Here is a 72,089-nt window from a genome sequence, read left to right as displayed (position 1 = left end):
AATAATAATTGACTTATGCTCCTTCTCAAATATTTTCCGAACATTAATAAAAAAATTAAAATATTTAAAAATTTCGAAAAACATCGATTTTTTTTTGCTTTCTTTGCTTATAACTTTAAAACGATTCATTTTGGAACAAAATCGTAGAAAAATAAAATAAAGATAATTGAATTTTGTATGATATACGACTGGTAAAAAATGTCTTAAGGTATTACCTTTTCTGCAATATAGCAATAAATACAAAATAAGGGGGCGAAATAAGTCTGTTGTTATTCAATATTTTTTAACCACTTTGGTGGCACTTAGAACCTTATTAATTCGCTAAGGAAATTCTATGTAACATACTTAAATCGTGTACCAAATTTCATTAAAATCGACCAAATAAATTTTGATAATAATATTTGCAATCTAAATGTTATTAAAAAAGTTCAAATGTTTTAATATCTTTCTGAACAAAAAGTAGACCATTTAGAAGTTAGCTAATTTTTTTACATATAAAGAGGTGCTCTACCTATCTGATACACTTTACAGAATTAAAATCGGATTATTTAAGGGGCCCCAGCAATGTTTTAAATTTATAAACAATTTTTTGGTTTATAAACAAATAGCTTTGTTTAATAATAAAAAAAATAATTTTTAGCAATGCAAATAATTAAAATCGGTTTAATTTAACTTAAACTTTCAAATGCTGTCAGCAGAATTGCTATTTTATTTAATCAAACGTTAGTCGCGTTCAAAAATTGCAATTTCTCGATTTTTTGAAAGTTCCACCGCGTTTATCTCGAAAACTATGCATCCTACGAAAAAACTTGTAAGAACATTTTTTGCTTAGAATTACTCAAGAAATACAAAAAAATCTTTTATTTTGCGAAAAGTCGATTTTATGTAATTTCTCAAGTTCTTTGTTTATAACAATCTTATCGACATCCGGATCAACTGTTACCCAAAAAATTCGTGTTCTACGGGTCAAAATACATAAAAAAATTGGGTAAGTCCATCTAAATAAAGGAGCCCGTAGCACCCCCTCCTGGCCACAGCACTAATTTGTTTATAAGCCAAAAAATTGTTTATAACTTTAAAACATTGCTGAGGCTGCTTAAATAATCCGATTTCAATTCTGTAAAGTACATTAGATAGGTGGAGTACTTTTTTATATGTAAAAAAATTGACAAATCTTTGTATTTTCTAGTTTTTGTTGTGCAAGATTTTAAAAAATTTAAATTTTTTAAAAAAGTTTAGATTGCAAGATTATTATGCAAAATCTAGTAAGTCAATTTTAATGAAATTTGGTGTACGGTTTAAGCACATTACAAAAATTTTCTAAGCGAATTAGGAAGGTTCTAAATGTAACCTAAGTGATGGAAAATCATTGAATAAAGACAGGCTTCTTTTGCCCCCTAATTTTGTATTTATTGCTAATTTGAAGCAAGGGTGATAAATTAAGACATTTTTAGCCAATCGCATGTGATACAAAATTTAATTATCTTTGTTGTATTTTTATAGGACTTTGTTCTAAAATGAATAGTTTTTAAGTTATACGCAAAAAAAATAGAAAAACGAAATTTTTTGAAATTTTTAAATATTTTATTTTTTTACTAATGTTCCGGGCATATTTGAGAAGGAGCATAAATCAATTATTATTAACGAAGTTATCACCTAACTTTATCCGCAAAAATCTGAATGCCACCTCTCACATCCACCTAAAAACTGATCCTTACTGGTCTAATAATAATCATAAAAATGTTAGAAAATTGCATATTATTTTAATTTATCAGAAGTTGTAATTCTTTATAAAGCAGTAACCAATTCGAATAAATGTTACTTAATCCCATCCTGATTTAACGTTTTCACTAAAATTCTGACCAACCATTAAGATGTAAGGATTCCATTTTATGCCATATCGATTGCGCTAAATGGTCTCTTTTTGCTTGGTTTAAATTTCACTTTTGTGCTCTAACTTGAAGGAGCAAGTCTTATCTTCGAATCTTCTTGTGGTATTTTCAGAGAGCAGATAAAGCTATGGCCATCGGCTAGTGATTACAGGATTCATTTGAAACTCGAGAATGTATATTTTAGGACCCATATCAATAAATGTGTCACAGCTTTTTCAGTTAAGTCGATTTATCTCGGATCGCGAATTAAACTAACGGAGTAACGGAATATACGAGCATAATTGAGTTTAAATTTCAAATCCAATTAAAATTTAGTAATAGCCAAATTTTATTCATGTTACTACACTCACCGGCACAAAATTCCGCTACCCAAAATTATTGATTAAGTTTGACAATTTATAACTTTATTATTTGTGCTCCGATTTTCAAGATTATTGCACTAATTTGTAGGTAAATGTATTGATATCGTTAGGTGTTGTTCCGATAACAAAAAAAAAATTTGCTTGCATGGCATTATACTGGGGTAAATGGAAGCGTTATATTTTCTCCTAATTTTAAACAATTCTGTGGAAAAATAGAAGAGCTGCTTCTGTTTCATAGTCCTGTCATATTTAGTATGGTATAGTTAGACCTAAACCCAGACATCCAAAGTGAAAGTTATCCTCCAACACCAGATTGTTCTATATGGTCCACATATTGTTCAGAAAAAAGTCACCATTTTCAGCGTCGGGTTTGGGGGGGAGAGAGGGGAGAAATCTGCAAATTCCTAGTTTTTTAAGTTTTTCGTCAATATTTCTAAAACTAAGCGGTTTAGCATGAACAACCTTCTACACAAAATTGTTCTACATTAAATTTGAAATAGAAAAGGTCCTATGCATAACCCTTCTAAAATGAACGGTTCCAAAGTTACGGAGGTAGTATAGTATAATTGGTCCAAAAAAGGCCTAACCCAGACATCCAAAGTAAAAGTTTTCCTTCAACACCAAATTGTTTTATATGGTCCACATATTGTTCAGTAAAAAGTTACACCATTTTGAGCGTCCGGTTTGGGGGGGAGATGGGGGAGAATTCCATAAATTAGTAGTTTTTTTAAATTTTTCGTTAATATTTCTAAAACTATGCTTTAGCGTAAGGAATGTTCTATAGAAAAATATTCTACATAAAATTTAAAACAAAATAGGTTCTATACATAATTGTTATAAAATCAACGGTTCCAGAGTTACGGAGGGTGAAAAGTGGAGGTTTTCGATACTTTTTATATTTACCGATTTCTCCCCCCTCTCCCCCGCCCCAAACCCGACGCTTAAAATGGTGTGACTTTTTTCTGGACATTATGTGGACCATATAGAACAATTTGATGTTGGAGGATAACTTTCACTTTTGATGTCTGGCTTTTTGGTACAGTTATAAATAATAAATATTGCCCAAAAAATATAAAAAGTATCGAAAACCTCGACTTTTCACCCTCCGTAACTCTGGAACCGTTGATTTTATAACAATTATGTATAGAAGATTATTTGTTTTAAATTTCATGTAGAACATTCTTGTATATAACATTATTTACGTTAAAGCATAGTGTTAGAAATATTGACGAAAAACTTAAAAAAAACTACTAATTTACCGGCTTCTCTCCCATCTCCCTCCCAAACCGGACGCTCAAAATGGTGTAACTTTTTACTGAACAATATGTGGACCATATAGAACATTTTGGTGTTGGAGGAAAACTTTTACTTTGGATGTTTGGGTTAGGCTTTTTTTGGACCAGTTATACTATACTACCTCCTTAACTTTGGAACCATTCATTTTAGAAAGATTATGAATAGGGCCTTTTTTATTTCAAATTTAATGTAGAACAATTTTGTATAGAGGGTTGTTCATGCTAAACCGCATAGTTTTAGAAATATTGGCGAAAAACTTAAAAAACTACGAATTTTTCCGACTTCTCCCCCTCTCCCCCCCAAACACGACGCTCAAAATGGTGTGACTTTTTTCTGGACATTGTGTGGACCATATAGAACAATTTGGTGTTAAAGGATAACTTTCACTTTGGATGTCTGGGTTATGCCATCTTTTGGATCAACTATACCAGGGGTCTCCAAACTACGGCCCGAGGGCCACATCCGGCCCGCAGACAGATTTTGTCCGGCCCGCGGAGACATACTTGAAAACTCCTTAATATTTTTTATAGCAAATAAAATGTTTGTGATAAGTTGGATAAAGAAACACAGAATGGTAATGAGTAAAGACATGTATAATTTATGCAGTAAATTTAACTTCAGCATATAATAACTAACAAATTATTGAAATGAATCCAACTAACATTTTATACATTGTAAGTAATGAACAACACATACCTTATAACAAACATGACATATGAAATGCTAATGAGATGTATGTAATTGAGATTTTCCACCGACAATAGTTTGTACTTGTGGACTAATTTTACTTGTACCAATTATTAAAAGAGATTTAAGATGCTCGTCAGTTAATTTAGATCTGTATACATTTTTTGTGTACTTCATTTTGGAGAAGGTTTTCTCACACAAATAAGTAGTACCAAAAACGGAAAACAGCCCACGAGCAAATTTATGCAAATTATCAAATTGTGTCAGTGGAAGACTCTTATGAAATTCCAACAAAGATGAGTTTTCATATTTGTTCTTAATTATATCACTGCACTGAAGATCAATCATTTCCATTTGAAGTTCCGGGGCTAGGGTTTCAATGTCAGCATCAAAAGGATTCTGAAAAATCTTAATTTGATTCGCAATGGCATCAAAGTCCGAGAAACGAGTATCAAAATTTATCTTCAAAGCACTCAAAGTTTCGATTGCAAAATCGATAGGAAACTCAGTCTCAGTAGTGTGGCTGAATATTTCACATGTTTTAAAATGTGAAAAACATTTACTTCGTAGTTGTGATTGAAACAGTATCAATTTCATCCGGAATGACTTGATATTAGTGTATAAATCAGGAAGATGCTGGTTTTCTCCTTGCAATCTCAAACTCAGTTCGTTCACATGTTTTGTCAAATCAACATAGAATGCTAACTTCCATAGCCATGCGTTGTTTTGTAATTCAGTAAGAGGGCGGTGCTTTTCATTCAAAAAAATTTCGATCACTGCTCGAAGTTCAAAAAAGCGCTGAAGGACTTTCCCACAACTAAGCCAGCGTACGGCAGTATGATAAGGTAAGTCTGTTTCTCCAATCTCTGCAATAAATTGTCGGAATTGTCGGTGATTCAGCCCAAAAGATCTGATGAAATTAACAGTTGATATGACTGGTTTCAGAACGTCAGACATATCCAAACATTTTCCGCACAAAGACTGTTGATGAATGATACAATGTAAGACTAATGGTTTTGAGCCGCCGTCATTTTCTACAGCCTTTGACACAAGAGCGACCACTCCTTTATCTTTCCCACTCATGTTTTTGCCTCCATCAGTTGTAATACATTTCAAGTTTTTCCATCGAAGGTTCTTTTTATTAATGGCCATTTCAACTCCTTTAAAAATATCGATACCAGTAGTTGTGCCATGAATACTATACATATCAAGAAGTTCTTCGTGCACTTCATAGCTTTTATCTACTCCTCTAATATAAATCAACACCTGAGCAGTATCTGACACATCCGTTGACTCATCCAAGGCCAAAGAAAACCACTCAACATGTCCATTTTTGTCGAACAGTTGAGAGGATATATTTTCAGCGATGTTTTGTACCCTTCAAGCCACAGTGTTTGCTGACATACTGACAGTTTTTAATAAATTTACCTTTTCAGGGCACATTTCTTCGACTACTGCAATTATGCATTCCTTGATCATTTCTCCATCGGTGAATGGTTTTCCACGTTTTGCAATTTCAAGAGCCACACGAAAGCTGGCACGAGTTGCCGCCTCTTGTTCAGTTTTTACTTTTGTAAATAAAAATTGCTGCGATTTCAATCCGCACTTCAAAGCTTCGAATTTTTCTGTCCGCACAATTCCTGTATATTTTGAGTAATTTTGAGAATGTTTTGTTTCATAATGACGTTTCATGTTATATTCTTTGAGAACGGCTATGCTTTCATTGCAAATCAAACATAGCGCCTTGTTACTGGACTCAATTACGAAATACTGAATGTTCCACTGATCTTTGAATTTTCTGCATTCACTATCAATTTTTCGCTTCTTTTCCATTCTACTAAATCACACACAAAAGCAACAATTCAAATCAAATCAAAATACTGTTACACGCACAAACTTGTTTTAAGGAGGTACGCCCTATTTTATTTCACAACAGTTTCATAGGAACTGACTTGTAGTTACGCCACTATTGTCATCGCCAGCTAACTTGGCGGAGCGCACAAACCCAAAATTGCTTACTGGCTTAGGTGGGTCTTTAGTCTCCTCCCAGTTATCAGGGGCGTAACACTTAAGTGATTTGCGGCTATTATTTTTCAGACTTCTTATTATTTCGGATAGTTAAGTGTGTTTGTGACAATTTCTAACGATGGCGTTGAAAAATAGTAGAAAGAATAATTATGTTATTAGTAGACAATCTCGGGAGAGATTGGAGATTTCCACTGGTGGAAATATTTTGTTTGTTTATGTCTACCTTGTATTAAATTAAAATATATCAAAAATAGGTGAATATTTGACATACTTAATAATGTTGACAGCTTACCACACTTACAAAAAATTAAATTATTCGTTATTTTACGGGAAAAAATTAAATACAGGAAAATTAATAATATGCAGTGTTGCCATCTTGGCCCTCGGAACTTACAGGAGTAATCAGTATGGCCCTAAGGCTGGAAAGTTTGGAGACCCCTGAACTATACTATACTAATTGTCCCGGAAGAATCACTAAAATTTTGTTTTTTGAATTACCCGAATATCTCTTTTGTTATAAGAGCTGTACCATTTTTTGTAAATAAAAACGCTGATTGACTCATAAAATTGAGGTTGGATTGATAAGATTAGAATGGCCCGCATGCAGCCCAGATCTCAATCCTCTTGAACATTTATGGGATGAACTTAAAAAAACTATTCGCCGTCATTCTAGGCGGCCAGAAAATGTTAGTACAGTTATGGTTCTGGTACAGGAATACCGGACTATTCCCCAGGTCAGCATAACACATCTTTATTCGATGCCAAACAGATTGCGAGCAGTCGTTGCTGCAAGAGGTGGACATACCCGCTATTGAATTATTTTGTTTTGTTTTGTTAATTTTATTGCGTTTGATATTTTAGCGTTTATTGCGTTTGATATAATATAGCTCTTAAAAAAAGGGATATTCGGATAATTCAAAAAACAAAACCTAAGTGATACCTCTAGGGTAATACAAAAGGAATATGAAGCAAAATAAACCAAAATAAACCGTTCAATTTTTCCACAAATTTTTTTAAAGTTATGAGAAAATACAACGCTTCCATTCACCCCCGTATAATGCCAACCAAGCAAAAAATGTTTGTTATCTGAATAATAACAAACAACATCAACACATGTGTCTACAAACTGATGCAAGAATCTTGAAAATTGGAGCATAAATAATATAGTTTTAGATGGTCAAACTTAACTAAAAATTTTGGGTGTCGGATTTTTGTGCCAGTGAGTTTTTTTTTTTTTTTTATTTAAATTTATTTTGCAATCTGTTGAGTGTCAACAATAAACAAAAGTAATTACATTGACTAAGGACAAGAAAGATTTTACCCACTGGCAAAATCAAAGTACAATTTTTATAAAGTTCTGTACAAAATAATTACATTTCATAACTACTAACTCATTAGTTTAAAAGTTTACTCTAAATGGTAAGTCCAATGGTTTGAACCTCTTTAACCTACGCTGTTCTTGGGAATTGTCTAGGAGGTTAAGCGCAAACTGGTTTTCATGATCCTCCAACTTGGCAATGTAAGCAGCGCTACGTTTTGTGATGACTTCTTGTACCGTATCAGTTTTAAGGTCTCGATGAATAATTCTATTGTTGATGTACCAAGGTGCATTAGTGATGGTTCTGAGGGTTTTTGATTGGAAGCATTGGATGATTTCGATGTTGGAGTGACTGGCTGTTCCCCATAGTTCCAACCCATATGTCCAGATTGGCATAAGTATTGCCTTATAGAGCAGCAATTTATTATCCAGAGATAGTCTTGATGAACGGCCCATTAACCAATACATATTTCTGAATTGGAGACCTAGTTGCTTTCTCTTGGTCCAGATATGTTTCCTCCATGTGAGACTTCTGTCCAAATGAATACCAAGATATTTTACCTCGTTGGCTGATGGTAATTGGTGATTGTTTAAAGTTACAGGAGGACAAGTTCCTCTTCGTGTTGTAAATGTAACTTGAATAGATTTTCCTTCATTCACTTTAATTTTCCATTCCAAAAACTAAATTTGTACTCTGTTTAGATACGCTTGAAGGATATGCGAGGCATAAATAGGGTCTGTGTGTGAGGCTAGGATTGCAGTATCGTCGGCAAATGTTTCTAGCATCATTTCTTCTGTAAGTGGTCTCTCCTCTAGTGGTTCCTGAAGAGGTGGAGGTATATCTGCGGTAAACAAGAGATACAAGGTAGGTCCCAGCACGCTACCCTGTGGTACGCCAGCTTTGATAGAATAGAGTTTGGAAATTGCATCTTGGTATTTAATAAAGTAACACCTACCTGACAAATATGACTCAAGAAGAATGTAAAAGCTGTGCGGTAATGTCTTTTTTAGCTTGTATAGGAGGCCTTCATGCCATACCTTGTCAAATGCCTGCCTAACGTCAAGAAATGCCGCTGAACAGTACCTTTTGGCCTCAAAATCAGCATTTATATGTTTTACCACTCTGTGAACTTGTTGGATTGTTGAGTGATGGGATCGAAATCCAAACTGGTGGTCTGGAATTAAATTTTTGATCCAGGGTTCGAGTTTTTTTACTAATAGTTTTTCGAAAACTTTAGACGTGATTGGCAAGAGGCTGATTGGCCTGTACGATGTAGTTTCTTCTTGATGTGTGCCAGTGAGTGTATAATGATGCTTGTGAATAAAAAAATGTATAGACAGAGTAATCTGTATTGTAGAATGGCTTAAAGTACTTCAAATACAAAGAAATTTGATCCCTTCTCGTTTACATTCTCGTTACCCTTCTCGTTAATGAAAGAATTCCCGACCCTGGTGAGATTCGAACTCACTACCATTCGGAACTTTCGATCCAAAGGTTAGGCGCTCTTACCACTGAGCCACAGAGGGGACTTCTAGAACCTATTAACAATACATAACTAAAAAAGACCCTCGCGTCGGTAGATTCCATACCGAAACGACGGAAAACCAGGAAAAAACCTCGTAATACTATTCCAACATCGTAAGTATTTGGTTTTACATTTAGTTTACTCTCAAAACTAATACCAAATTCTGACTTTAATATATAATATACTATATATGTTGTTTAAATTATAAATAATATTAATAATACATAGATATATAAGTAATACTAAAATATATATTTGGTGGAGATATGTAGATGATGTGTTTTCACTATGGCCTCATAGATCAGAATTTGTTGGAATGTTGGATACATGCCTAAACTATCCTTTATAAACGGTATCTATTTATTAAAATCCCCTAAAGGGCTGCAGAAAAAATATATTTTGTTTTGAACTTTCATCACGATTGCATTTGTTTATATAAAATTAATTACAGTATTTTTTAAAACGTACGCCTTCAAAGCCTGTTGCGCTAAATAAATAATAAATTGAGGTATCTTAAGGATCAAGTTTAAAAGAAAGCCATTTTCGTATAGATTGTTTACTCTACTGATAAATAAAGCACATATTTTTTGGTCGTTTACGAGACATGACCTAAAAGGAAAAGTTTTCCAGGGCAAATAGGTGCGAATAAGTCTTAGAAGTCGTTGCGAGGCGGCGCAGACTTGAAAATTCCTCAAGGTATGTCATCTGCACTTCATAACTTCGCATTAGGGGAGCGAATTCTTAGAAAAGTGGAACATATAAACGATTTGCGGGGAAGTTGGGCCATTTCTAAAGGCCCCGAGATAAAGCTACTCCCAGAAAAGCGTTTTGTTGTCGTTTATGAGACCATTGGAAATCCTCAGCGAATGTCCTGAACTAGATAAGAGATACCGTTCTATTTGAATCCTAAAACATGCAGCAATGAAACTAGGTCATATTGATAATGCTTTGCTGCAAATAGAGAAATTTCATTACAACACGAGGTTTATCATCACAATTAAAGTTTTACTACTAAAATTTTAGCTGATTTCATATCTTTAATTTTGGATCTACTAAAAATTCAGTTTAGATATATTTTAATTAAGTGTATACAGTGAGTAGCGTAATTATGCAGTGAAATTTTCATTCCCAGAAATATTTTATTCCAAAAACAATTTTAATGAATCTGGTTCATGTTTCGGGGCAAAAAAAACAAGAACTGGCATTTATTTAACATTTTGCAACGGAAATTGTATAAAACGTATTTTTCTATAAATAAAAAAACGTTTGTTTTAGAAAAAGACAGCAAATACAAAATAAGTGATTGATGGGATCGTTCATGGGTAATCTTCCATTTTTCCGACTTTAGGTATATTTTACGTAAAAATATTTCGAATTCTAATGCGAGTACCTATATAAAATTTTAGGAGGATTTTTAGTCTAGAAATATCATCAATAGTTTGAAAATTTAAATTTTAAATTTAAATAAAAAAAATACAGGCTTTTAATAAAATGTTCACATATTTTGGTTTATTATTATAAATATTTATTTACTTATAATAAAATTATTTTCTATTACTTCCATTTAGCACGCCTATGAGTATAATGTCATAATACTCAGCATTCATCTTAGTTATATCAAATAATCCCGACGCACTGTTGCCAAAGTTTCGCAGAACTTTCGAAAAAAGGTGTGCTACTATCTCCCGAAGTAATATTGATGACGCGCTACTGTTGGCTCCTTGGTTGGTTACTACAATTCTGCAATTTGCAAGCCATACGGATGCTGAGACTAAGGAAGATGAGGGAATTCTACAATTTACAATTCACGTCCCATCTGCTCAGCGCGGTAAAGTTCCAACGAGAATGGTTCCCTACGTACTCCAATCAGAGTAAATGTAAATAAAAAATGAATAACCATTTTCAATTTCGTTGCAAAACGAAAATACAGCCGAACAATATTCTAGTAGAGACAGTGCATCAAGCACCTCTACCGGTTTCGAAACTTATTAGTCTCTCATCAGGAGGCACATATGCTGCTCTTTCCGATCCAACCAAAACAAACCCCAGCGTGCAGTCCCGGATTGCAACGAACGAAATGGCATAGATGCCCTAGCGGCAACTGCTAGCAAAAAGACTAAGTTTTCACTCTAATGGAATGTAAAACAACATAATACTATTCCACACCCCACCAGAATGAAAACAATGGGAACCTTCTCTGGTTACACCTCCGAGGCTTCTACAATTTGCAAGCCATACGGATGCTGAGACTAAGGAAGATGAGGGAATTCTACAATTTAGAATTCACTGGGGTTTGTTTTGGTTGGATCGGAGAGAGCAGCATATGTGCCTCCTGATGAGAGACTAATAAGTTTCGAAACCGGTAGAGGTGCTTGATGCACTCTCTCATTGGACTAGAATATTGTTCGGCTGTATTTTCGTTTTGCAACGAAATTGAAAATTTTTATTTATTTTTGATTTACATTTACTCTGATTGGAGTACGTAGGGAACCATTCTCGTTGGAACTTTACCGCGCTGAGCAGATGGGACGTGAATTTTAAATTGTAGAATTCCCTCATCTTCCTTAGTCTCAGCATCCGTATGGCTTGCAAATTGTAGAAGCCTCGGAGGTGTAACCAGAGAAGGTTCCCATTGTTTTCATTCTGGTGGGGTGTGGAATAGCATTATGTTGTTTTACATTCCATTCGAGTGAAAACTTAGTCTGTTTTTTAAATATACAAATTAATGTGAAATAAATTGAAGTTAAGATAAATACCTAAACAACGACTTGAATTAACCGAACAAATGAAGAAAAGTAAATCAACAACGAAATATCTGGGAAACAAGCAACTAATACAAGCTAAATTTATATAATGACATGAAATCGACCTAAATAAACAATAAAATATAAAAACCTAGTTTTCTGGGCTCATTTCTTGTGCACTAAATACACTAATATTTCAATGTTATACAAAAAAGTAAGCTAAATTAAAATAAAAAGTAATCAATTATCATATTCCATCAATCAAATGTCTGAGATATGAAACACAATAGTTACTTAACTTCACAAGACTGATTGTTCCCAAACAAACCCGAACGACTCCTAAAGAGGTTGCTGCTGCATCCCCGGAAATGAGCACAAGGATGGTGCAAAACCATACCTCCTGTAGGTCCAGGTGCAAAGACGAAAATGGAGCTGGAACGCTACAGAAGCTCCCAGGTTGACCGCCTGTAGCCGGAATACGTTCCTCTCAGGTGGGTAAGGGTCTATGATTTCACATGTTTGTTTATGATATTTCCCCAAAAGGCTAAAACAAATATTTACCCAGTCTTAGTTTCTATGTAAATGTGTCCGAAAAAAGTCAAAGGAGAAAAAGAGAACTAGAGAAGTGTTTTTAGGATAGATCATAATGTAAAAGAGGCCATTACCTACACACAAAAAAATCTCTCATTATTGAACTAGTTGACCTTGACAAGAATTGATGTGATTATTTCATTCATAGGAGATTCTGACCAATAGATAGCTACAGAAATCTAAATTAAATTGATAATTTTTGATAATTGCACGTCGTCAAATATATTACGTCAGATGCCATTCGTTGCTATGAAAAAATACATTCAGTGACGTTAATGAAAATTAATGTTTTAAAAATTATAAAAGTGACGACTTTCAAGCGTCAAATATTTATAACAAATGTGTGTTTAATTGTACTAATTTGTACTTACATAAATAAATTATAATAGACCAGCATTTCTATGTCTGATTGACTTAAAGAAAGCATTTGACAGAGTAAGACTCAGGGATGTAATCCACCTTCTGTATAATAGAGAAATCCCTCTAGATATCATAAAAACTATTGAGAACATCTACCAAAATAACAAGATGGAAGTCAGAATAGATGGACAACTTACAGAACCTGTAGATAGAGGCAGCGGAATAAGACAGGGAGACTCATTGAGTCCTCTGCTTTTCAATTTAATCATGGATGAAATCATCAAAAACGTCAACAAAGGAAGAGGATATAGAATGGGAAACAAAGAAGTAAAAATACTCTGCTACGCAGACGACGCAATATTGATAGCCCAAGATGAAGATAGTCTGCAAAGATTAGTCCACAGATTTAACATAAGAGCAAAAGAATTCAATATGACAATTTCATCTCAAAGAACTTAAACTTTAGTAATCAGTAAAGAACCAATCAGATGCAAAATAGAAATTGATGGTATCAGTATTGAACAAGTAATGGAAGTAAAATACCTTGGAATTACATTGTCAAGTTACGGAGACCTAGACAAAGAAGTGAGAAATCAAGTACAAAAAGCAAATAGATTGGCAGGATGCCTTAATAACACTATATGGCGAAACCGACATATTAACACTGAGATGAAGTCAAGAATTTATAAAGCCAGTGTAAGGCCAATAATGACATATGCATCAGAAACAAGACCCGATACAGCCACAACACAAAGACTACTGGAAACGGCAGAGATGAGAGTACTGAGAAGAATTACAGGAAATACACTGAGAGATCGAAAGAGGAACGAAGATATTAGAAGACAATGTAACGTACAGTGTATAAACGAATGGACACTAAATAGAAAAAAAGAATGGAACAACCATATAACCAGAATGGGGGAGACACGTGTGGTCAAAATAGCACGAGATAAATCACCAATCGGCAGAAGAAGTATCGGCCGACCGCGCAAAAGATGGAGCGACAACCTTCCATAGAGGTATCAATCCGCCAATGAACAAGCAGAATTGCTTATAAAGAGGAAGAAGAAGAAGAAGAAGAAGATAAATAAATTACAATAACATTTTGGTTTTGAACAGTTTTATTCATGAAATAATCGCAACAAATTGCACTCGACCTCTAAAATTAATATAGAATTTTTGCCCTCGTGACACTTTGACATAATTTCACTCGCAATTAAAACTGTCAAAGTGTCACTCGGGAAAAATTCAACAGTTTTAGAGCTCTTGCGCAATTACTACTGATAATTTCTAATTACAGACTTTGGAATTTAAATACAGAATAACCATGTGTATTCCTTACTGCTAATCAAATAGGTATTGTGATAATTACTTTCTTTTCTTTGCTTTAGGAAGAACTTAAAAAGTTGTGACTGGCTGAATGGCAAAAGCCTGTGCAAAAAAAAATAAAAAAATACAGAATATGATATTTGGAACAAAATATTATAGGATAATTATATTGCCAGTGTGATATGAGCATAGCATTAGATTTTTTATTCACAATTTATCAAATATTGGGTGTAGACAGACTTCAAACTGTATTAACCAAAAATTACGACTATTAGAACTTTCTCCGAACAAATGTTGTACACGGTGGAATGATTAAGAGAAACCAAATTCAATAATTGACAAATTTACTGGGAAAAATATACTGGAAAGAATAATTTATATAAAAAAATAATGTAAGATCCAACCTAACCATTATATGTCAAAAAATATTTATCAGATCTTTCAGTTTTTCATTACTGTTGTCCCTCTAGAAACGCTGGATGGATTCTGGGAAAAGCACGGGATACCATTTTCACTTCGGTGGAACTGTATTTTCCAAATAAACTTATTACTTAAGATTCCGCCATTTTGGGGTACTACATTATTCGACTTTACCTATTCCGAGCTACAAGTACAATAACGAGCAAACCCCGCTCCTCCGACAAAGTAAACGTCAAAATCTCTCAGAACACAAAACACGAAAGAATATTTTTCGCTAGGTGGCGTATATAGTACGTTGCATCAGTGATACAAAAACACAATTAGGTGTGGGATTGTTGCAAGAAATTTCAAATATAAAAGATAATAATTAGAAATGATCAATTACGCGAAAATTGGAGAAATTAATTAAGAGATCAAGAAAAAATAATTATAAAAAATAATTAAAGAGTTCACATATACTCACCATAACGTATCGAACCGATACAAACGTGTAAGAACTAACAACAATGACGGAATTAGAATATGAACATACAATATTTATACATATGTTTATTTTATATAGCAATTTGGCCAGCTAATCGTCTCGGAATAACGGAGAAAACCCTTATTCACCTACAATTAGGATTTGATGTGGGATAAATACAACAAAGGTAAAATCTTTTCTTGCCTAGGGATAACTGCCGACCATTAAACAATCTGCTTTAATAAGCGACGAATTTAATTTGAAATTGTTTACTTGACGTTTATTTGTGTCACTTGAAACGTAAAACATGGGTCCCTAAAATAAAATGTTTTTCGGTGTCATACGTATAGCTTATGACTGAAGTCAACTAACCAGTTATAAGAACTAGCTTTATCTTGTACTATCTCAAAACTTAATATGTTTTTCGTCTTTCGCATTATTTTGAGTGTTATTAGGGCACTCATCACTGTATACTACTCATGTTTTAATAAATATTAACACAAAAGTATTTAACCAAAAAAAAATTAATTATTCAAATTGCTCAATCGGATGTATAAGGACATAGAGAAGGAGGCTGTAGAGCATCTTTTCAGTGTTCACTTTTTGGAGTCGACGCCAAACTGGTGGTAACAATTATCAAGCAAATTTATCCCAAAAGAGACAGTCTGGGCTCTGCAGAGATTTTTCGTTCTCACAAGGTCAGATTAGCTATTGAAAAATCAGACTGAAAACCCACTGCATTAACGACAATGGGCTTATCAAGCGGGGAAATCAGGTGAAGGCGCCCTGCAGAATCTAGTGTCCCAGCTGGAAAAGATTTTGCACCAGAAAAGCCTTGTTGTATTTTTATACAGGGTCTTTGGTAAAGAATGGTCCATAGCTTAACCTTAGATTCCTGAGGTTAAAATAGGTCGATTTAAGCTAACTTACCTTAGTACAAAAGTTGATAATAACCGAAATACCGGGTGTCAAAATTAAACTTTTATTTTATTTATTTTTGAATATTTCTTGACAGGCATGGGACAACAACACAAAATTTGGTAAGTGGTGCTGGTACTGTACACCCTACTAAATTGTGTTAAACAAATGTTTCTGGCTACTACCAGAGGCGTACGACGGGGGAACGTAAATGATTGACCCTTCCCAAATTCTGCGCCACTGGCGGAATTGCTAATTTAGTGAAATTTTTTGATTTTCCAATACTTTCTATGTAAATAATATACTCCTCATTTTTAACGATAAAGCCATTAGTTTTCGAGATATTTGAAGCTAAAAACGAAGGAGCGTAATATATTTATCAAAATAAGTGTGCCTTTTCATTCTTAACTTCAAATATCTCGAAAACTAATGACTTTATCGTTACTAATAAAGGGTATATTATTTGCATAGAAAATATTGGAAAATCTAAAAATTATGCTAAAATAGCAGCTACATCAGTGGCGAAGAATTTGGGAAGGGTCAACCATTCACTTTCTCCTGTCGTACGCCTCTGGTAGCAGACAGAAATGATTATTTAACATACTTTAGTAGGGTGTACAGTGCCTACACTTTCTGGCAAGTATGACACGGATCTTTACGGAACTTTAAGAACTATGTGTACCCGGTACAATAAAACTATTTGACATATCCGTATGATACTTGGCAGAAAGTGTAGGTATTGTAAACCCTACAAAATTGTGTTAAATAATTGTTTCTGGATAATGCCAGAGGCGTACGATACGACAGGAGAAAGTGAATGGTTGGCCCTACCCAAATTCTACGCCACTGATAAAACTGCTCTTTTAGCATACTTTTTAGAGTCTCCAATACTTTCTATGCAAATAATATACTCTTCATTCGTAACGATAAAGTCATTTAGTTTCGAGGTATTTGAAGTTAAAAATAAAAAGGCACACTTATTTTGATTAATGTATCTTTCGTTTTTAGCTTGAAATATCTCGAAAACTAATGAATTTTATTTTTGAGAACTAATTTATATATGAGGTATTGGAGAATCAAAAAATTGCACTTAAATAGAAATTCCGCCAGTGGTGTAGAATTTGGGAAGGTTCAACCATTCACGTTCCCTTGTCGTACGCCTCTGGTAGTAGCAAGAAACATTTGCAATTTCGTGTTGTTGTCCCATTCCTGTCAGGAAATATTTAAAAATAAATAAAATAAAAGTTTAACTTTGACACCCTGTAATTCGGTTATTATCAACTTTTGTGCTAAGGTAAGTTAGCTTAAATCGACCTATTTTAACCTAAGGAATCTAAGGTAAAGCTATGGCCCATTCTTTACCAAACACCCTGTATATAGAGAGTTCATTTGTATTACCTCTATTAAATCTATACAAAGTGCTCTGGTGAGGAAGGAAATCAACAACACAACATGCAAGTCGGCTGCCCCAAGTAGAAACACTGTACATCCATTTTATTCAAGATCACTTTTATTGCAGTTTTGGATTTAGGGTGTTGTTATCTACCAATTACCAAGGAAAAAAAACATAAAAAATTAGTAGGACCACAATTTAACATTGCTATGAAACACATTATATCACATTCCATCTTCACTTCACCAATTTAAAACACATTATATCCATATCCCCAAGTATAAACACTGTAAATACGGGATATACAGTGTTTTTATTTGGTTTTTGGGATTTACAGTGATTTACCGTGGGAATCGCATGATTTACATTTTACATTCGTCAAAACCACTGATATGTCCAAGGTAATTTTTAGTTGTTTGTTAGTTATTGATGGTTATTGTGATAAGTGCGGTAGAAATTTGTCGTGTATAAAATATTTAAGTTTATTGTATTAGTAATTTAAAATATATTTTTAAAATTAAACTGGGTGTTACCTATTAATTATCAAATATGAATAAAATCGAATAATATTTTGACCTGCTGAATTCGAATTTATAACTTTCTTTTGCGCCGGAAATGACGAGAATTTATTACAAATAAAGTTATTATAATTCGTAAACTAACAAATATAAATAGTCTTTACAAAATGAATTTTGTTCCTAAAAAAATCTACAACGTAATGTTTGGTAAACCTTGACCAATAATTAGAAACACAGATGCTGCAAAAACATTGCAAAATTACAGAATTTAGTCGATTTTTCACTTGTAAGTCGGCTGAATTTTGACTAAGATAACTTTATAATAGCCCAAATTAATAAAATAAAACTACAAACTGTAAAACTTAACCTTAATATAAATATAATATATAAAAAGTTATAACAATAAACGAAAATTTTTTATTAAAAACTGCATAATATAATTTGTTTATATAGAGAATTTAATATAATTTGTATAAATATGGACCTATACAGAAATAATAGAGAAACTTATTTCTTTGATGCCTGAAAACGGATGATCGTTTTGGAGTAATTGGTCAGTCTCAGAGACACTAGTGGACAAGTTTTTCCGTAATCCTGGATGACAGCAATTACATGACCCAGACACTGACCATTAAATTGTTGCAATTTGTTATATATTTGTTAAAGGAACTTGAATAAAGTATCATTTGTAGTACTTAATGTCTTTAAAAAGTGGGAAATTTTATACTATATTTTCAGGTTTCCCAAATAAAAACACTGTATGTGTTCAAAACCTAGTCAGGAAATAAAATTCAGATATAAAAATATTTACTGAAAAACACGAGTATTTTTTACTAAATTAATGTGTGTTCACTTTTATTTCAAACAAAAGAGAAATTTGAAAAGTTGAGTCCTTTACTTCTACTCTGGTGAACATTTTTCGAATTGACGCTTACAGTGTTTCTACTTGGGACAGCCGAAGTGGAATAATTATATGCTTAAGAACAGACTAATATCCACAGATACGTATGAAGGTGCCACAAATCTGAGGGTAACTTACGGGTGCCCTCAAGGGGGTGTATTTTTACCGTCATTGGAACGTATTTCTCGATGACCTGCTTCATGAGCTAAGTAATGTAAGGTAGAAATTCACTGGTCAACTGAGGTTTGAACCAGAAGAGATCCTAGAACTACCAATAAGAAAACTTTGGGCCTTCCTTAAGGCCACAGAACTTATTAGAGTTGAAGGAAAAAAACAAGGTAAGGTACAAAGGTCTTATGACCAAATGACAGAGACTAACGAGTGTCACCTGATTTAAGAAGAAGAAGAAAAACAAACGTTTTACGGGTAAGTTGGGCATTTCTAAAGGCCCCAAAAGCTACTCCCAGAAGATCGTTTTGTTGTCGTTTATGAGACCATTGGAAATCCTCAGCCAGTGCCCTGAACTAGTTGATAGATACCGTTCTATTTGAATCCTAAAACATGCAGCAATTAAACTAGCTTATATGGATAATGCTTTGCTGCAAATGGAGAAATTTAATTACAACTCGAGTTTTATAATAACATTAATTTTATAGTTTTATTACTAATATTCTGGCTGATTTCATAACTTCAATTTTGGATTTACTAAAATTTCTGTTTCAATATATTTCATTAGAAACATATTATGTTGTAATCAATATCCGAATTCGGCCATTGACCGAAATTTTTACCCACAACGCGTTGTTAAACGCGCATGATCAATGTTGATACATAAATAAAATTATCCACGATGTATTTATTATCTTTCATTTAACACAACTTTTAAAGACTAATCATTTTTAAAATGATATTTTCCGCTGCAACTTGTCTGAGAATTATCTCCTCTTTTTTTGTTGAGTCATATTATTTTCCAATAAAAATGCAAACTGAACCAGGCAACCAGATACCTTGGAGACCATTGCCCACATGAAATTCGTGATCAGTGGTCCCAAAACCCCGATTAATGCTTATTGGCTGATTTGAATGATTATAACATAAAACTCCAGGCGACGAGTTCCATCCTGGGCACCAGGTACCTCGGAGACCATCGCCGTCATAAAATTCGCGCTCAGCGACCTCCAGAATCCCCGAGTAACGGTTAGTGACTGATTTTGAATGATTGTAACAAAACTCCAGACGACCAGTTTCACCCCGGGTACCAGGCACCTCGAAGACCATCGCCGTCATGAAATTCGTACTCAGAGACCCTCAAAACACCCGAGTAATAGTTATTGATTGATTTTGAATGATTATAACATAAAACTCCAGGCTACGAGTTCCACCTTGGGCATTAGGTACCTTGGTGCCAAATCCGAAATAAAATTCGTACTCAGCGACCACCAAAACCACCGAGTATAAAAATTTAACTCATTTCCGTCAATATTTCTAAATTTTTCAGTTTCTATCTCTTCGAGATGCACATTGGAAATGCATTTTTCTTATACCCAAAATGCAATTTCCATCTCCGTGAGATCAATTTAGTTCACAAAATTTCCTAACATCCTCCCGAATCGAATGCAAAATGTTGCATGACGATTTATCTTACTGCACAAAATTTCTAGGTTTAATGCTTCGTTGCCTCGCCTAAATAAACATAACCAACATTTTGTTATATCACACGGGGTGTCAAAATGATATTTAAGCATAATAGGGTAACGGGTACAGTTGTTGGCCGGTCCCTAGTGATTGGCCGCTTTCACAAAAATCCGAAATATTAAGATTTTTAGAAAGTATAAGGAAATAAATGTATTTGCATTGCAATTCGGCAACATTGCTATATATTTGGTCTAGCCATTATCTCTCTCAGTTAATATTGTCTAGTTGTGATAGCGTGGTGATAGCGTGTGTTGTTCGAATTAACAGGTGCAGGTGCATCCAGTTTTAAGAGTTTTTTAAAGAATTTGTTAAGGAAGGCCATTCGTGAGGTGAGTTATCTTGGCTAATAATATTGTGTACCTGCTTATATTAATGTTTTGTGATGATTTAGTCGGGAACATCTTAGGTTATCGGTGGTTTTAATAGTAAGGTTATAATTTTTTGGCGGTAAATTTTAGTGGCCAAGCACTGTATCTTAAATATGTCCGCATTATAATGATTGGCCTGCCGGCCAATTACTGTATCTACTTTAAATTAAAATATTTATTATAATTTAGGCTCTTTTAGCTTAGTTTGGCCCAACACAACATATTTCAAGCAATTTTTCTTATTTTTTATGGCAATAATTAGTGGTTGGCCGACTGCCAATCACTAAACCACAGGGTGGCCAATAACTGTAATGTGTAATAAGAATATATTTTTTGTCCGGATTCGTTTTTCTAAAATTACAATTAATTTAGTTGTTATAAAATTAGTGCCAATGCGGGCAATCTGAATCAAATTTGAAACGTCCGTATTGTAGATAACATTATTAGATACTATTAAATGATTTTTATTTTTAGAATAAAAAATGCCAAATATCCGGAAAGATAAAACGTATCACAGAAAATATACAGAACAAGATCTTCAGTCTGCTTTTCAGGCCATAGAAAATGGCATGAGCCAACGGAAAGCCGCTGAACAATTTAATGTGCCAAGAGCAACACTGCAGTTTAGAGCAAGCGAAAAATTTAATGAAAAAACTAACCTTGGTCCCAATCCTATTCTTTCTTTGGAGGAAGAGAATCGTTTAAAGAATTGGATCGTAACATGCCAAGACAAAGGTTTTCCAGTAAGAATGGAAAATGTGCAAGACTCGGTTAAAGGTTTTCTTAATGCAAATCCAAGTGCTAATCCTTTTACTGACAATCGGCCCGGAAGAGGTTGGTATAGATCCTTTTTAAAGAGACATCCAGATTTAAGCGAGCGAACTCCAGAAGCGGTAACAGTAGTAAGTTCACTTGTGTCTGAAAAAGATATAAGAAAATGGTTCACCGGTGTTCAAGAATATTTACACCGTAAACGTTACATTGATATTCTTCAAGACCCTTCACGTGTTTTTAATGGGGATGAAACCTGCTTCCTCTTGTGTCCCAAAAATAAACGAGTGTTGGCTGTAAAGGGAAGCAAAAATGTATATCAAATGGAACATCACTCCAAAGTTAATTTGACGGTTATATTTAGGTTTGCAGCATCTGAAGAAATAACAGCACCGATGATTATTTACCCATACAAACGACTTCCTAGCAATGTTTTAAATTCAGTTCCTCGAGAATGGGGCATAGGCTGTAGCGATACGGGAGGGATGAAGAATGAAAACTTCTATAAATACATAGAAAACGTCTTATATAAGTACCTAGTTGCAAAAAACACTAAATTTCCAGTCATTTTGTTCGTTGATGGACATAAAACTCACTTAACCATTCAAACCAGTGAATTTTGCTCAAAGTTACAAATTATTTTAGTGGAATTATATCCCAATGCGACCAGAATTATACAGCCTGCAGATGTTGCTGCATTTAAACCATTAAAGGCAAATTGGAACCGGGCAGTATTAAAGTTTAGACGAGAAAACCCAAACAAAAAGATACTATTGTCACAGAAGATACAATAATTTTAGATATCCAATCGACATCCGATAATCTGCCTTTAGTAAATCAAGACAACTCATTATATAAAGAAATTGACACCTCAGTCGACAAATTCTTTTTTGGTCAAAAACCCCAGAAAGAAAGGCTAAAAAGCAAACAGAACAGTTGCCTTTCGTGCTCACTTATTCAGGTCGTCAAAATGCAGAGAGGCGTAAAATTGAAGAGAAAGACGAACAAGAAAAAATAAAATTAGAACGAAAACAAAAGCGAATTGACGCAAAAGCAAACAATAAAAGTTAAACAAAATAAAGAAACCAAGAAGAAAGTAATAAAAAAAATTGCCACAAGAGCCAATTCCGAGAGCAAAAAATGTCAAAATGTTGTGAAGAATAAAGAAAATGTTACACTAAATACAGGTGATATTGTAGATACAAATACTTTTAAATCAGACACACTTCTTGATCATACAATTAAAAGCACTACTTTGAGAAGTAGAGTTAGAGTACATATACCAGAAGTGATTAACGCCAAAGAAAACCACGAACTGCCACGGAACCAATTTCCTGATTCTGTAGAGGAAAACGCCATTCTGCCCTCAATTTATAACGTATCTTTTGATGTCTCCAACAATAAGAATTCATCAAATTTGAGGAATACTTCCCAAAGCAAATGTACAAATTTGGAAACCAGCAAAAAAAAACGTGCTGGTGAGTCGGCCAAAAAAAAGTTGTTTTCCGAAACAGAGGGATATTCAGAACATGAAAAAATACAAATTCTCTCAGATATATTGGTGAAACAATCAGACAACACCAACATATCTGTAAATAATAATCTTTTGTATACAGGATTGTGCTATTCTTGTTCCTAAAATATTTCTAAATCAAAAGTTGGAATAGAATGTTTATTTTGTGTCAGAGGCTCCCATATTGGTAGTTGTGTTAAAAAACAACAAGAAATTGAAAATCTAAATAGTTTTGTGTACCCTAACTGCACAAACAAAAAAAGAAAATTACGAATTTTATGAGTGGCTAATAACTGTAATTCTATATGCCAATAACTATGTTTGCATGGCCACACACTGTGTAATTTTGTATGTTTTTAAATTTGTGGTAATTTTTTATGTATGGTATGTTAAACAGTAAATGGTTAAGATCAATTAGTTACCACTATAAACATCCTGGATTAGCCGATAATAGTATAAAAGGCCCGGTTTCAGGTAAAATTTAAATATGTTTTCTGGTAAAATTTGTCAATCTTCATTTCTTAATGTTGATTTAATTGCGTACAATCCAAACTCATTATAATTTCATTAATACAGATTAGGCTTATATTGACGAAACTGTACCGCTAAAAGGGTTTTTCGAATTCGATTGTAGTGCGCGACGGGGTTGGGATTTAATCACCTTTTAAGTGGTTTTCAGGTATTTATACAGGGTGTCCCAAAAGTAGTGGAACGGTCGAATATTTCGCGAACTAAACATCGAATCGAAAAACTGAAAAATACGTTTTCAATTATTTTCAAAAATCTATCCAATGACACCAAACACCAACCCCAACTACACCCCCTGGAGGTGGGGTGGGGGGTAACTTTAAAATCTCAAATAGAAACCCCCAGTTTTTCTTGCAGATTTTAATTTGTTACATAAAAGTAATCAACTTTTATTCAAAACATTTTTTCAAACTGTGGATAGATGGCGCTATAATTTTAAAAAAACGATTTATCCTGATACCATAGGTAAATTATAGAAACGGTCTAATATCTCACGAAATACACTTCCAAATGAGAAACTAAAAAACAGATTTTTAATCTTTTTCGAAAATCTATCGAACAACACCAAACATGACCCTCCAACCCACCCCCTGAATGTGGGGTGGGGGGTAACTTTAAAATCTTAAATAGCAACCCCCACTTTTTATTACAGATTCCGATCCGTCATGAAAAATTAAGTAACATTTATTCGAAACATTTTTTAGAATTGTTAATAGATGGCGCCTTAATTGAAAAAATTCGATTTATTAGCGCCATCTATCAGAAATTTTAAAAAATTTTTCGAATAAATGTTGCTTAATTTTTTATGACGAATCCGAATCTGCAATAAAAAGTGGGGGTTGCTATTTAAGATTTTAAAGTTACCCCCACCCCACATCCAGGGGGTCGGTTGGAGGGTCATGTTTGGTGTTATTCGATAGGTTTTCAAAAAAGATTAAAAATCTGTTTTTTGGTTTCTTATTTGGAAGTGTATTCCGTGAGATATTAGACCGTTTCTATAATTTACCTATGGTATCAGGATAAATCGTTTTTCCCAATTATAGCGCCATCTATCCACAGTTCGAAAAAACGTCTTGAATAAAAGTTGCCTACTTTTACGTAACGAATCCAAATTTGCAAGAAAAACTGGGGGTTTCCATTTAAGATTTTAAAGTTACCCCCCATCCCACCTTCAGGGGGTGTAGTGGGGATTGGTGTTTAGTGTCATTGGATAGATTTTTGAAAATGATTGAACACGTATTTTTCAGTTTTTCGATAAGATGTTTAGTTCGTGAAATATTCGACCGTTCCACTACTTTTGGGACACTCTATATAATAAGTTTATGGAACTGAAAACCAACCAGTATTAAAATAAGATTTCTGGATAAAATTTGTTAGTCTTTATGTATCACGGGAAGTGTTAAGTAGTATTACTCATTTTATTCATTACGTTTTCTATCATTATGTGGCGTCCGTGGGATAGTAATAATGGGGCTTCTTCTAGTGTTCCGGTAAAGAAGAAACATTTATCTGTAGATGCAAAGCAAATTGTAAAAACTATATACAGTACCTTACTTAAAAGAGGAATTGACACAACTTCCGCTACGAGTGAAATATGCGATTTGACGAAAATACCTCTGACCACAGTAAAAAGAATTACATCAAACCCCATAGAAACAAGAAAAAAACGTAAAGATTTCAGTTCCACCAAATGTATGGACGAAGCCGATAAGGACTTGATACGTCGAAAAGTCTATACCATGTACGAAGAGCAACGCATACCTACATTAAGAGCTCTGAAGCAACGGCTCAATGTTGACGAAACCCAAATAAGCTTTAGCCTCACTAGCTTATGGACAATATTGAAAAGTATGGGCTTTCGATATTGTATAATTGACAAAAGACAAGTAATTATGGAATCTTATAGATTAAAAAATGGCGTTATGAGTATATAACTTCGATAAGAAAATTCCGTTCTGAAAATCGTCCGATAATTTACCTCGACGAGACATGGTTTGACACACATTCAACGCGACCTAAAGAATTTGCCGATCCGTCCGGTAAATGTAAGACAAAAGCTCCGTCAAATAAAGGGGAAAGAATAACGATTTTACACGCTGGATCAGAAAATGGTTGGGTTCCAAATGCCCTGTGGCTTTCTGCAAAGAACATTAAAGACTCCTGCGTCGACTACCATGAAGATACAACGGCAGAACTTTTTGAAGAATGTTTCAAAAATAATCTTATGCCAAACATTCCTCAGAATAGCGTGATAGTAATGGACAATGCAAGCTATCACAGTCGCCAACTAAGGCTCCAAACTCGAATAACACTAAATTGGAAATTCAAAATTACATGGAGACTAATGATATGTATTTTGAAGAATGTTATACCAAACAAGAGCTTTTAGAAGTTTTAAAGGCATTTTCTATAAAAAAAGTATATGTTTGTGATACATTGGCAGAGGAAATGGGACATACAGTACTGCGGCTTCCACCCTATTATTGTATGTTTAATCCCATAGAACATATGTGGCACGAATTGAAGTCTAACGTGAGGTCACAAAATATTTCTCCAACGTTAAGTAGAACTGTTGTAGAGTTAATAAGAAAATGTGTCAATGATATTCTTCCAAATAGTTGGAGAAATTCAGTCCGACACGTAATAGGCAAAGAACATTCATATTTTCGTGTACATCATCATATAATTGGACCGATCATAATTAATTAAAATGAAGATAGCGATAGCGAAACGAAACTATGTGTGGAGTGATGCTTTCATCAAATCTACAAATGTTACTATTATAAAAACGGTTCTTTTCAGAACCACAAATTATTATTAATGTTTGAATGTTTGTTTTTCTATAATCTTAGCAATTAAAATAGATTTAATTTATTTTAAAACTCATTTAAAAACATTAATTTCTATTCGGGTATATAAGGCAAAACAAAATATTTTACATCAATTTTTTTTTGGTTTTTGTAGTCGTAATTATTGTAGTTGTCAAAAGACCAACTCTGTCTACCTCGGTTGCTTACCGCTCCGGGTGGGTCTTAACAATGGGCCAGGTCAGATAAATTTAATAATGTTTACGACCGCAGTAATTATATTTGACCATTTACTGTTGAACAAATCATACATTATTATTTTTACTAAAATAACCTGAGTTTTTATAAAATTTGATGTTTCATTGTTATTAAAAAACCCTTACAAAATATTTCACATTAAAATATACCAATTTACAATTTTAATTATTCAATTTGAAATCCCTTTACTGGCCAATCACTGTACCCGTTACCCTATGTAGGTACGCAAGCACTGTAAATTGATTTTGACAGAAAATTACTTTGCATCTCTTGTATTGTATTGTATTGTAAACAAAGGCGCTAGAGCTTACTAATATCAGCATATTTCTCAATAACCCAACCATAGTCTAATACGTTAATTAAAAATTGATTTAGGCGAAGCTTATCGATTAAAGTTCGGTGCGTAATCGCGTTGAGTTATCTATAAATTCGTAAAACGAGTACTTGAGCTGTCAGCAAATTTAAATTGAATGGGACGGTGAAAGACAATCCGTCAGGGATCGTTAGACCCATAATCGTCGATCAAAATGGCGTCACCGAGTCTTCCCGAGATGTTTATCAATGTGGGATTGAAACTGAAACTGAAATATTGAAGGTCCTTTACAAAATGCCCATAAATCTTGCTCATAAACTTATAGTGTCACCCGGATGTTATTTAATTGTCTGTTTACTTTATACAGTAGGTACGCTTCAGATTCAATAATAGTTACATAAAAATCGTATACTTAGTCGTAAAAATGTCTTATCTGGGACATATATAGTCAGGGGAAGTCGATATAAAATATTACAACTGATCCTTAAAGGCAAAATAGAGGGCCGTAGAGGTGTAGGAAGAAAACAAGTTTCTTGGTTAAAAAACATTCGTGAATGGACTCAGATATCAAATACAGGACAATTATTCCATATTTCAGAAGATCGAGAAGCCTTCCTGAAGAAGGTGATCGTCAACCTCGGATAATTCTGATATGACACGTGAAGAAGAAGATTCTTAGTCGAGAAAACATATTTTTCATCTTTGCTGATAATGTGCTGATTAAATATGAAATTTATTTAGCACTTTTTAGATACAGTATGAGTAAAAGAATTTCACATAGGTATACACTTTGCACGGAAGGAATAGAGATAATCATATTTAAAACAGCATAGGGATATTTAGCCCAGTAAATGAACGGGGAATTCGGCGATACCGTGTAATTTTCAGGGAAAACTCCGAACTGCATGAAAATTTGGATTTAGGTTCTACTTACCCTCCACTTCAAAGTTGAATTTGAGCCGTTGGTTGCTTTTACTTGGGGAGTGACAGTCACCCCTTCTCGGGGGTGAAAAAACATGCGTTTAAGATAAGACCGGAAATGGATAAATTGAGTGATTCTAAAGCAACTTTTGTTCTATAGAGGTTTTTACGTAAGTCAATAGTTTTCGAGTTATTTGCCATTGAAAATGTTGATTTTTCGACAAAAAAAACTACGTTTTCAGACGGTTTTTCGCAAATAACTCAAAAAGTAAATATTTTATCGAAAAAATATCCTTAGCAAAAGTGTAGCTTATAAAAAACCCAAAAATGGTGTATCAGTAAAGTCTATCAATCAAATAAAAACAAAGTTGTAGTTCATGAAAAATACGTTTTTATTCGTCTAATTCCAAATCGAATATTTCAAGTTGAAATCACCGAAAAATTAAGCACTTTTCGGAAAAAACCCATTCAACCTTTTTTAAAGTGTTTATAAAAAGCTTTGTTTTAATTGCTAACAAAAGTTTTAGCATTAAAAATAAGCGAGTTACGCTCAAAATAAAGTTGGCCCTCTTTTCTTTTGTAAAAAATCATGAAAATCTCGCCGTGTTTAGCTCCTAAAATAAAATTAATCCTACCGCTTAACAAGCAATTTACTTATGTATCTATTTTTTATATGACCTGTCAGTCTCTCCCGTTTAAAGTGTTTATTTTTGAAAGGGTTATAATTGAGAAAGCTTGAATGGGCCACTAATCACGAGTGTATGCAAATTTTGAACAGCCATATCTTAACCAATTTTTGTCTTACGGAGAAACAAAATGAAACTAGCATATTTATAATAGCAAAACCTACATTTTTTTACTCTTTGAGATTTTTCTTATCACAATACTTTTTAAGTTATTTTGAAAAAATAAAATTTTTAAAAAATTTTTAGAAACATTTTTTTTTTACTATAAAACCAAATGTTTTTAAAAATAAGCAATTCAAACAAATCAAACTTACAGATCATATAAACAATACACATACACTTAAAATAGATGGTAAAGCCAAACGATTAATTTCATTTAGGGTGCTAAATAGAGGGAGGTATCACGATTTTTTTTATCAAAAAAAAGGGGTCAACATTTTATTCAGTGTAACTCGTTTATTTTTGAGGCTGTAAACTTTTGTAAAAAACAAAGAATAAGCTTTTTTTCGATACTTTAAAAATGTTAATAAGGTTTTCTCTAAAAACGCTTTTTTCTTCGGTGATTTCGCGTTGAATTATCATATTTGGAATTAGACGAATAAGAACCTATTTTTCATGAGCTACAACTTTGCTTCTACTCAATTTGTAGACTTTACTGGTACACCTTTTTTTTTCGTTTTTTTATAGGCTACACTTTTGCTAAAAATATTGCTTTCGATAAAATATTTACTTTTTGAGTTATTTGGGAAAAACGGTCTGAAAACGTAGTTTTTTTTGTCGAAAAATCAACACTTTAAATCGCGAATAACTCGAAAAGTATTGACTTACTTAAAAAACTTTATAGAACAAAAGGTGCTTAAAATAAGTCAATTTATCCATTTCCGACCTTATTTTAAACACGCGTTTTTCACCCCGGAGAAGGGGTAAATGTCACCCCCCAATTAAAAGCAACCAACGGCACAAATTCAACTTTGAAGTGGAGGGTAAGTAGAACCTAAATCCAAATTTTCATGCAATTCGGAGTTGCCCCTGGAAATTACACTTCTAAACGGTCATTTATTGGGCTAATTAGCTCCCCAAAATTTCTTGTCGAGAATTTAATAGTGGAAATAACTCAAAAATTTTGAAAATTTAAGTTCGCCCTTAGCGGCTTCTGACAGTACTGATCATTACCTTTCAAACGCATGTTTAATTTTGAAAATCGCTTGTACCATTCAGAAGTTACCGAGCTAAGAAATTTTTTTCAATTTCAATTTAAAAAGGGGAAAAAGTTTGCATGTATGGTATGTACGTATGTGTGTGTTAAATGTGTGTATGTTTGTGGAAAAGTTTCATCGATCTAAATTTTTTTTCTGTGTTTCAAAAGGGGGTCAGGGCCGATTCAGAAACGGTGTAGTTTGTGACTTTCGACCACCCATAAGCCAGCTATAAGACTTTGTAGGTACAATACGGTATATTTTTGGGGGTATATATCTTAGGTTCTGGGAAAGGCAGGAAAACCGTAAACACACCAAATCAATATCGTTGAGTTATGCTTTCAAATGGTGCCTAAGCGGTTAGGATTAGACATACATAGGGCTCATTATAGCCAAAAAACTGAAAAACTAAACTTTGAAAATTTTGCTTTTTCGACAATTATACGAATTGTGCCAATAACTGAGCGTTTGTATTAGGACTCTAGACGCGTCTAACGGTGTATACCTCATACAGTCGAACCCGCTTATTAGAATACCTCTTAAAGGAATATCCCGGTTTAAGGAATAGAAATTTGAGGTCCCGAAACATTTATAGTAGAACCAATGATCGGTTATTAGAATATCCCGGTTATAGGAATACTTTTGCTTGGCACAAAGGCTATTCCAATAAGCGGGTTCGACTGTATTTGGGAAAATTCGAAATATAGGCTTCATAAGTGTGATCACATATATGTCCTATGGGAAAAACGGTTTTTCAAGCTCAATAGGTAATTCCTGTAATACCTGTAATTCCTGTAATACCTTCAGTTATCATACTTGACTTTAAATGCATCAAATACTACTTGTCAATACGCTTCAAACTCATTTTTAGTGATTAAAATCGGTTAAGCTACTTTGAAGTTATCAGAGCTCGAATATTGCCGAAATAGTTTATGTAGTTGTGGTGGTTACGACGCTAAATTTGACAGGAAAATCCGAGTTCACTAACCGGCCATCCCAATATTTTTTTTTTCAATCTATTTCGAATAGAAAAAAAATCTAGTGTACATTCGATGGGCACCAGATCATTTGAGAGATAATGGTAAAAAGACGACCATTTATAACGCTTAACGTGGAATCGGAAAACATTACATTCAACTTCATACATTTAATTTATAAATAATAACTTTGAAAAACGCCTGATACAAGAATAAAAAACCGCTAAACGCCGTAAAAATGAGTGGTGCATACAATATTCCAGCTACAAAAGAGCTGATATGAATATTACGTGGCGCGAAAATGTATTTTCATTTTGTTGGAAAATAAAATTCTAGTTTTATTTTAAAAGACGTTTCCATAATATTTGCTAAATTAAAGAATACGCAATATTTTTGAGTATTTTTTGGCTTTCTGGTAATTTTTAGGTAATTAACTTTTGAACATTATTTTTTAGTTCTAAGGCGGTACGAAGTTTGCCGGGTTAGCTAGTTAAGGTGATACAGTAGCGATCAACAGGCAGCAAAAAACGCGATCCAAGATTGCGAAAGTTCTGCGAACTTTCAAAAGTGAGGCAACAGTGCGTCGGTAATTCGACACTGACAGTGACGTTTATACTATAAAAAACAATAATTTTTATACACATAGGCGCGAAATGTTGCCAAGTCAGTGACGTTCGATTTCTTGTTATAAAAAAATCGATTTTTAGTAGTTCCAAGATTACACAAAATCTAGGCATGGGATAAAAAAGTTTATTTGAAGAAAGTGTATTTTTTTGTCTTTCTTAATGGCGGTACAGGCTCCTTTTTTCAATATTTAATTTAGTTATAGAGTAATTTCCACATACTAACATATTTATGAAATTGGGCTCTGTACCGCCATTCTTTATTATATTACGAATATGTGTGCCAAATATCTCGACAAAATATTCAAAATTAGAGCCAAAATCTTGGAACGCGTTTGTTGCTACCTGTTGATCGCTACTGTTTCCTCTTAATAATAAAAAAATATTCTTGAACTGTGTAGTTTGGCGAATATTAAAAAGTATACCTAAATTATTAATTTATGAATTTTAGATTGTAAGAAAACGCGTCAGCTGAATATGTATATGAACAAATGCAAAGTTTACGATTCTATAAAAAACATACAGACTTTTTTATATTGTGTCGTATAAATAATAAAGACGTGGTATTATCAAAAAATAATTACTTTTCAAATCAAAATGTAAATTTTAAAAACAAAAAAGGTTTTCAGGGCCGGGGATTGAACCCGAGGTGTCTGGGTGAAAGCCAGTAGCTAAATATTCTTGGTTATTATACACGTAAGTCACGGAGATAAATATTTGACATATAAGTTGTAGTGTTTTTCCATCAAGTTTCACATTTTACCTTTTCTTGGCTAAAATCCCCGGTTTTGGGCCAGCTGACACAATCATTTGTTGATAAGCTTTGGTATACCTAACTAAATAAAAAGAAAACAGCCATGCTAAAATGCTCCGGTTAAATTTGACACTACCTCCCGGGCTATTAGTTTAATAGGCGATTTGATCTTTTAATTATTACAAATAACATATAATTTTGTATTTTCCAAATAATTTCTTTGACGCCATATTTCAATTTAAATTTTGTTAAAAGTAGTAGACTTGAAAATAAAATTAGTGTTATAAAAATTCAATAAAATAAAATAGGTAGGAAGATATTACTTTAAAGACTATAGAAGAGTACAATTGGATACAATCGGCTTTATCGTCCGTTGTAACTGATGGGCATTCACGCAAAATGTGAAAGGGAAACTAGGAGGAAATATGCCCTCATTTTGGCTACTGGCAAGTCAATCGCCACGTATTTCGTAGCTCCGAACAAATCGTTTGATTTTGTATAACATACTAATTATTAATTCATTAGACATAAACTATCCTATTAAGTGCAATAAACTCTACAAAAAGTGCTAATTAGTCAGTGTAAAATTTGCAATCTAAAGTGCCTTTTGGAACAGTTTTTGTGAGTACATTTTATCATATTCGTAAACCTTATCAGCATATTCACAGTAAAAAAAAACTTTACAATGCCTACGTCACCTAATTGTGGGAATTGTTTAAAACCGATACCTGCCAACGATCGAAAACTTCAGTGCGATGGATGTAAACGACAAATTCACATGGGCTGCACAGAGGTTTCACTTGACGATCGGGTAACCAGACAGAAAGTTCGTGGTATTTGTATTCTGTGCAACTCTTGTAACACAAACGTTGCTAACATTTCTCAAATTAAGGATCTTTTATCTGATCTCAAATTAGATATTAACAGTAAAATGGATGCATTTGATAATAAACTGGCCGAATTAAATGAAAAATTGAAGCAGATTGACTCTCTTAAATCAGTAGAATTTGCGGATAATATAGCTAACGAAGCTGTTGATCGTATTACAAGAGCCAAAAATGTGTTAATCAGAGGCGTCCCCGAAGTGGGTTCTACATCTCAGGCTAAAAAAGATCATGACAATAATGTTATTACATCGGTATTGAGTTCTGTTGGGTGTCAAGAATCTCCGCTGAGTTTTTACAGGGTTGGCAAACCAAATCAACGTTTCCCTCGTATGTTAAAAGTGGTTATGTCTTCCGACTATTTTGCTAAACAAATTCTACGCAACAAATCCAAGCTTCTAGAAGATAAAGACACTGAATCCTTCTCCATAATTGACGACAAAACTGCAATTCAAGAACAACGTCTGAAAGACCTTCGAAGCGAACTGGAAACTAGAAAAAACAATGGTGAACGGGACTTGACAATTAAGTACATCCAAGGCATTCCTAAAATTACTACATTTCGCCATTGACCCAAACTCCTCTATGTTCAACGATTGGCTACTTCTTTATACAAACATTGCTTCACTTAATGCTAAATTTACTGAATTTGTATGTAATATTCAATTAATAACACCTCATATTATCTGTATAGCTGAAAGTTGGTTGAATAATAATATTCCTGACTCTTTAATTGCCATACCTAGTTACACTATTTATCGTAAAGACCGACAAAATCGCGTAGGAGGTGGGGTCTGTATTTATCTTTCGGAGTTAATTACTAATAACTTTTCTATTTGTGCTAAAGATATTCAGACTGCCGGATTAGATATTCTTCACCTGACTATCACCAGAAATTCATTTACCATGAATCTAATTTGCTTGTATCGTCCCCCTGATACCCAACCAGGAACTGATAATCTTTTTATTGAATTACTTGAGGAAATATCACTTCTTGACAATCTTGTTATCGTAGGTGACTTTAACTTTCCCGATATCTCATGGCCAGCTATTTCGTTAACTGACGGTGTTAGCTCTCATAATTTATTTAAAAATTTTATTATAAATTCCAACCTGTCGCAACTTATCACCAAACCTACTAGATTTAGACTTAATAACCAACCATCAACGGTCGACCTGGTAATTACAAACGAAGAACAATTAATTTCAACGATAGACATATCTTCTCCAATTGGAAAATCCGATCATGCAGTGATAACTTTCCACATTCAGTTTAACTTATCGAAAAGTCTTAACAAAATGTATTCAAAGACTATAACAGTTACAGATTTCTTTAAAGTTAATTCCGCTTTACATCAACTTAATTGGAATAACCTTTTTCATAACTTAATCGATCCCTCGTCAATGTGGGACACTTTTCTTGACACTGCCACTAGAACTATTTCAGTTCATACAACTGAACGTCAGCTGTTTAGAAATCAATTAAAACCTTGGATCAACCTTGCCGCTACACGCTTAATTCGACATAAACGGAAGCTTTGGCAATCTTATAAACGCACAGGTTCCCTTGATGATTTTCTTGTTCACCGTAGATTTTCCAATAGAGTAAAACAATCTTTGCTAAACCTAAGGAAAGATTTTGAAGAATCTATCATTGCAAGTGATAATAGTAAGAAAATTTTCCGGTACATTCGCACATCTTTATCGTCTAAAGTCTCCATACCATTGCTTCAAAAAGCCGACGGGTCTTTATGTTCTTCGAATAAAGAATCCTCTGATGCTTTATCGCTGTTTTTCACTCAGGTTTTTACAGATGAACCTAATGATGCCGTTCCTCAAATAATGTGTCCACGTTTGCATGCAACTCTTAATGACATCTCTTTCACACCGGAGGTAATTAAACAACATTTACGGAAACTACGCAACAATTCATCGCCTGGTTTGGACGGACTAACCTCCTTTTTCCTAAAACAATGCGCAGATTCTGTAGCAATCCCTCTATCCCTTATGATGAATACTTCCTTTAATCAGGGTTATCTCCCTTCATCGTGGAAATTGGCTTCGGTTACTCCTATTTTTAAGAAAGGCAATAAACTTGATTGCAATAATTATCGCCCAATCAGCCTAGTACCTATTGTCAGCAAGATCATGGAAGCCATTATTTCTAAAGCTATGTCTGAGTTTCTCCTTCACGAAAATGTGATTCCTCACCAACAACATGGTTTTATTAAAGGTCGTTCAGCAATCACGAATTTACTCCATTGTGTTAACGATTGGTCGTCATCTTTAAACGATCGGCATCCTGTTGACGTAGTCTACTTAGACTTCTCCAAAGCTTTCGACCGTGTTCCCAAGCGTCGACTACTAGCTAAATTGGATCACTTTGGTATCCGCGGAAAGTTAAACCTTTGGATTCAGAATTTCCTATCTGATAGGTATTTCCGAGTTCGTGTTGGGGAAGCATATTCATCAGATAAACCTGTCAAGAGCGGAGTTCCACAAGGATCGGTACTTGGACCACTTCTCTTCTGTGTCTATACAAGCGATCTTCCACTCATTATATCTAGTAAGGTTTCCATTTACGCTGATGATACCAAGTTGTACGTTAATCCTATTGTTAACCAACATGTTCTTCAACATGATCTCGATACAATATTGAAGTGGTCCTTGGAATGGTTACTTCCTCTAAACATTGAGAAATGCGTTGTACTACACATTGGCAAGAACAACCCGTCACTACCGTACTTTATAAATGGACATCCCTTAAGCTCGGTAACCTCCCACAACGACCTCGGAGTGATAATTAACAGTGACTTAAATTGGTCGGAGCATATTGTGTCGGTGTGTAAACGTGCAAACTCGAAACTATTTCTGATACGTAAGTGTTTTACACGTATTTCTTTAAATTCCATGTGCAGACTTTATTCAATATACGTCAGACCTACTCTTGAGTTTGCAGGACCGGTTTGGAATCCAGATCTCGCTCGTGACAAGGTATTAATCGAAAATGTGCAGCGTAAAGCTACAAGACTCGCATTCGGCCGCGTAAGACCTTGTTATGAAGATAGACTCACCATGGCTCATCTAACGACTTTCGAGCGTCGACGTCTTCGAGGTGATCTAATTTTGTGCTTCCGAATTCTGAAATACAACTTTGGAAACCTAAATACCATGTTTACCATAAACCGAGATGATAGATTAAGAGGCCACCAATACAAATTAAAGAAGGAGCAGGCAATAGCACGGTCCAGAGTAAACTTCTTGCCTAACAGGATATTTAATATTTGGAATAATTTAGATCGAGACACCATATCAGCAACTACAGTGAATACGTTTAAAAACAGACTGGATACGACAATATTTCATACATAAAAATTGCACGATGTTAAATTTTCTATGGATATTTTACTAATATCTCTTATTTTATGTAACTGTCAGTAGTTATTTTACATTGTTATTTTTCTTTGTTTTTGGGCATAATAGGAGCTTGCTCCTCTGCCCTTACTTGTTATGTAATAATAATAATAATAATAATAATGTTTGCGACTTTTTTCTACAGAGTGAAAACTTAGTAGGTACGCACCTATTAGTATATTCTCTAAAGTCCGAATATGATTGCAGACCTCCAAAGCTGGTTAAACTCGACCCTCTTGACTACTTCCAAAAAATTACATGCACATTCATGCGAAGACGATAAAACAATTAGCCTAATAAGCCGCTTAATTAAAACGTTTTTAAAAGAGCAGGAATGTCAACTGTGACGTATATATTTATTTTACAGACTGCATAAAGGCAATTGAAAGTGTAAAACATGATAAGCACATAACCATCTTGAAAAAAGGGCTCTTAGCTTGTGAGTCATGTATAATTTATGTTAGAACCAAACTGCCAACATTAAATAAAGACCCGACTTTTGGTTGCAGTGTGATACTTATGTACAAGGTGGACAGCTACACATACCTTGGTATCAACATCAATAACCAATGAGACCACTGTATTGAAATAAAACAACGCATAGGAAAAGCGAAAGAGTTGGACCAAGGGCATGATATTTTCAGTCTACATAAAAAAGTAAAAGAAGCCCCTGGAATATGGAAACAAACATCTACGTTTTTCATCGAAGATAAGCATGTAAACCCGCTACTGGATATAGAAGGTCAAATAGGTCGATAGAGATAATATGTAGAAGATACCTTTCACGACCAAGAGACGATGAACGTTTGTATGCAGGAGGGGTTGACTGGACCTTATAATATCACATAGGAAGAAATTATCAAAGCAGCAAAGCCAATAAATAATGAAAAACTGTTGGGGAAGATAATATCAAAATTGAAATAATAAAGATATTATTTGACGAAAAAATTGAAGTAATGAAAGATATGTTTAACAAAATATACGAAACAGGCATAATACCAAATGATTGGCTGACGAATACCAAAGAAGAGAAACTCCAAGAAATGTGATGACCATAGGATTATTAGCCTGATGAGTCACATGCTGGAGCTTTTCCTACAAATTATACACAATAGAGTATATACACAATAATATATAGAATATATACACTAATAGATTATACACAATAGATGTAAGTTAGTAGTGGACGACCATATAATCGAACAGGTAATGGATTGCAGATACTTAGGTGTGGAAATATCTAGCGACAGGCATCTGTGGCAAGAATCAAAACAGCAGGCAATGAACGCAGCGAGAATATCTGGTTTCCTGAGGGATATAATCTGGCGGAATAAATATATGAGCACCGAAAGCAAAGTCCGCATTTATAAGACATGTGTTAGACCCGTACTGACATACGCAGCTGAGACAAGGGCCGAGACAACAAAGACCAAACAGATAATTAGAACAACAGAGATGAAAACCCTAAGATCCATAAGAGGTATCACACTCAGAGATAGAGTACGAAACGAAGACACATTGAGAGAGCTAGGCGTCCAGGACGTAGTGAGATGGACAAGAGCGCGACGACGCATGTGGAGGGACCACGTAGATCGGATGGACCCTGAACGTATGGCGCATTGGGCGAAAACACAGAAGCCCAACACCAAGCGACCCATACGAAGACCCAAAAAACGATGGTACGAGAGTTGGAGCTCCGGATCGCAGCAAAGACTGTAACAGAAGAAACAGGACATAGTCCTATTACAAGAAGAAGAAGAAGAAGAAGAAGAAGAAGAAGAAGAAGAAGAAGAAGAAGAAGAAGAAGAAGAAGAAGAAGGAGAAGAAGAAGAAGAAGAAGAAGAAGAGGAAGAAGAAGAAGAAGAAGAAGAAGAAGAAGAAGAAGAAGAAGAAGAAGAAGAAGAAGAAGAAGAAGAAGAAGAAGAAGAAGAAGAAGAAGAGTATAAATATTATAATAAACTAGACGAACACACTGGTCAAACTCAATGTGGTTTTAAGAATAGCTTCGGAACAAGAGAAGCACTTTTTTCAAAACCAGAAAGTAGAAGTTGGTGTGCTAGTTGAAACATGTAGAGATGTCGATTCTGATGTATAGTTATATTTTATAGACTTTCAGAAGGCTTTAGACCTCGTGAAACATGATAAACTACTAGATAAGGTCATGTAATATCGAGGATAAAGACTTAAGGATAATGTTAAACCTGTACCTAGAACAAAAGCCTAAAATTATAATAAAAAGCTAACCGTCTGGAGAAATCAATATCGAGAAGGGAGTAAGACAGGGATGTGTCCTGTCACTTTTGCTATTCAACGTTTACTCTGAGAAGATATTGAAAAAAGCTTTGAAAGGCACCTCGGATGGTATAATTATTATAAACGAGCAATGTATAAATAACCTGCGATACGCTGATGACACGGTCATTGTGGCAGATAAAATGCTGAAGCACTGTAATGTCTCGTGGACCGAGTAACGAAAGCCTGTAGAGAATTAGCAATGGAATTGAATACAAAGAAGACAAAAACGATGGTCGTCAGACAGCACAAACCAGAAGGGTGAAGGTCAATGTCGGCGAACAGATCTGGAAAAACTAACTACAATAACGTACCTTGGAAATAATCTTAAAACTTGGGACCCCTCACCAGAGATAAGAATACGTCTGAAAAACGGCACGTACAGTGTTTTACAAAATGCAAAATATTGTAAATCATTATCCACCACAAATGCCACTCCACATTCTCTGCATTCTTGTTCCTTCCCACTATACAGAAACATGGGCGTTTTAGTGTCCCTGACACATTTCCCCAGCCACCTTGTCTCCTGAAGAGCAGTAATCATGAGATTATATGTTTTTAGTTCTTGTAGAAGTGCGGTTTGAGCACCTAATTTATTTAGCGTCCTCACATTCCAGTTTTCAAATGTATAGTATATGTTTTGTAGCATGAGTCGTTACAGAAAGTTCCGTCCTGTATTCCATGGCAAATGTTCATGTTTCGTAACAGTGTGTTTTTTCCGGGAGTGGGTTGTCAGCCCACTGCCCAACCATCCTCCTTTACCTGGGCTTAGGACCGGCAGTGGTGACTCCTGAGCTACTACTCGATCCATCCATTTGTCACCACAGGCAGAGTTGAGGAAATTGATTTATCTTTTGAAAATAAATAAACATATCTACCTACTAGTCTTCATTTTTCTAAATAGTCTATTTTTGATATTTCAAAATTCAACAAAGGAAAAATTTTCAAATTGATTTTTCTAGAAAACAGTGCATCCTACCAACTTAAAGCAAAAGTAACTTTTAGTACCATAATACCTTACAATATAATAACACAGTATTAGAAATGTTTTGGAAAAGACAAAAAAGTTTTGTGATACAATAACCGTTGCTCTACCCAAAACGGAAGCCTATGACTGGTACTAGAAATTCACAATTGATGAAATCGATTTATCTCTGGAAGATAAACAGGCATACCAGTTTTCGTTTTTCTAAAAAGAAGCGTTCTGGAGATACTTAAGAAAACTTAATTACAAAATGCCATCTTTAAAGAGCTCTAGGTGAATCGGGTTAAATTGTCTTAAAATTATCTGAAGAATCTCCGGTCTTCGTTTGTCGGGAGAGTTTCTGGACTATATCTAGAGTATAATCAGTTGTTCCAAAGCTTATTAGACAAGACAAAAACGGCGGGTTCGTTGGAAAATATATTCGCATGAGATATTTTGCATAATCACATTCGTGAGACACCCCAGAATAAGTGTTCAATAAGTCGCCCACGCGAAAAGTGGTCCAAATTTTTTTTAAAATTTTTTTAATCACATTGTAAAAATAAGTTGTTTCGCTCCGGACACATTTTTTAAAGTTTTTTGGACCATTCTGGATAAAAAAGTTTCTTGCAGTTTTTCTCTAAAGTTGATAGTTTTCGAGTTATAAGCAATTTAAAATTTGAAAAATGCGAATATGGCCATTTTTAGACTTAATAACTCGGTTAAAAATTATTATTATGAAAGTCAGAAAGTGACTGAATCAAAGTTTAAATCCCCCCTATATGATCCTGAACAAATTTGTGTCATTAATTTGTTACTAAGCTGTTATTTTTAACTATTAACAATGAGCGGTAAGATCGTATTGGCGCGGATGTAAATGTGAGTGCGAGTAAGATGCACCATTGTCTGCCGGAATGGCATCTCTCTCGCACTCACCATTGACGGCAGCCTAATACGTGCATGGCGCTTATCATTATTACTTATAAATAACAGCTTAGTAATAAAATAATTACAAAAATTTCTTCAGGATCTTGTAGGGGTGGCTTTAATCTTTGATTTAGTAATGATTGCGACTGGTCCAACGAAGACTGTAGTAACTAATTTTTTATGTAATTGAGATAATTATAAAAATGTATTTACACTGTTACCAAAATTCATTAATCCATTAAATGGATGTTTTTATAGCATTAAGTGATACTTTTAATAATGATCTTACAAGGGTAAAACAGATTTAACAGAAATGGTCATAAGTGACTTTTGAATGAGTTACTATAGTTTTCGATGGAGTTATTTTTAAAGTAATAAATACCAGAATTATTTGTTTCTTAACTTTATTTATATAAAATGCTACATTTTGAAGAAGCTACTGATATAATTTGCAGTTTTATATTTTAATTCAATTTTCCTCATCCGACTCTTCCTCGCTCTCAACTGAATCAACTTCGAGCTCGACTTTAGGAGGTACATAACTCTTTGAATTAAGATTTTTATAAAATCCATGGTACATTGTGGGTATTTTGCCGGTATTACACAGCCACAGTAATCCTTTTAGCTTTTTTTCTTCAATTGGTAATGGTGCATCATACAGTTTCGGTGGAAATTTGATAGTAGTGGAAGGCCGTCCTCTGCATTTTCGATTTAATTTTATGTCACAACCTCTAAAACCATCATCGAATTCGTATTTAAACATTATAGAATTTTGGTGTTCATGCGAAAATTTTATTTCTCGTATTTTGCTAACTTTTATTGATTTCTTTTCGTTGTCAAGTTTCGAATTCCCGGTATCAGTCAGTTTTTTAAAATTAAAAAAATTATCTTGGGACATTTCCGTAACATCATAAACTCTTCCTGTAGTTTTAGCCATTCTAATTAATGTAACCCACTGTTCTGGCACATATACAACCGATTGCCTTTTCTTTGCATTTTCGATAACAGCATGCATACTGTCACCCTCGTTCTGAGTGTGGCCTTTTCCAGAAATCTGTGAACACTATCAATATGAAAATGAGCAGCAGCAAAAGCAAACATCGAAAACACAAAACGATTCCTATTTTGTCCCCCACAGTTGTCTGAGTAGAATATTATCGTTTTAACATTTTGTTGTGCCTTAAGATCTAAAAATTTCCAGAGGCAACTGGCAATTTCATTAGGACCTCTTTTAGCCACCGGCTCGTGCCATACATAGTAGTAACCCTGATTATTTCCAACATCATAAACTGTAAAGTTATATGTAGAGTATTTGCTTTTGTAGTAAAAATCACTTACGTTAGACAAAGGGGTAGCTAAAACCGTTTGAAGGTCAAAGCAAGCCACACACAAGCTCGTATCATCTAGTGCAAGTTGTTTGTCTATGTCTTTTAAGTTTCTGATAACTTCTTTGTTTTTCATATGGGACTCATATTGTTCGAGAAATTTTGCTTTTTCAGCATCACTAGCCATATTAAAAACAGAACAAACAGTACACTGGTCCTTTTTTGGTTTAAAGAACCCAATATTGAACTGTTCATTGAAAATATCTCTATACTGGCGTGACGTGGCAGCTGTAGTGATGTTATTTTTTTTGCAATGCTCGTTGTACAATCGGTACATTTTCTGGATAGTTAGCCCTTCTTCAAGGTACATCTTCATCGTATTCTTACGGGTATAATGGGAAGGTACTACAGGAAACTGATTTATGTGATTTTTTACGTTGTCTATAAGTTTTGGTGATAGTTTATGTGGTCTGTTAGTGTGCTTTCCACGTTTATCTTCCTCTAATGATCCACCATCTTTCAGTTTCCTTAATGCTGTAGTGATCCAAGTTTCTGAAACGTTAAGGGTTTCCAAAAACATAGTTTTGCAAACACGTTGTTTTTCATTGCGAATGTAGAAGTAATATTCTCGAGAGTAATTTCTTCGAGACCGTTGTTCTGCAGTAATAGTTACTTGTTTTTTTGGCAACCTGTCTCACATGACGAGCAATAAAATCCCACTTTCTCGTATGATCTTTTAACTTCCAAAATTCATTGAAACAAAGGTCTCTATCTTCTTTAGCTATTTTGGTAGCACATTTTAGTCTACATGTGTTTGCGCATGGTGCACCCATCTGTCTTCCTTTAATTTGAATACCTTTTCGATTTTCATGTTCAAGTCCCAGGTTTAGACTTGTTTTAGATTTTTCATCCGCCCACTCACTAACGTCTCTAATTCTTTTCCTACTTACTCTCTCTATATTGCCTCTGCTTCTTCTCTTTCTATTTGTGGTTGCTTCAGTTATATTCTTATTAGGTTCAATTATTACTTCAGGGATGTTTTTGTCTTCTGTCGGAATGTAATCTGGGTCAGTATCAGAGTCTGCATGAAATGGTTCCTCATCGCTTTCATTCTCAATTATTTCATTTTCATTCCTATTGGCTTCATTCTCTTCTAAGCTTACTAAAATTAAACAAAAATGAGGTAAATGCCTACGCAATATTTTTTCATGCGAAATTTAAACCAACCTGTCGGAATGTAATCTGGGTCAGTATCAGAGTCTGCATGAAATGGTTCCTCATCGCTTTCATTCTCAATTATTTCATTTTCATTCCTATTGGCTTCATTCTCTTCTAAGCTTACTAAAATTAAACAAAAATGAGGTAAATGCCTACGTAATATTTTTTCATGCGGAATTTAATCCAACCTGTCGGAATGTAATCTGGGTCAGTATCAGAGTCTGCATGAAATGGTTCCTCATCGCTTTCATTCTCAATTATTTCATTTTCATTCCTATTGGCTTCATTCTCTTCTAAGCTTACTAAAATTAAACAAAAATGAGGTAAATGCCTACGTAATATTTTTTCATACGGAATTTAAACCAACCTGTAAAACATTCAGGATTAATATCAGTCTCGTGGTCACCAGGATCCTCATTCGCCTTTTTGTATTTGCTTTCTTCTACAATACTTTCAGCAATATGTTTACCTTAAAAAACAAGTAGGTTTTTACTTTGTTGTTATTATTTTAAATAAAGTTTATTATAAATTTACCTTCAAAAGAACGATAAGAAATATCCGTTTCAGTGTTTTTATACGCTTTCTCAGCTAATTCCAATATTAACTCACTTCTGGAACACATTATGGCAATTATAACAAAACTAAACTTTTGAACATAACCTAAACTAACGCAGAATACCGTAGTAACTCATGTTACGATACCTATGCTATCGCCTCAGATAACAACGAAGACTATTGTAACTCAAGATACGATGATTTTCTACAGTTGTTTTTCATAAATCGGAGATACTATAAAACTCTTACACGTAATATTGGTTGCATAACTACGTTTACTGAGATACGATTCTTTCCTGGGGAAGATATCATTATGTTTTATTGTTTTGCGCTCGTAACTCAAAAAGTGGAAAATTTGAGTTACTACAGTCTTCGTTGGACCAGTCGTTCTCTAAAGTTGATAGTTTTCGAGTTATAAGCAATTTAAAATTTGAAAAATGCGAATATGGCCATTTTTAGACTTAATAACTCGGTTAAAAATTATTATTATGAAAGTCAGAAAGTGACTGAATCAAAGTTTAAATCCCCCCTATATGATCCTGAACAAATTTGTGTCATTAATTTGTTACTAAGCTGTTATTTTTAATTATTAACAATGAGCGGTAAGATCGTATTGGCGCGGATGTAAATGTGAGTGCGAGTAAGATGCACCATTGTCTGCCGGAATGGCATCTCTCTCGCACTCACCATTGACGGCAGCCTAATACGTGCATGGCGCTTATCATTATTACTTATAAATAACAGCTTAGTAATAAAATAATTACAAAAATTTCTTCAGGATCTTGTAGGGGTGGCTTTAATCTTTGATTTAGTAACTTTCTGACTTTCATAATAATAATTTTAACCGAGTTATTAAGCCTTGAAAATCGCCATTTTTTTTAAATTTTAAACTGCTTATAACTCGAAAAAGATCAGCTTTAGATTGAAATTGTAACACACCTTTTTTTATCCAGAATGGTTCAAAGAACCTAAAAACATGTGCTGGCCAAAAATATTGAGTTTTGCAATTTGATTAAAAAAATTGTTAAAAAAATGGACCACTTTTCACGTGGGCGACTCCTTGAACCTTATTCTGGGGGTGTCTCACAAATGTGATTAAGTGAAAAAAATCTCATGGGAATATTTTTTCCAACGAACCCACCGTTTTTGCCTTGTCTATATTATTAACAAATGATGTGTCGGCTGGACCATAAATGGGACATAAAATGAAAAACACCTGGAAATTTAATAATAAAAATAATTACGCTTTTATAAAAATTAACTTTTTATAATACAAAGTTTTATTATTTATACACTATATTATAAAAAAGTTATATAAAAAAAAAATTAATTTTCAAATCAAAATGTCAATTTTGAAAACAAAAAGGATGTCCGATGGCGGGAATTGAACCTGATCCTCCTGGATGAAAGCCAGGTATGCTAGCCACTATACCGTATTGGATATCATAAAGCTTGGGGATAAATATTTTTTCTACGAGCGTGCAAAAAAGTCTACTTTTCCGCACGCGTTTTAGTTTGGAAAGTTTTACTTTTCCGCATTACTTTTAGGCATCACTTTTCCGTCATGGAAACCAAGATCGTCATCATGCTTCATCAATTACATTGAAAGTTTGGTTTTGACAACTTTGTCAAAGAATTAATTTCTGTATTTTCATATTTAATTAATTCAATTAATTGATTAAGATTTGATCATTTTTTAAACGCTCGTAGAAAAAATATTTTTCCTAACTCTTGCGGAAAGTCTCTTTTCCGCACTCGACTGCTTGCCGCAAAATGCAATCGCGTGCGGAAAAGTATGACTTTCCGCACTCTTTAGAAAAATAACTATGATATGATATATAAGTTCTAGGTTTTTTCCATCTCTTTTCATATTATTCTTTCTCAAAAGTCCCGGAGTCGCGCCAGTTGACAGAAATTTTCTTTATCAAACAAGTCATAACCACCAAAATAAATTCATAAAATTGCCAAAATCACCGTAAAAATTTGACACTACCTCCCAGACTATTAAGTTGATATTGCAAATTATCTACAATGTATAGGTTTATAGGAGAGTGCATATAGAATATAGATTTTCACTTCAAAAATCAAACAAGATGGAACTTTTTGTAATTTCATTAAGAAATGTTTAATAAACAACATATCAAAAAGTGAGTGCTTAATTTTTTAGTAAACAAATGAACTGCGGAATTAGATGTTGTTTTAAATAACTCCGAAAATATAAATTATAGAAAAAAACTGATGTGACCGTTGAAAAATTCAGAAAATTTTACAAAAGAAACTCTCCATAAAGATTTTTCTAAAATTAAATCTGTAGTTTCTATAATTTTTTATTTATAACTCTAAAGTTACCCTTCTCACAAACATTGGCGCACTGTAAACTAGTGTACGGCGAAGTGCAAGGTTGAGTTTTTTTTTTTTTTTTTTTTTTTTATTTATTTAATGGCATAGACATTAGTCATTCAGCCAGTTGCAATAAACAAAATACAATCCTAATCCTAATACAAAATAAACAGAAACAATATATACAAACACAATAAATAATACAATACAATAATAATACAATAAAAACAATAATGGAACTCTGATAAAGTGATAAAACATTTATGACAAAAAAAAAAAGATGCAAATCTGAACTTAAATCATAAAAAATCTCATGCCCGCGTACAAATCTTATAGGACTGTGCCTGTATTTGACAAGAAATCTATAATGATATTGTATATTTGTTGTGAGCCTGTAGCCAGCAAAGACTGTATATTGAATGGTGCATGCATATCAAGTTGAATTAAATTTTTATAGAGAGAGTTTGAATGCTGTTGAAACTTAGTACATTCAAAAAAGATATGATCAAGATCACCCTGCTTTCCGCAATGTTTGCAATTATTGTCTTCAATCACATTTATTTTATATAAATGACTTGGATAGCAAGCATGCCCAAAACGTAATCGATTTATAGTTGTTATATATTTACGTGGAGCTTTAAAACTCTTAAACCATGTATTTTGTGGAATCACTGGTTGTAAAGTGGTGTATCTTGTGGGGTTTGTTAAGCAGTAAAGATTCCATTGATCTTTCCATATCGATAGTTGGTTTCTTTTAAAAATAGTAATAACATCTGATACACATAAAGAATATGACAATAAAGTGCCTGATGTTATACTGGATTTGGCTAAGTAGTCTACATACTCATTATCTTTGAGTCCAATATGTGCCTTAACCCAAATAAATTTTATATTGAAGCCAGAGTCTTCTAACTGCTTTAACATATCCTTTATTAAAAATATGTAAGGATTACTAAATGTTTTGGGCAAAAAAGTATTTTTGATATTCTGTAAAACTGATAGGCAGTCTGAAAGAATTAACGTTTTTTTAGTATAAGAGTTTTTAATATATTTCAACGCTTCGAGTATGGCCAATGATTCCGCAGAGAAAATTGAAAACTCATTGGGAAGTTTGTATTTGAATTCGAAACCTCCTGAGGGTAAAAAATACGCACAGCCAGACCCTTCTCCTGATTTAGATGCATCTGTGTATATAACTGTTGCATCACTGTAGCAGTTCAAAATAGATTTCAGGATATTGTTGCTGATTATGTTGTTTTCGTTGTATGTGGGTATTATTACATCAGTTTTATGGAAGAGAGCAAAGTAGTCTAAGTTTTTGTCTACTGTGTTTAATTCCTTTGAAAAAATAGGATTGTTCTGTAATGCAGTACATAAAGGCGGAGATGGTTTTTTAATCCAATACTTGTGAGTAAGATCTGATTCGTTAAGATGACATATACTGGAAAATAATTCGAAATTTGTAGTGTGTGCTTTAAGTACCCATTTTTCGCTTAGTAAATTTCTTCTAATCTCTAAAGGAGGCTCAGAAGCTTCAACATGTATTGGTTGTATAGGAGTAGATCTCATAGCACCTAAACAGATTCTCAAGGCAGAGTTTTGGAAAACGTCAATTTTTCTTAAAAGGTTTTTGGAAGCAGAACCGTAGAGAGTAGCACCATAATCTATAATGGATCGTATATAAGCTCTATAAAACAATAAAGATGTTTCAACATCGCAGCCCCACCACACTCTAGTTGTCATTCTAAGGAAATTAATACCTTTGCTACATCTATCCAGCATATATTGTATGTGTGGTTTCCAAGTTAGTTTTTTGTCCAGAATGAGTCCCAGATATTTGACATTATTTTTAAATGTAAAAGATTGATCACTAAGTAATACATCTTGGATTATAGGAAGATTGTGTCTTGTAAAGACAGATACTGCTGATTTTTTAATTGATAAATTTAAGCCGTTCTCTAAGAACCATGGAAATAGGGAACTACAAACTGTACTTAGGTTTTGCATACCGTTTTCATATTTCTTGCTTTCCATATAGACACAAAAGTCGTCTGCATATTGTATGATTTTGAATGGGATGTTGTTTATTTGCATCTTATGTATGTCAGAGGTGTACAGATTAAATAAAATTGGTGATAATACTGAGCCTTGTGGTATACCGTAATAATTATGTCGAGGTCCTATTAGTTTATTATTATGATCTCTGATGTAAATTACCCTATCTGTATAGAAACCGATTATTGTGTTAACGAAAGCAATTGGCATATGAAAAAAATTTACCATTTTATGTTTTAAGGTTGATAAACAAACTGAGTCATATGCTCCTTCAATATCTAAGAATAGTGCTGCTAAGTAGTTATTTTTAGTTAAGTTATTCTGTACATCTACAACAAGTGTTGTTAAAGCGTCTAGAGTTCCAAAACCTCTTTTGTAACCAAACTGGTTTACTGGAAGTAAATTCTCTTTTTGTAACCACCAATCTAATCTAAATTTTATAAGCCTTTCTAAAGTTTTAAAAATACAAGACAGTAAGGATATTGGTCTATATGAACTTACGATGTTTGGGTCTTTTCCGGGTTTAAGGATAGGAACAACTAAGATGTCTTTGAAAGAATCGATAACTATATTTTTTTGGATGATATCATTGAAGACATTTAAAAGAAGTTTTTTAGCCACATCTGGAAGGTTGGTTAACATGGGGTATTTTATATGATCGATACCAGGAGAAGTATTTATGCGGTTTTTAAGGGCAAAATCTAATTCAGTTTCAGTAAATGGTTTTAACAGGAAGTGATTATTTGAATGATGACTTTGTGTAGATCGTGTAGGTGAATTTTGAGCAAAAGGAGGACATACTTTATTAAAAAAGTCGTCTAATAGATTATCATTGAAGGGTTTTATACTAATAGATGCTTTTCGATTCATTTTGTTGGCCTGTGACCATATCTCCTTAGAGGAGGTATTTTTGCTTAAATTAGAACACCATTTAATCCAACTAGCTTTGGCTTTTTGTTTCAACTGCTTTTTAGTATGAGCAGTAACTTTCTGACAATTTAGATAATTATCAAGGCTTGGTGAACGTTTATACAATGCTAATGCTTCTTTTCTGTCATTGATTATCAGATCGCATTCTGGGTCCCACCATGGTGGAGGCGATCGATTTTTAGATTTAAAAATTTTGTATTGAGGAATAGATCTAATTGCAGCATCATTAATGCAATCTAATAGAAAACTATAATTTTGATAAGTATTGAAAGAGCTATTGTAGTTGGAAAACATGTTTTCAATTAAGGATGTATACAGGGACCAATTGGCTTTCTTGATATTCCATTTGCTTTTTGGATAAATTATTTCTTGTGAGGTGTTGGTTATTGAAAAATTCATAGATATAGCAAAATGATTCGAGCCTAAGGTGTCAGATAAAACTGACCAAGTAAATTTACTGGCTATATTAGCTGTGCAGAGTGAAATGTCAATAATAGATTTTTGAGTACCATATCTAGGAAGATATGTAGGTTCTCCATTATTCAAAATTACAAGATCTAGGTCTTCGATACTGCTAACAATTTGGTTACCAACTGGATCATTACGCAGTGAGCCCCATAGTGAGTGATGAGCATTCATATCTCCGCCAATTAAAAAAGGTGATTTGATTTGTGAGAAGATATTTATCCAATCGTTTTTGGATGTACTAATATTTGGAGGTCTATATATAGATAAAAAACTTAATTCTATTGTGTTACATTTAACGATAGCACCGCAAACTAAAATTCCCTCATTAAAATTGTTTCTAATATTTATTTCACGAAATGGTATAGTTGTTTTAATTAAAATTGCAACACCTGCATACCCGTCATATCTATCTTGGCGAATTACATTATAACCTTTAAATGTATAATTTTGATTTGGTTTGAACCAGGTTTCACTTAATAATACAATATCAATATTTTCAGTTATTAAAAAATGAATTAAACTATTTTTATTCGAAACAACGGATCTACCGTTCCATTGCAAAATTTTTAATGATTTAAGTTCTGGGAACATGTTATTTATGAGTGATATCCTCTAAAATCGTTTTTATACCATGGTAAATACTATCTTGACTCATAGTTTTTATATCATCTACAGTTTGAATATTTGTAATCAAATTAAAAATATAATTGGAAATTAGTGTTTCCAATACTCTTTGATCTGATTTGCTTTGACAAATTGGGGGTTTTAAATTAGCAGGAAGGGGTTTGGAGGGCCCAAAATTAAAAGGGAACATGGGTGAATTGTTTTGTGTTTGGTTTGGTGATATTTTTCGTTTTTTAGCTATATTATAGTGGCTTGAGGAGGGTTGGGATTGGGATGTATTATTTGAAATGTTTTGATTTTTATGTGTGGTAGTAGAAGGGGATGATTTTTTTGAAGATGTTGGGAGGGGAGGAAAACTGTCTTCGATATTGTCTAGTGTGGAAAATCTATTCTGAATAAACAATCCCGAGAAGGACGATTCACAGTAATTTTTTGCCTCGATAAAGGAAATTTTTTGCTCAATCATCACGTTCTTTATCTTCTTTTGATGTTCGTATTTTGGACACTTCTTGGATATGGAAACATGATCTTTACTATCACAATGTATGCATTGAACATCATTATCTTGACATGTATGATCTTCATTTTTGATTTTTCCACATTTTATGCAATGTGCTTGTGGACTGCGACACTGCTTGGAAATATGTCCAAATCTTAAGCAATTGTAACACTGTGTTACTTTGCCAATGTAGGTTTCAACAGGAAAAAATACACTATTTATTGAAATGTAGCTAGGGAGAATATTTCCTTCGAAGGTGACTATCATTGTCCTTTTGGGTACATAGTTAGTTTTTCCATCGGTGTCAACTTTTCTGTAAGTTCTTTTAAAGGCTATTATGGGGGAGGGAGATTTACTATTATCTAACAAATACTTTTCATCGTATTGAGTATCAATATCTCTTATTAGGCCTCTTATTTCTAGTAAATGGTTAGGGACATATGCTACTAAGTTTTGGTCTTTTAATTTTATATTTTTAACTAAATTATTTGCATCTACGATTGACCTTAACAAAACTTTAATTCTGTTTTTTCCAATGGCTTTTATTTCAATAATATTAGGAATGTTCAACTTTTTATGCAAAATGTCCGCAACAGTAAGTGGATGTAAACGGCCAATATCCTGATTGTTTGATTTTTCTATATATACATAAACATTATTAAAATTGTACTTATCTGATGCAACGTTGAACAATTTTTTCTCTACAACTTTTTGCGGAGGTGGAATTTGTTGTGTCGGCACTTTAATAACATCTCTGGTTTTAGTTGTAATTTTCGCAGTAGAATCATCCCAATTTTCTATTAAACTTGATTCAATAATATCCATTTCACTATTCTCACTAGCACCTGAAAAGTTTTCACCTAATGGTGTCCCTGGGGAAAAAGCTTCCCCCATTGGGGGTCGCTTATAGCACTGTTTATCGCACTCAATCAATATCAGTTTTTAAATCACACCAAGTGTCCTTTTTTCTACTAATTAACTCGCTAAATAGTTAATTTTATTAAGAGCAGATTTTAATGGGCGTTTTATATTGTAATACTCTACAATAATTGCAAGGTTGAGTTATTTTAATGAAATTATTTAACTAATAGATCAAATGAAATTTTATAAATTGATCATGAAAGAAGAATAATTTAGCTGTCTTACGGTTGTAATAAAAAAAAAATGTATGGGCGTAAGTACGGTGTTGGCGGAAAATGAGACTTACATGAATTTGGTTTGAAAATTATTTAAAAATGTGTAACTAATACAATGTTTCTTATAAAACTCTCAATTTTGCACAGCTTACCTTTCAGACATCTTACTAAACTATGATTCTCTCAAAAAAAATCTCAAAAATTTAATTCAAATGATGCGACGTTTCAAAAAATGTAATTTTTCAAAACTTCGTAGTTTTACAAAATTACCACCACTTTAAGACGGTATTACTCAAGTTTGAACAGATTTATTACAGTTCTATAGGTGCTTTTTTAAAGCTTATGATTACCAGTTAAAAAAATGTTTATACAAAGTGATCAAAACTTTTTTCTATAAAACTTTCTAAAATACATTTAATAATAAGCTTCAACAATAATACATGTTCAATAAAAAATTTTTTTTAGCTCTTATAGAGTATGTTTGCGTAACTTGGAACCTATTGATAAATTTTTTATAATAAGTTTTACGAAAAAAAGTTATTCTTTATAAAATACTCTGCATCGTATATAATCTAAGATGCAACCATCAAATGTCAAATTTTATTAATTTTATACGAGGTATGTCAAAAAATATGAATTTCACTCAAGAATAAAGTAGCTTTATATTTCGCAATATCAAAAATTGTTATAAAGAAAAGTTGTTTGGAATTAAAAAATATGTTTCATAGTTTAATTACATCCTTCTAATTGAAATATTGTGAATAATAAAGGCACTTAACTCTTAAGTAAAATTCATATTTTTTACATACCTCGTATAAAATTGCAAAAGTTTGATATGTGTTAGTTGTATCTTAAATTTTAGACCAGGTAGAGCATTTTATGAAGAATAACTTTATTTCGTAAAATTGATAATAAATTAGTTATCATAATTGTAATAAAATGATGATGGGTATCCGTAATTTGAGAAAAAATTGAAAAAAATTGTTTGATTAGAATAATGTAATTGTATATTAAAACATAGTTTTTAATTTCAAACAACTTTTCATAATAGCATTTTTTGATATTCTGGAATATGAAGGTACTTTACTCTTTAACGAAATTTATATTTTTGACATAACTCGTATAAAATTGATACAATTTGAATATGTGACGGTTGAGTTTTAAATTTTTGACTATTCAGAGCATTTTTTGAAGAGTAACTTTTTTTTCGTAAAATTGAGTATTAGGCCGTGGAGTAACTAGGTGCATTTTCCGTTGGAACTTTACCAAGCTGCAGACGGGGGTTGTGAATTGCATAGTGTAGAATTCCTTCCCTTTTGTCTTCACTGCAGCATGCATTTGGCTTGCAAATTGTAGAAGCCTTGGAGGTGTCACCAGGGAAATGTACCAATAAGTTTTCAATTTAAAAATATTTTAGTAATATTTTTAATACTTGTCAAAATTATTAATGTTGCTATTAGGATTGAAAAACTTTATCTTACAATTGCCAGATGACGCTAGTCACATAATCCATTCACCTCAGTTGCAGTGTGGGACTAATATATGTCGAAACATTTACTGGATTAGAGAAAAGCAACTTATGCATTCTCTGAAGAGCCTCTAACAAGAGGTGAATTCGTCGATGAGAGTGCTGGTTGCGCTCTCTAACCTAAGTAAAAATTAAGACATTTTTGGCCTCGCATTGCAACTGAATAAAGATGGTATACATTTTTATTTAATGGTAGTATTACTCCGTGGAGTAACTAGGTGCATTTTCCGTTGGAACTTTACCAAGCTGCAGACGGGGGTTGTGAATTGCATAGTGTAGAATTCCTTCCCTTTTGCCTTCACTGCAGCATCCATTTGACTTGCAAATTGTAGAAGCCTTGTAGGTGTCACCAGGGAAATATACCAATAAGTTTTCAATTTAAAAATCTTTTAGTAACATTTTTAATATTATTCAATATTATTTATGTTGCTATTAGGATTAAAAAACTTTATCTTAATTAATAAACAATTTTCGGCCAAATCTGCGAGTAGAACTTTTCACTTTATCATGTATATAAACTATCAAACAGTTTTAGATAAATATAAGCTTGTTTTAAGTTTTCCGAAAAAATGCATGTTTTCGTTCTAATTGCACTCCCCTATTACATTATAACTGTTTAAGTATTTGAATTTTATACCTACACTGTATTTCCGCTAGTCATCTCCTGGTGAATGCGGTAAATTTTTCAATAAAAAAATCTTTTACATACCTTCCGTAAAATTGCATCTTTTATTTATTTTTAAAACACATTTTTTGCACAACATTTATAAAAAAAACGACTCTCTCTTAACGTTTTCAACTGCAATTAGTCCTCTTGTCGAGTCTTTATTCTAGGTTTTTGCCAAATTCAACTTTACCCAAACTCCAGATAAAAAATTATTAAGTTGTAACAAAAGGCTTGGCAGTAAATTCAATTTCAAATAGCGGATTCAGCTTGTTATCTCTCTAGTGGACCCTTGAATATGCATCGTCATCGACCGAAGCTACGAACACCGGTCCAATTCAACCTAATGGAAACGAGTGGACATCTGACATTTTGCAAAAGAGTTTCCTCTATATTTGCATCTCAGATATGCGGTAGGTTCAATAAAAAATCACAAAAAGTTTGTGATCTCGTGAGTTTTGTGAGTTGTGTCTCGGAATTGAACCGAGAGAGAATATGTCAGATATACTGTGGCTACGTTTATATCATTTTGTTGGATGCAATAAAAATGTTAAAACAAACTGTTGACACAAATAGCATAGTTTCTTCCGGTAAATGAATGATACAAAGGGCAATATTTTATTGACAAGGTATTGTTTTGTTTTCGTTAATCATTTAATTTTTTCCACTCTCATTCTTTACAAAATAAGTATAACAAAATTATGATTACAATAGCTAAACCAGGACTAACCTCTAAAAAACCTGTACTTTTTGATGTGAGAGGTGGCATTCGGATTTTGGCAGATAAAGTTAGGTGACACCTTCGGTAATAATAAATGACTTATGCTCCTTCTCAAGTATGCCCGGAACATTAATAAAAAATTAAAATATATATTTAAAAATTTCGAAAAACATCGATTTTTTCTGCTTTCTTTGCTTATAACTTTAAAACGGTTAGTTTTGGAACAAAGACGTAGAAAAATAAAATAAGGATAATTGAATTTTGTATGATATACGAGTGGTCAAAAATGTCTTAAGGTATTAACTTTTCTGCAATATACCAATAAATACAAAATAAGGGGGCAAAATACGCCTGTTGTTATTCAAGGTTCCTTAACCACTTTGGTGGCACTTAGAACCTTAATAATTCGCTTTGAAAATTCTTGTAACTTAGTTAAATGGTCTAGCAAATTTCATTAATATCGACGTACCTAATAGATTTTGCATATTAAATTTGCAATGTAAAAATGTTTTTAAAAAAGTTCAATTATTTAAAAATCTTTCTGAACCAAAAGTAGACCATTTAGAAGTTATCTATTTTTTTTTACATATAAAGAGATGCTCTACCTATCTAATACACTTTACAGAATTAAAATCGGATTATTTAAGGGGCCTCAGCAATGTTTTAAAATTATAAACAATTTTTTGGCTTATAAACAAATAGCTTTGTTTAATGATAAAAAAATTAATTTTTAGTAATGAAAATAATTAAAACCGGTATAATTTGACTTAAACTTTCAAATGCTGTCAGCAGAATTGCTATTTTATTTTTTAATCTAAAATTATTCTCGTTCTAAAATTGCAATTTTTCGATTTTTTAAATGTTTCGCCGCGTTTATCTCGAAAACTATGAAACATACGAAAAAACTATATTTTTTGCTTAGAATTACCCAAGAAATACAAAAAAAGGTTTTATTTTGCGAAAAATCGATGTTATGTAATTCCTCAAGTTCTTTGTTTATAACAATCTTATCGACATCCGGATCAACTGTTACCCAAAATATTTGTGTTCTACAGGTAAAAATACATAAAAAATTGGGTAAGCCCATCTAAATAAAGGATCCCGTAGCACCCCCTCCTGGACACAGCACTAATTTGTTTATAAGCCAAAAAATTATTTATAATTTTAAAACATTGCTGAGGCTGCTCAAGTAATCCGATTTCAAATCTGTAAAGTGCATTAGATAGGTGGAGTACTTCTTTATATGAAAAAAGATTGAGAAAATCTTTATATATTCTAGTTTATGTTGTGCAAGATTTTAAAAATTTTTAATTTATTAAAAAAAGTTTAGATTGCAAAATTATTATGCAAAATCTAGTAAGTCAATTTTAATGAAATTTGGTGAACGGTTTTAGCACATTACCAAAATTTTATAAGCGAATTAGGAAGGCTCCAAGTGTTAACGTAAGTGATGGAAAATCATTGAATAAGACAGGCTTGTTTTGCCCCCTTATTTTATATTTATTGCTATTTTGCAGCAAGGGTGTTAAATTAAGACATTTTTAACAAATCGTATCTGATAGAAAATTCCACACCTGTAATTTTGAACCAATCAAAATACGTTATTTTGACAGATCACCATGGCAACGGAGGTATTTTATCGGAAATTTTTTGCTCGTGGGGTACCCAACAGCGAATCATAGTGGAAATTTTTTGACGTTTACAATAACAGAACATTTTTGACAGACTGGTTTTTATTTGTTTACATAATTTAAAATAAAACGCCAAAAAATAATTTTCTATCACTTGTAGTTACTCAAAACTTATGTAAAATTGAAGAATATACTATTTTCTATCTTGAAATGGTATTCCCATGCAACTACAATGAGTAGAAATTACGAATTTGAAAGCCTAAATAATTGCTGACAAAGCTATGGCGCGCTCTTAATCTGTTCATGCAGCTTTGGATTTTCAAATGCAAATTTTGTGTGGAATTTTCTTACTAGTCCTGTCGCCAGGGGGGGTACAACGGCCTCCTGTATTCAGATGGACTTACCCAAGTTTTTTTTATGTATTTTGACCTGTAGAACACGAATTTTTTGGGTAACCGTTGATCCGGATATCGAGAAGATTGTTATAAACCAAGAAGTTGAGGAATCACACAACAGCGATTTCTGGCAAAACAAAACATTTTTTTGGATTTTTGGGGCCATTCTAACCAAAAAATGTTCCTACAAATTTTTTCGTAGGATGCATAGGTTTCGAGATAAACGCGGTTGAACTTTCAAAAAATCGAAAAATTGCAATTTTTGAACCCGAATAACTTTTGATTAAAAAATAAAATAGCAATTCTGCTTACTGCATTTAAAAGTTCAAGTCAAATTATATCGGTTTTAATTATTTGTATTGCTAAAAATGTATTATTTTATTGTTAAAAAAATCTATAAACACCTAGTGCTTGAGTGATGTTTTTAATGATTTCTCATTTAAAATCGAACGAGTAGGTAGAAGTGGTAAAAGTGCAAGTGAGGCTATTTCTACGTAGCATGCATTAAAACGCATGTATTAGGCACGGGAAACACTATGTGTTTATAGCTTTTTTTAACAATCAAAAAATAAATTTTTAGCAATGCAAATATTCAAAACAGATATAATTTGACTCAAACTTTTAAAGGCGGTAAGCAGAATTGCTATTTTATTTCTTATTCAAAAGTTATTCGGGTTCAAAAATTGCAATTTCTCGATTTTTTGAAAGTTAAACCGCGTTTATCTCGAAAACTATGCATCCTACGAAAAAACTTATAGGAACATTTTTTGGTTAGAATGACCCAAAAAATACAAAAAAATGTTTTGTTTTGCAAGAAATCGCTGTTATGTAACTCCTCAACTTCTTTGTTTATAACAATCTTATCGACATTCGGATCAACTGTTACCCAAAAAATTCGTGTTCTACGGGCCAAAATACATAAAAAAACTTGGGTAAGTCCATCTGAATTAAGAAGGCCGTTGTACCCCCCCTGGCGACAGGACTATACCGAATACCACGCGAAGTCAAATTAATATCCGGAAATTTTTTTTTGATCATGAATATTTGTAGAAAATTTCCCTCGTCTGCGACTCGGGAAATTTTCAAAATATTCATGATCTCAAAAAAATTTCCGGAAATAATTTGACCTCTAGTGATATTACTAGTGAAAACTTAATTATCTTTGTTCCATTTCTGTACGACTTTTTTCCAAAATGAATCGTTTTAAAGTTATAAGCAAAGAAAATAGAACAAAAACGAAATTGTTTGAAATTTTGAAATATTTTATTTTTTTTATTAATGTTCTGAGTATATATGAGAAGGAGCATAAGTCAATTATTATTAACGAAGTTATCACCTAACTTTATCCGCAAATATCCGAATGCCACCTCTCACATCCACCTAAAAACAAATCCTTACTGGTCTAAGCTGTATCATAATGAGCCTCATTATTATACAGATTTTTAACCAATATAATCTCACGATTCTATTGGTTAAAACGTTAAGACGTTCTGTCTCGAAGGTGGCACATGCGCAGTGGGCAGTGTCAAGTCAAATGATACGTTTTGATTCTTCTTCTTCTTGTGCAATCCACTAATGGATGTTCGCGATCACGTTTGACCATTTTTCTCTATCCCTTGCAGTATGTATTAGGTCTCCTATGTTTTTTAGTCCTGTCCATTGTTTGACATTACGGAGCCATGACATTTTCTTCCTGCCCACTCCCCTTCTTCCTTCGATCTTTCCTTCAATTAAGGTTTGCAGAAACAGATATCTTTCATTTCTAATTATGTGTCCCAGATATGCCGTTTTTTTCTGTTTAATTGTGCACATCAGTTGTCGTTCTGTACCAATTCTTCTCAGGATTTCTTCATTTGTTATTCTTGCGGTCCAGGGAACTTTAAGGATTCGTCGATAGATCCACATCTCAAATGCCTCTAGCTTATTCATTGTGTTTATTTTTAAAGTCCATTCTTCCATGCCATATAGGAACACCGACCATATATAGCATTTTGTGAATCTTAATCTTAGGTTTAGGTCAAAGTCAGAGTTCGTAAAGACGTTTCTGAATTTCATGAATGCACTTCTGGCTCTTTCTATCCGACATTTAATTTCCATATCCGACATCCAGCCTTCACATAGCCAGGTTCCCAGGTACTTAAACTTTCTTACGCGCTCTACATCTTGGTTGTTATATGCTAGTCTTGCATTTTGATGTTGACATAATTGACGGCTGATTATAAGGAACTTTGTCTTTTTTATGTTGATGCTAAGTCCTATGTTCTCGCTATGCTCTCCAATTTTATTAAGAAGGTTTTGGAGGTCTTCTATATTGTCTGCTATTAAGACCGAATCATCCGCATATCGTATATTATTGACCCAGGTACCGTTCACTTTGATGCCGCTTTCGCATTCCTCAAGAGCTTCCTGGAAGATACTTTCTGAATATAGATTGAACAGTAGTGGGGAGAGAATGCATCCCTGTCTTACACATCTGAGAATTTTTTGAGCTTGCGTTGTTTCATTGTCCACCTTGACGACAGCTGTTTGATTCCAGTAAAGACCCTCTATGCAACGAATGTCTTTTTGATCTATGTCGAGTTGTTTCAGTATATGTACGAGTTTATGATGTTGTACTCGATCGAAGGCTTTTTCATAATCTATAAAGCACATCATTACATCTTTCCTTTGATCGTAGCAGTTCTGAGCTAGCACTTGGGTTGCAACTAGTGCTTCCCTGGTACCCAGGCCTTTTCGAAATCCAAATTGTGAGCAACCAATAACCTTATCGCATTTTGTGGAGATTCTGTAGTGAAGAACTTTGAGGAATATTTTTAAAGAATGGCTCATCAGACTTATCAGTCGGTGCTCTTGACACTTTGTTGCGTTGTTCTTTTTTGGCAAACGGATAAAGGTAGATACAAGCCATTGGACAGGGAATTTTCCTTTTTTATAGATTTGGTTGAAAAATCTTTGGAGTATCGTAATTCCCTCTTCATCTAACAATCTGAGTAACTCAACAGGAATTTTATCAGGTCCAACTGCTTTCCCGTCTGTCGAGGTATTTATTGCTCTAGTAATTTCTTCAATTGGGATCTCGGGACCAGATAGGTTGTTAATATCTATCACTTGTTCCTGAACGACTTCTATCTCAGGCCTCTCGTCTGCAAAGAGATTTTTGATGTATTTTTCCCATATGAATTTCCTATCTCTATCATCTTGTGCCATTTTTCCTTGTTCATTTTCTAAGTTAGAAAATTTCCTTTTTCTGTATATTCCAGCTACCTCCTTTAGTTTCTTATGTAGGTTGTGGTCATCATGTAGTTTTTGTAACTGTTCCATTTCCTCACACTGTTTCTTTAGCCACTTATTTTTTGCCGTTCTTATCTCTCTTCTTATGCGTTGTTGTTGTTCTCGATATTTGTCTCGGTTCCCTTGGTTTTTATGTTTTCTTCTTTCTTCGAACATTGCCAGGATTTCGTCAGTCATCCAACTTTTCTTTTGTAGTTTTTGTTTATAACCTAATTCTTTTTTAACTGTATCCGTCATTGTTATGGCTACGGCTCTCCATGCGTTATCCAAATTAACATCTCTTTCTAGTTCTACTTTTGTATTTTTTGTTAGTTCTTTGTTTAATTTCATACTTAATTCTCTTCTGGTATTCTCATCTTAAGTTTAGCATAGTTTATTGTTGGTTCTGGTTTAGGTCTCCTCATATTAGTGATTTTTATTTTTATTTCTGCTAAGAGAAGGACATGGTCTGATGGAACATCGGCGCCAGGGTATGTACAAGTTCTAGTTATTGATGAACCAAATCTTTTGTTAACCATTATGTAATCGATCTGGTTTCGAACTATACTCTCGGGGCGGTCCGCTGGGGCTTTCCATGTATATAATCGTCTAGGTGGTAGCTTGAACCAGATATTAGATATTTTCATATCTTCCTCTTGGCAAAATTGATACAGTCGTTCGCCTCGGTCATTTCTCTCTCCCAGGCCGTACGGGCCTATTAAATCGTCGTCTCTGCCTCTCCCTATCTTGGCATTAAAGTCGCCCATTATGAGGTTTACTTCATGTCTCTTCACGTTACTAAGCAGTTGTTTAAGTTCTGCGTAGAACATTTCTATATCTTCTTCTGTTGAGTCCGATGTTGGGGCATAAACCTGAATTATGTTGATATTGACTGGACTGGCTTTCAGTTTGAGTAAGGCCATACGGTCTGAGAGTGGGAAGAACTGTATTACCGATGCAGATAATTTGCTCGTGATTATTATACTTACTCCCTTTCTGTGGTATTTATCCTGGTTTCCAGAATAGTACATAACTGCCCCTTCGACAGCACACCTTCCTACATCTGGCCACCATGTTTCTGCTATCCCCAAGACATCTATCTTCAATCTCTTTACTTCTTGGATTACGTTAGTCAGCTTCCCAGCTTCATACAAACTTTGCACGTTCCATGTTCCGATCTTCATTTTACTTCGTAAGTTCAATTGGGTTAGGCTTTTATCATTTAACTGCGTTCCCCCCGGAGATCCGATTGGGGAACTGTTTATAACTCCGGAAATTTTATAATTAAATGACGTCATTGTGGTTCTCTTGGGATAATAAGTAATGAAGGTGGTATCCCGTTGCCTTCCTTCATGCCATTTCTTGGCTTGAGTTTCGGCCGCCCACTCTGGGTCAGACGCCGTTTGTAACCGTCCACTCTGGGTACAGACGTTACAGTTTCACCATATCTGGTTACCCTCACTTAGTTTAGCCTGCAGACCAATGCAGTTGCCCGGGGTGTGGCACGTGGAGCCATAAGTGAGAGTTAGGTGTCTTGCGAGGACCAGTTATCAAGAACCTTCTCCTGTCTATGACACTCGATGTGGTCGTTCCGATAAAAGGTACTACCTCTGCAACACAACCCTACAACCCTACACGTTTTGATAGGATAGGGATATTAAAAATAATTTACCCTCAAATTTATTGTAAAAATTGAAACATTTAAAATATAGTTGTATCAACAAAAAAATTATTGTAATTATATAACTAACATAATTTGTTATTGTTTTAAAATAAATAAATTTGAATTTATTTTTTTTGTTGTGAATGATTATAGAAAAACACCATGTATAGGTAAAACTTGCATTTAATTGTCATTATATTGCTCTTATTCATCTTTAGCAGCTGCAAGGGAAACTGGAAGTGCATGTGGTTGCCGAAAAGCAGACCTCAAATGTTCAGCAGTGTGCCTCTATTGTGTTGGTAAAACTTGCAGCAACATCGTGGACATATACAGGGTGAGGCAGATAAAGTGCCTGTTAGAAATATCTCGAGAACTAAAGGCAACAGAATCATGAAAATTTTAATTAAGGGGTTTTGAAGAGTCATCTATTTAATGAAAATATTTTCATCTATGTAAAAAAGTGATTTAGCAGCAGATGAGTTTAAAAGTTCGCGGTGTTGTTGTAATAGTGGACATATCGGAAACTAATTTTATCATCTACTGGTTACATGAATGTGTTTAGCCATGTAGGGTTTTGCCATTATATTCTTCATCGCTCAATATACATATTGGTATTAAAAAAAATCGATAATTTTTAACACATCGGGTTTTGTCTTAGTACCACAGAGTTATGAAAATGCAGTCAGGTATGTTTGTCAATGAAGGAGGTAGGCAAACCACATTACACATAAAATCGATAACTATGAAAATCGATAATAAATCCTATTGTGATCACACCTAGGATTTAGAGACGCATTTTATGTTTATATTAAAGTTATCTAATTTATTTAGATAGTTGGTAGGTAGTTGTTGGAATTTGTGTAAGTTCAAATAAAAACCACAGTAAGGGTGGGCAATTTTTTAAGGGATAATAGGGGACGCCATTTGCAACATTTTTTGCTAATAATGTATCGCTCAAACTGTTAAGGTTTCCGAAATAAAGTTAAATTTGTCAATATTCGAAAATAAGGCTGCTCGTCTATTTTATTTTTAAAAATAATTATCTAAGCGAGATACTTCCCTGACATACAAAATGCCTTACGTATTACTTGCTCAGATTGCAAAAACCCTTCGTTGTTAATTCAACTCCAAACACAATTCGAATGTCAAAACAGTAAAGCGCACCTTTCATACGCATACAATAACCATGTTTATAAACCACAATAAACCACTTCATAGCAGGTAGATTGTTTGTTAGCATAGCAGGTAGAAAAAATAGGTGACGATAGCTGATGGAAATTGTATGCGAAAAGTCAGTGTTGTAGGTTTACATTTTTATTCCATTCGTAAAGCAGGGAGGTAGTACGCCTAGATAATTTTTTTAGAATAGAATAGAAATATGCTTTATTGTCATGAAAAATTGTACAATTTTATCGACAAAGCTTATAAAAAGTCAAGAAAACAAAACAATAACAATCCAATTTACTAAAATTACATAAATCGTCAATATATTTACAATAATAACAATAATAATGGAGTTAAACAGAAGTAATCAATTGCAAAATTTAAGTAAATTGGAAATGCATAGTCTACCTAGTAATTAATAAGTTTAAAAGTTAAGCTGCTGCATATGACACCCAAATATAGACAAAAAAAATGATAATAAAAATACTACTTGTGCAAAGGGTACTGTAATTTCTTAGTTATTGATTAAGAAAATCTTCTACTGAATAATATGGTCTTTCAGATAGGTTGGCTTTTGTCAGTTTACGGAATTTGGGGAAAGATGCTGCAGATTTAAGTTGTAGAGGGAGATGGTTGTAAAGTTTTTTTGCGGAATATAATATAGATTTCTTTACTAACTCAGAGGACGGAGTCGGCATATAGACGTCAAACGTAGAATTTCTCGTGAAGTAGTCATGATTAGGTCTTGGTGGAAAGACATGTAGATGTTTACGAATAGGCTATTGATTATGTACTATAGAAAGGAACTACAACGTTAACGGGTTTTTATTATTTCATATGGTCAATGAATCTCCATATATGAAAAAACCGCGGAGTGCTACCATTTAAAGGGGTGCGTTTTTTGAGAAATAGGTGAATTAGTCCCTGGGCACAGGTTACATTAGGGTGAGTTCTATGCACTTTTGGTACAAACACGTCTGCATAAAAATTGTTCCTGGTTAAATTTCCTGTCTAAATATAACTTTTCAAAGTCAAAGATACTTTTTTTTACAAAAATATATTCAAAAGAAAAAGCACAAAGAAACCGGAAAGAAAGAAATTTTGTTTCTTGTCCCATAACTTTTGTCCACGGGGATATAGGTATAGACATTGCTTTACAGAAAAAAAAACCTACATATTTCTTCTTTAAAATGTTGTTTAGTAGAGTTAATTAGGATTTATAGTTTTCGAAATATGATTTTTCAAATTTCGCCACTCACAGCAATTTTGAGCAATTTTCCTTGTTATTTCGCAAATATTGTTCTGTAACTTTTTTCTACGCAACTTTAGGCATATGCAATGGTACATTTAAGAGGAATAGAAATCAATTACCTTTAAAATGTTCTACTGTATAATGTTGTACGACTTCTTTTAAAGAGGTTATCTTTTTCAAGATTTTATACTTTTAATGAGTTTTTATATTTTTTACGATTATTTTTTAAATTTCCCATTATAACTTTTTTTTCTACATTTAGGTATATATTATATAATAAAAAAGAAAGCTTATTCTGTTTACTTTAAAATGGTGTATTATAAAAAATTCTAGGAATATTTTTGAAGAAGATATGCTTTATCAAAATGTAATAAGTACTTGCAACGATTTTTGATTTTAGGATTATTTTTTGAATTTCTCATTATAACTTTTTTATGTGATTGTGTGTTATGATTGAATCTTATTTTTTATAGGTAATACTTTGAATCCACTTGACTCGGCCGTGCAAACTTCAAAATATGGATTAATTCCAATATTTACTGTCAAAGATCCTGCACAACAAGCTTTGCATGAAAAAATAGCATGTAAATGTACCAAAAAGATGTATGTACAAAAAACTGCGGTTGTAGGAAGATAGGAATTAGTTGTTCAATATTCCGCAAAGGGTGCATGTGTATGGGTACTAATTGTGGGAACTCTAAGATAACTGAGGTTCCAGAGGAAGATATTGAAGCTAATGCTAACGAAGGGATGTACTTTGATGTTGAGAATTTTTTAAATGTCAACGTTTAAATAATTTTAACTAAAGTCATGTTTTCTAAGACTAATGTTTATATAATTTTTGTAAAAGAAATAATTATAAATAACACAGGTAAAAAATATCAAAGAATCACTCGGATTCCATTATTTAAATATAGATTATACACCATTTTAAAGAACAGAAAGTAAGCCCTCTGTATTGAGCAATATATAGTATATTCATGTACAAGAAAAAAAGTTCTAATAAGAAATGTCAAAAATAATCGTAAAAAAGGTAAAAAATAATATTTTTTTATATTAGGTATTATATAGTATATACTATATTATATAATAATATTATTTTTCGTACTTCCGGGCCTAAAGTGACAACTTCACTCCCTTGTGACAGGTACTAAAGTGTCACATTTAATCCCTCCGGGATTAAATATTGACGAAACTCCCGGAACGATTAAATCACAAACAAACGAATTTAAGGGATATTTTATTGAAAAATATAATTAATTAGAATGGTAATTAACGCTAATATTCAAATTAATGATGGCACTGTTTTCTGAATTTTTGATCACAAAATTTCGGTCAATTTTATTTTTGGTGTTTCTAATCGCAATTAGGAAGGAATCGCCCAAATCTCTCACATCGTCGATTTCTAAATCAACCAACTCTTTTCCACGACAAGCTCCCGCAACGCCCAAAATAAGTGCAACCTACAAAAAAATTGATTTCTTAAAATTTCTGAATATAAACAAATTTCCAAATTTACCTTAAGCATTAAATATTTATCATCCGGAGCCTCCCGTAAGAACTGATCTACCTGCTCAGACGTGAGAATTCTTGACTTCTTTGGCTTAAATCCCTCATTTCTTCTCTTCAAAAAAGCTAATAATTTTGGAAATTTACTTATATCAATATCTTCTCTAATGTTAATAACCGATTTCAGCATTGAGTAATGTGCCCAGAGAGTTGAGGCACAAACCGCTTTTGATTTATCATCGAAGTAGACTAACAGCGCATTTTCAGTAGGTTGTCTCACATTTTTTAAGCGGCACCACTTTTTAAAAGCATCGTACTGCTGCTCGTATAGTTTTCTAGATTTCGGTGGTAACAATTCTTCACCTACTTCGGCTGCTCTTTTATCAATATCAGATACACCTTCTTCACTCATGATACCAATAATTATCAATAACAATGTTTCTTTACAATGACACTAGTAATGACAATGTTTCTAAATTATAACTGTCACAACGCAATGTTACTATGGTAACTTATTTTAAAGACAGTTTATTAAATGAGTTGAAGAGAGAAAAAACTGATTGAAATTATTGAAATAATTAATAAAATCATACCGGAAGTACGAAAAGTATCGTATATACCTTGCGACTGAAGTACATTTAATCCTTCAGGTAAATTATGGCCCTCCCTGCGGTCGGGCCATAAACTTTACCTTCAGGATTAAATGTACTACTTCAGTCCCGCGGTATATAATGTACTATTATTTTTATATTATATTATAAAAAATCGTTAAAAGTATAAAACCTTGAAAAACCATAATCTCTTTTAAAAAAGTCTTACAACGTTATACAGTAGACCATTTTAAAGGTAATTGATTTCTATTCCTATTACGTGTACCATTGAATATACCTAAAGTTACGTAAAAAAAGTTACAGAACAATATTTGCGAAATAACAAGGAAAATTGCCCAAAATTGCTGTGAGTGGCGAACTTTGAAAAATCATATTTCGAAAACTATAAATCCTAATTAACTCTACTAAACAACATTTTAAAGAAGAAATATGTAGGTTTTTTTTTTCTGTAAAGCAATGTCTATACCTATATCCTCGTGGACAAAAGTTATGGGACAAAAAACAAAACTTCTTTCTTTTGGGTTTCTTTGTGCTTTTTCTTTTGAATATATTTTTGTAAACCAAAGTATCATTGACTTTAAAAAGTGATATTTAGATAGGAAATTTAACCAGGAACAATTTTTATGTAGATATGTTTGCACCAAAAGTGCATAGAACTCACCCTAATGTAACCTGTGCCCAGGGACTAATTCACCCATTTCTCAAAAACGCACCCCTTTAAATGGTAGCACTCCGCGGTTTTTTCATGTATAGACGTCCGTTGACCATATGAAATAATAAAACCCCGTTAACGTTGTAGTTGTATAGTAGCATGAAGAGTTGCAACATTTGAGTTGCTCCAAATGATACTGGTATCATCAGCAAAAAGAAAGATTGTTCCATCGATTTTTAAACTAGTGATGTCATTAATAAAGATAAGGAAAAGTAGAGGACCCAATACTGAACTCTGAGGTACCCCATATACAATGTTTTTGAGACTAGAGTCTGTATCATTTGCTCTAACCAGTTGTTTCCTATCATCCAAGTAAGATTGGAACCAATCTAAAGAAATACCTCGAATTCCGTAGAAATTTAGTTTTCTTATCAAAATGTTATGATTTACACAATCAAAAGCTTTGGCGTAGTCACCAAAAACGGTGGCAGTGTGAAGATTATTGTTCAGTGCTCGATAAACCTCATGTAGTACAGAAAAGATGGCATCAGTGGTGAATTTATTATTTAAAAAGCCGAACTGATTTTGTGATAAAATGTTGTTGTCAACTAGAAAGGACATAAGTCGGGCTTTTATGAGTCTCTCAATAATTTTGGAGAGTACCGGTAGTAGTGCAATATGTCTATAATTGCAGGTATTAGATATTTCACCACCCTTATGAAGAGGAATAATGATGCTGTCTTCAGGCACTCTGGAAATTTACCTTTCTCAAAGGAATCATTAATTAGTGAGATGAGGACTTCTAACACATTTTCTGGGAGATTAGAAAAAGTTTTTATCGATAGACCATCAGTACTACAGGAGGATTTGCTTTTGATACTATTGATTTTTTGGATCAGTTCAGATTTATCGACTGGTTTTATAAAAAATGAATTCGAGACCTTTCTTGAATTAGAGAGATAAGCAATGGGATCTTGTTGTGGCAAAATAGTTGATGTAATATTTTTACTCACATTAACAAAGTATTCATTTAGATTTTCAGGGTCTGGGCTATTGGGTATTTTTCTACAAAAAAAGGCTCGTTGACTTCAAGCAGACGTCTTCAGCTTCTAAACGTGAAATAGACGATTGTCGAATATTGACAAATTTAACTTTATTTCGGAAACCTTAACAGTATAAGCGATACAATATTAACAAAAAAAAATTTTTTTCCCCTAAAAAATTTCCGTCGACCTACCAAACACCCTGTATATAAATGTGTATTAAAATATCGTTTTGTTTGATTCGTTTCAAACGATTTTAGCAAACCACTGTATTTTCCAGACATGCCTTAAATTGACTTACTTATGTCAGTTTCATTTTCACTGGCTCATACGTAACCATTCGACTAGAAAGTCCTAACTGTAAAATTGTAATTGTTTAAAAAGGACAATTTTCCAATTCTACAAGACATAAAACATAGCGACTGTAGGAAATTCCAGGTAATTAATAAAAATCCTTCGTTTTACACTTATTTCAGGCAAAAATACTTTCTTACATTTTTTACCTTTCAGCTTAAGACGTAAGATTGATGAAACTAAGAAATTAATTTTTCTCTAACAGAATATAATCGTTACAGTCTCGGATTAAAAGTATTATTAGGTCCAAGATAAATTATTCAAAAGATAATGGGATTTTTCTTCTTGCGTTCTTATGTAAATTTTCATGAAAATCAGGGTAAGCTACAATATAGGTACAGGAAGTAAATCGCAATCATTTGATATAGATGTTAATTACTTACAAAAAAGTAAAAACCTAAACACTTGACAAGATTATATGATAAACACACAATATTCTTAATAGGAAATTATTGTGAAAAATTTACAACCCCATTACTATAAACTATTCTGTACTCGTATAAGTAGGGCGAGTCAAGTGCCACAGCACTTAGGCCACAATTATTGAATAGTTGTGCATCCTTCCAGGGAGCTGTCGTCCGTAGCTGATTGTCCATGCTGCCATTTCCACGAATCTGGACATGTCACCACGGGACATCTCCTTTATTTTGGTAAGTGTAAGCCAGGACTCGCCAAACGCATACTCTCGTATTGTATGAAGGTGCTTAGTTGACAAAGACCAGTTAAGGAACAAACTATCAAGCGTATGTTTTTCTTTGTCGTTCTGAAGTACTTTTCTAATGCTGACTTTCCAAGGTTGCTCAGTGCTACATTGGCTATTCTACATCCTAGCCCTTCTTCCCGTTTTTTCGAGGTTTGCATGTGGCAGTGACATTTGAAAATTTCTGCGATTGCTCTAGCTGACCAGCCAAAAGTTCACCAGGCCTGCTGTCTTCATAGCTAGCTGGTGACCAATACGGTTGCCTTTATTTTCAATGTGTCGTTAAACCCACGTCAGGATGATGTTGTTACCATCCAAAGCTAGGGCTAGTGACTTTGGCACTACATTACAAACCCTGATGTGTCCCACGTCAGGATGATGTTGTTACCATCCAAAGCTAGGGCTAGTGACTTATGACACTACATTACAAACCCTGATGTGACAAGTGGTCTACTCAGGATTAGTAGCGCTTGTCTGCTCTCTGTGCAAATTATTACGGTTTTACCGGCTATACCTTTTCGGGTTATCTCTTTTGCGGCTATTAGAAAAGCAGACAATTCAGTCTGGACTACGCTAACATTTTTGCCCATACTCCACCCCGTCAGAAACGACATATCAATTGTCCCAATCCTACATCACGGTTTGCACTGCTGAGCGCAATCGCTTCATCGCCATCAGCGCCAAATATATGTCTACAGGGTGATTGATTAGTAGGTTAAAGCTCAATAGCTCCACTACAGTAATAGATAGCAATAAAAGTTAATAACAAAAATTTTAGCCACCTCTGAGCTTCACATTAAAAAATTAGTTAGAATGTTACAGGGTGTTCGATAACACAGTGGCAGACCAAACTTTTGATTTTTTAAACGGAACACCCTATATTTTATTTTAAATTCGAAATCCTGTTAATTTCTCCGTCACAAAAATATAAAGGTTTGTTATGTTATATAGGGCATTTACAAAGTTATAACCAATTTTATATGAAAATCGCAACAAGTTCAACTCCCTGTATAAATAAAAATAAGCAAAACAACAATGGTTTATTAATGCCATATTTTTTAAGGTATTGTTGAAATTGTCAAAAATGGTCAATATTGCTAATTTTCTTTATATCAAATACAGGGTGAGTCAAAACGCAAGTACATTATTTTCTCAGTAATTTTAAATGGAACACCCTGTATTTTATACCACTATTGAAAAGTACCATTACCTTACTTTAATTTTTAGATAACATTCCCTATGTCTAAATTTATTAGTTTTCGAGATATTTTCATTTTTCCATGGACCAGTAGCGTGGCCAACCAAATCACCAGAATTTAATAAACCGGACCATTTTTTTGGGGTTACGTTAATAATGAAGTTTATAAAATACCTCCAACAACAAGGGATGAGATGAAAACTAGAATACAAAGTGTATTTCGATATGTTAATTTACAAATGCTCCGTAGAGTAAGTAGCTCATTCAATGATCGTTTTTAGGCGTACATAAATGTGTTAGGAGATCATTTTGAACACCTTATGTAATTAAATATTAAAAATATTTTATTAAAAGTAGGTTCTAATTTTTTCAAACATGTTTTTTGCAAAATGTATTACTGATAAATTATGTTTCGTTCTTTATTTGTTACATTGTTACATTTACATACAAAACTAGTGTTTAATTGTTTTCACAAAATATTGGATTTTGTGTTTGTGAATTTTTTTGTAAAATTTATTACTAATTTTCTTTGTTTATTTGTTGCATTTACATAAAAAGATAGTTTTTAATTGTTTAAAAAATGTTGCATGTAGTGGTTGTGTTTTTGTTTGTAAAATGTATTACCAATAAATTATTTTTATTATTTTTTGCTACGGTGTTACATTGATTACCGGATTGATAATCGGTAATCTTCAATTGTCAATTCAGTCATGGCATACTTAAAATTTAGATACCTAAAATAATTTGCGCTGAAAAATGAAAATATCTCGAAAACCAATAAATTTGGGCATAGGAAATGTTATATAAAAATTAAAGTACGTTAATGTTACTTTTCAATAATAATATAAAATACAGTGTGTTCTATTTAACATTACTGAGAAAATAATGTACTTGCATTTTGACTCACGCTGTATTTGATATAAAGAAAATTAGCAATATCAATAATTCTTAAAAATTTTGACAATAAATAAAAAATATGGCATTAATAGACCATTGCTGTTGTGATTATCTTTATTTATACAGGAAGTTAAACTTGTTACGATTTTCATAAAAAATTGGTTAGAACTTTTTAAATACCCTGTATAATATTACAAACCTATATATTTTTGTGATGGAAAAGTTAACAGGATTTCGAATATAAAATAAAATATAGTGTGTTCCATTTAAAAAAAAACATAAGTTAGGTCTGCCACTGTGTTATCGAACACCCTGTAACATTCTAACTAATTCTGTAATGTGAAGCTCAAAGGTGGCTAAAATTTTTGTTATTAACTTTTACTGCTATCTATTACTATAGCGGAGCTATTTAGCTTTACCCTACTAATCAATCACCCTGTAGAGGGATGATGCCAATTAGCAATTCTATTGCAGCAGTTGGTGTTGTTTTCGTGACACCTGGTATATTTAGGCACGCCATCCGCTAAATATTGTTTAGTTTGTTGATCGCTGTTGCCTGTAGCATTTTTAGTACCCAAGCAATAGCTCCGTAAATTTGCATTGACCTAATGACATTAGTGTAGATTTGTAGATCCAGGCGATCTGCCTGGGCGAAAAACCCCAAGTGAATCTGACCGTTCACCGACACTGTTCCTAGGCAATATCGTCGGTATACTGCGAAAACCAGGTAAATGACAAATTTTAAAATATTGAGTTAAGTATACCAAAATTCTTAGCTTTTTACGCTCTACATACAGGTAAACCCCAGTAAATAATACGACTTGCCATTCAGCAGATAATTTGTGTGATAAACAAATAAGTTACACATAACCAACTTTTCATTTTCAAATAAAACAATATATCGCTACTTACTTCCACAAAATTAAAGTTCTGTTGCATGTAACATCAAGTAAGCGCACATATATTATTTTGCCGGACAACAATATATTTCTATGTTGTATGCTATATTCAGTAAAAAGGTGATAAAAGTCTTTAGTACATTTTACATGT

The 72,089-nt window shown here is 33.3% G+C and overlaps 3 protein-coding genes across 5 annotated transcripts; 1 reads left to right on the top strand and 2 right to left on the bottom strand.

The window, feature by feature from the left end:
- Positions 1-4,273: 4,273 nt before the first annotated feature.
- Positions 4,274-5,443, bottom strand: LOC126890093 (general transcription factor II-I repeat domain-containing protein 2B-like). The gene has a single exon (XM_050658940.1). The coding sequence runs from the start codon at positions 5,441-5,443 to the stop codon at positions 4,274-4,276; it is 1,170 nt and encodes a 389-aa protein (XP_050514897.1).
- A 28,182-nt stretch (positions 5,444-33,625) lies between these two features.
- LOC126890092 (uncharacterized) lies at positions 33,626-37,027 on the top strand. The gene is made up of 2 exons (XM_050658939.1): positions 33,626-34,709; positions 36,822-37,027. The coding sequence occupies exons 1-2, from the start codon at positions 33,626-33,628 to the stop codon at positions 37,025-37,027; spliced, it is 1,290 nt and encodes a 429-aa protein (XP_050514896.1).
- Positions 37,028-42,137: 5,110 nt separating this feature from the next.
- LOC126889706 (clumping factor B-like) lies at positions 42,138-43,826 on the bottom strand. Of its 3 annotated transcripts, XM_050658237.1 has the most exons (5): positions 43,715-43,826; positions 43,548-43,649; positions 43,369-43,482; positions 43,190-43,303; positions 42,138-43,124 (listed from the first exon to the last, which is right to left on the bottom strand). In XM_050658237.1, exons 1-5 carry the CDS (start codon positions 43,800-43,802, stop codon positions 42,565-42,567), a joined length of 978 nt encoding a protein of 325 aa, XP_050514194.1. In that variant the 5' UTR covers positions 43,803-43,826; the 3' UTR covers positions 42,138-42,564. The 3 variants fall into 3 exon arrangements, with proteins under 3 accessions (XP_050514194.1, XP_050514196.1, XP_050514195.1); XM_050658239.1 differs by lacking the exon at positions 43,190-43,303; XM_050658238.1 differs by lacking the exon at positions 43,369-43,482.
- Positions 43,827-72,089: the final 28,263 nt, after the last annotated feature.

Source organism: Diabrotica virgifera, chromosome 8 (assembly GCF_917563875.1).
Source record: "Diabrotica virgifera virgifera chromosome 8, PGI_DIABVI_V3a".
Lineage (NCBI taxonomy): Eukaryota > Metazoa > Arthropoda > Insecta > Coleoptera > Chrysomelidae > Diabrotica > Diabrotica virgifera.
The sequence above is the reverse complement of the archived record's forward strand: the minus strand, read 5'-3'. Positions and strand labels throughout refer to the sequence as shown.

What these genes read in the sequence shown, in the direction of transcription:
- LOC126890092 (XM_050658939.1), top strand. Translation starts at nt 33,626, where the DNA reads ATGTTCAACGATTGGCTACTTCTTTATACAAACATTGCTTCACTTAAT. An exon ending in TATCATTGCAAGTGATAATA is followed by an intron (nt 34,710 to 36,821) that starts GTAAGAAAATTT and finishes TTTATTTTACAG; the next exon opens with ACTGCATAAAGGCAATTGAA.
- LOC126889706 (XM_050658237.1), bottom strand. Translation starts at nt 43,802, where the DNA reads ATGTGTTCCAGAAGTGAGTTAATATTGGAATTAGCTGAGAAAGCGTAT. An exon ending in TTCTTATCGTTCTTTTGAAG is followed by an intron (nt 43,650 to 43,714) that starts GTAAATTTATAA and finishes TTGTTTTTTAAG; the next exon opens with GTAAACATATTGCTGAAAGT. An exon ending in CCCAGATTACATTCCGACAG is followed by an intron (nt 43,304 to 43,368) that starts GTTGGATTAAAT and finishes GTTTAATTTTAG; the next exon opens with TAAGCTTAGAAGAGAATGAA.
- LOC126890093 (XM_050658940.1), bottom strand. Translation starts at nt 5,443, where the DNA reads ATGTATAGTATTCATGGCACAACTACTGGTATCGATATTTTTAAAGGA.